Source organism: Lissotriton helveticus, chromosome 7, assembly GCF_964261635.1.
Source record: "Lissotriton helveticus chromosome 7, aLisHel1.1, whole genome shotgun sequence".
Classification (NCBI taxonomy): Eukaryota; Metazoa; Chordata; class Amphibia; order Caudata; family Salamandridae; genus Lissotriton; species Lissotriton helveticus.
The window spans coordinates 1,084,476,663-1,084,548,751 of NC_136068.1; the positions used below are offsets into that span (position 1 = coordinate 1,084,476,663).

The window sequence follows — 72,089 nt, forward strand, 5'->3', positions numbered from 1 at the left end:
CTTTTCTGAGGCAAGCAGCAGTTCAGAATCTTGTGCGGCCTCACACACAAGCAGTTCTTTATTAGGGAATGATTTCTCTGGTGTGTGCCCTGGTCTCCCTCTAAAACTTCCACATAAATTAGGAGCACTTCATACAATACATTCCACTCTATTGGTGGTTGACCTGGTGTAAGTATGAAGAATGGGATACAGAGTGTGCTAGACATAATGTAAAGTAATGACGAATGACATGTGTCGCGGTATGATCCTTTAAATGTCAAAAAAGTATCACAACAAACTAAAACAGAAGTAGTGACTGTACTCTCAATAAGTGACCCTGGAGTAAAAGTTGGAAGTGAAAACGGCTCCTAATCCCAAATACTCACAGATGGGTCTACTTAAACCCCATTGGAGATGCATTTTTTTTTCAAAGATGTAAAAAAGTAGGTAGCTCCCAAAGTTAATAGGAGTTTAAAGCAGATATATTCCATACATGTAACATAGATTCCTTCCAAGTTTTGAACCATAATGATAAGATGTTCAGATTCTACCTTAACCACCTCAGCGTTTTTTCTGTGCTACAACATTCCACAGGAAGACAGCATTAATATTCGGATATGAGTTTCTGGTCTGCACAGATGGCTAGTCACACAGTGGCAGTGAAGACTCAATGCACTATCTTCGTTGCAGAGCAAAGCATGAGGCAACATGACAGTGCAGGTGAGGACAGCCGTGTCATCACATTACTGCACAAGTACTGCTGCACCGGATGACAATTTGCTGCTAAGATGTTACTAGAGACAATGGTGGCGGTGTCGCTATGTCAATATTTGTTTTACCTACTGGAGGTTGCCAGTAGGTAGTTATAGTTAGTACCTTGTTTCTATTCAAAAAACGTTTTTTCTTTTGCCAATATCTTTGGCGCCGTGTGACGAATCTTCGTAACATTTTCAAAACTAATGGGAAGGTCAGGTCAGCTCCTGTTTTGAAAATTTCGGGGTGATTAATCGAGCGGGGCTGAGAAAAAGGGGGTGTCCCAAATCGCATTTTCCCCATGTTAATTTCCATTTGAAACTCTAGACACGGCATAAGCACGAACTGCTGAACGGAATTACACCAAATTTGTAAAAAGGTAGCTCTTGGTCCAGAAAGCACTCATTTTGTTAAACCGTGTACATCCGTTCAGTAGTTCCTGAGAAATTTAAACATTTCTCAAATATACAAATATGGCCGCAGAGGATCCACGAACCTTCCCGATCTCGTGCCTGCAATCTGATTGGCTGCCAACGGTTCCAACCAGGAGTAAATAGGACAAGCATTTGCAATGCAATAGGTCTCGCATTAGGAAAGTTTGAGCTATTGGTATTGTAAATGACAAATTTTTTATTTATGTTTTGTTCTTTAAAATAGCGAAATTAATAGCATTGTCATTTACAATGCCAATAGTTATAACTTTCGCAAATGTGACACCTATAGCATTTGTAATGCAATATGTGTTGTATTTACGTGACTTACATGTATTGATATTACAAATAACAATGGCTTTTAAGGGGGAGGAGCTACGCTAGCAACCAAGATGGCCGCATAAGCTCCCGGCTCCGTCGACCTCCGTCGCTGGTGGATATATCCTGAACTTAATCCTGACCTCCCGCCAGACTCCCGTGTGTCCGAATCGTCACTGAGTCCAGGAACGCAATCCCGGAGTCTTTATCACCTTTTTTGACGAAGTTACACCGTCTGTCATTTTCGGGCCTTCTCCAGACTGTAAGCCGGGGCCTCGAGTACTGACCCAGCCGGGTTTCAGTTGAACAACATCGGCCGCGGGTACCTGGCAGGGTCCGGTCTCATTGGAGTGACACAAATTCTCGATCCTGGTGGTTGTCTCGAGTCCCTGCGTATATTCGCTAGACAGCGACGAGACGTGGATGCCGTGGTGAGTGGGGGTCCGGTTCCTGGGACCCTGCTGCAGCCCTCGGGGTCCGCGGGGGGGCCCCCCGCTCTTGGCGGTGGTGTAACGAGCGCACAGCCTGACAGTCGCCAGTCGACTTCGCCCACCCCACTCCAGTTGGTTTCCCCGGAGTAGCCGACCTCCGGGGTTGATGACCTGCTTTGTCATCGATTAAGCGGAGATGGATCGGACGGCGTGTAGACCGACGCTGGGGACCGTCATGGCCGCCATCGGGGCTCTTCACTGGCAAATGGAGGCTGCTCTCCACAACCTAACCGTACGCATCGAGACTGTTTGTTCGAGACCGGACCCTAGCCCAGAGTCAGACCCGCACCATGTGGTGACCCCCGCAAAGTTTGATTTTATCCGGGAGGAGAACCCCGAGCATCGTTCTAATCTGACGCCTATTATATCTGCGCAACTACAGCGGCCCGCGACTGGAGCCCCTAACCAGCCAGCAAACTCGGCAAAGTCATCGCCCTCACAGGACTTTTTTCTTTCTTCGTTTCTGGGGACCTCCATCGATATTCATTGGATTGACTTTCGTATCCCTGATAGACTTCGAGAATTGACTCTTCTGACCCTTTCATGCTATATAGATCTTCTCCCCTTTCTACAACGTTCTGACTCCTTTGCTATTGTGCTGGTCCTATTGGAGAGGGTTTGTGTGATGGATCGTAGAGGCCAGGGTTGAACTTGACTGTTTTAATTCTGTACAGAGACTTCCTTTGACACTGCTGGGTGGTATCGGTGGGAGTGAGGGCCATATGGGATTCTTCTTTTTTGGCTTTGGTGTACTGACTGTGTTCGACAATGGGATTTGCTGCCTCTGTTATGTCTGGGGCTGGGCGGGATGGTATTTTCTCTCCTGGTGATTTCTCCATCAGTTTGCTTATAAGTCTGCTTTACCTCTCTTAGTACCATGGTGGGGAACATCTGTTCGCGGCGGGGGGAGGGGAGTCCGGGAGCCCGCATTGGGTCGTAAGATATTCCTCCTCCGTCTTTTCCCTTCCTTGGGGTGTAGTTTAGGGGGCGACAGGCACACTGCTAGTGGGGTTAGGTCGTAGCCATCCGCAGGGGTGCAGGGTGGGGGGTTGTGTTTTTTTTTTTTTTCCTTTCTTTTGTTCTATGACCTATCTTTTCCCTTTTCCCCTCTCCACAAGAGATGTGGCATATTCTCCTGAGCCTGTTGTTATGCATATTCGGGTGTCGAGTGTCTAATTTTATATCCTGTATCCTTGGTGGGCAGATTCTGATAATGTTTGCTTATGATTATTTGTCTTGTATTGTTTTGACCCAGCTTCGGCTGGTATTGATGCTTTCCAGAGGCCTACAATTGGATTGTATTTCTTTATTTCATCTGCCCGTTCGCCACTGTAATATGTTATACCAATGATACCCGAAGTGTACATTTCTACTCTTGTGTTATAATTAATAAAAATATATATAAAAAAACAAAAAAACAATGGCTTTTAAAAAAAATTTCAATAATGAATACTTAAATAAAAGTTATTGTAATTTATAATGGGAATAGCTTAAAGTTTTGTAAATCACTTTTGTGAAGATTATGTTCAGTGTATTTTATTGTGACGTAAATCCAAGAACAGAAGTGAAATATTAACTTCTTTTTGTTACATTTGTAATCAAGCTTGAAACATTGAGAGAACATATTTGAACCATGTGTTGTTGAATGGTTGCACAGATTGATGCTGTGGTGGCGCTGAGTGATGCTGTGATGGCGAACGAGTGATGCTGTGGCATCCAGTGATGCTGTGGTAGCACATAGTGATGTTGTGGTGGCCCTGAGTGATGCTGTGGTAGTGCGGAGTGATGCTGTATGCTATGCTATGTTTTGTTTTGCTATCCTACGTTTTGTTTTGTTATGCTATGCTTTGCTATCCTATTCTTTGGTTTGTTATGTTATGCTATGCTGTGTTTTGTTATGCTATGCTATGTTTTGTTATGCTATGCTATGTTTTGCTATGCTATGCTTTGTTATGCTATGCTATGCCTTGTTATGGTATGCTATGTTTTGGTGTGTTTTATTATGCTATTCTTTGTTTTGCTATGCTATGTTTTGTTGTGTTTGGTATGCTATGTTTTGATATGCTATTATATGTTTTGTTTTGCTATGCTATGTTTTGTTGTGTTTTGTTAAGCTGTGCTATGTTTTGTTGTGTTTTGCTATGTTTTGTTATGCTATGTGTTGTGTTTTGTTATGCTATGTTTTGTTATGTTATGCTATGTTTTGTTATGCTATGCTACGTTTTGTTTTGCTATCCTATGCTTTGTTTTGTTATGCTATGCTATTTTTAGTTTTGCTATCCAATGCTTTTTGTTATGCTATGCTATGTTTTGTTGTGTTTTGTTATGCTATGCTATGTTTTGTTGTGTTTTGCTATGCTATGCTTTGTTATGCTATGCTATGTTTTGTTATGCTATGTTTTGTTATGCTATGCTATGCTTTGTTATTCTATATTTTGTTATGCTATGCTAAACTTTGTTTTGTTATGCTATGCTATATTGTGTTGCGTTTTGTTATGCTCTGCTATGTTTTGCTATGCTTTGCAATGCTATGTTTTGTTATGTACGCTATGTTTTGTTGTGTTTTGTTATGCTATGCTATGTTTTGTTGTGTTTTACTATGTTTTGTTATGCGATGTTTTGTTATGCTATGCTTTGTTTTATTTTATGTTATGCTATGTTTTGTTATGCTATGTTTTGTTGTGTTTTATTATGCTATGCTATGTTTTGTTCTAATATGCTATGTTTTGTTTTGCTATGCTTTGTTATGTTATGCTATGCTTTGTTTTGTTATGCTATATTTTGTTATGCTATGCTATGTTTTGTTTTGTTATGCTATGCTATGCTTTGTTGTGTTATGCTATGCTATGTTTTGTTTTGTTATGCTATGTTTTGGTTTGCTATCCTATGCTTTGTTTTGTTATGCTATGCTATGTTTTGTTATGCTATGCTGGTGAGGGGGTGTGAGTGTGTGTGAGGGTGAGTGAGGGGGTATGAGGGTGAGGGTGTATGAGGGTGAGGGTGTGTGAGGGTGAGGGTGTGTTAGGGTGAGGGGGTGTGTGGGTGAGGGTGTGTTAGGGTGAGGGGGTGTGAGGGTGAGGGTGTGTGAGTGAGGGTGGGTGTGAGGGGGGGTGAAGGTGAGAGGGTGTGAGGGTGAGGGGGTGTGAGGGTGAGAGGGGGTGAGGGTGTGTGAAGGTGAGGGGGTGAGGGTGTGTGAGGGTGAGGGGGTGTGAGGGTGAGAGGGTGAGGGGGTGTGAGGGTGAGGGTGTGTGAGTGAGGGTGGGTGTGAGGGGGTGTGAAGGTGAGAGGGTGTGAGGGTGAGGGGGTGTGAGGGTGTGAGGGTGAGAGGGGGTGAGGGTGTGTGAAGGTGAGGGGGTGAGGGGGTGTGAGGGTGAGGGGGTGTGAGTGAGGGTGTGTGAGGGTGAGTGAGGGTGTGTGAGGGTGAGTGAGGGTGAGGGTGTGTGAGGGAGAGGGGGTTGAGGGGGTGAGGGGGTGTGAGGGTGAGGGTGTGTGAGGTGAGGGTGTGTGAGGGTGAAGGTGTGTGAGGGTGAGGGGTTGTGAGGTTGTGTGAGGGTGTGGGAGGGTGAGGGGGTGTGTGAGGGTGAGGGGTGCGAGGGTGTGGGGGTGTGAGGGTGAGGGGTGTGAAGGTGAGGGTGTGTAGTTGTGAGGGTGAGGGTGTGGGATTGTGAGGATGAGGGTTTGAAGGTGAGGGGGTGAGGGTTAAGGGGTGAAGGTGTCGGGGTGGGGGTATGTGAGGGTGAGCGGGTGTGAGGGTGAGGGGGTGTGAGGGTGACCGTGTGTGAGGGTTAGAGGGTGTGTGAGGGGGTGTGTGAGGGTGAGGGGGTGTGAGTGTGAGGGTGTGTGATGGTGAGAGGGTGTGTGAGGGTGAGAGGGTGTGTGAGGGTGAGAGGGTGTGTGAGGGTGAGAGGGTGTGTCAGGGTGAGAGGGTGAGTGAGGGTGTGTGGGTGTGAGGGTGAGGGGTGTGAGGGTGAGGGGGTGTGAGTGTGAAAGGGTGTGTGAGGGTGAGAGGATGTGTGAGGGTGAGAGGATGTGTGAGGGTGAGAGGGTGAGTGTGGGTGAGGGTGTGTGAGGGTGAGAGTGAGGGGGTGTGAGAGTGAGGGGGTGTGTGTGAAGGTGAGGGGGTGTGGGGGTGTGAGGGGGTGAGGGTGAGGTGCGGTGAAAGGGTGTGAGGGGGTGAGGGGGTGTGAGGGGGTGAGAGTGAGGGTGAGTGAGGTTGTGTGAGGGTGAGTGAGGGTGTGTGAGGGTGTGTGAGGGTGTGTGAGGGTGAGTGAGGGTGTGTGAGGGTGTGTGAGGGTGAGGAGGTGTGAGGGTGAGGGTCTGAAGTAAATGGTGGCAGGGCAGACATCATAAGACAGAGAGAAGAGACTGCGTGGTGACTGCATTGGTCAGTTTCAGAATCAGGAGGGGCAGAGTCAGCATAGTCTGCGAGGGATCACCGAGTCTAGAGGCAAAGCATAGCGGATGTAGCATTGCAGCTAGCAAGTCGAATGTTTTCAAGCTGAGTGTCCCTAGAGAGATGGCAACACAGCAACAGCATTTGAGGAGCAAGGCTACTGTAAACAAGCACGGTAGGCTTTCACTTTTGTCCAGAAAAAAAAACGAGAAAGGTGCAGAGAACGCCGAACAAAACACGGCTTCCCCGCAAAATGGATGCAAAAAAACCCCAAGCTCTCAGCATTGCTGTGGCGGGGAGGGGCGGGGGAGCGCATTCCTTTGAAGTCTGATGCCAAGGCTCAGACAAATGGTGGTGTGCGATGTGCAAGTGGGGGGCGGGGGAGCGGCACTCTTTGAAATCTGATGCCGAGGCACAGACAAATGGTGGTGTGTGATGTGGCTGGCTCTGTGCGCGCGTATAGCTCACATGAACTGTACGCGATCCCCAGGCTAGGTAGACTTTTATTTTCCGCTTACTATAATCTCGCCTATTTATCCCTGCGGGATATAACTGGCGAGACCTAAAAAATAGGCCTATGGCCATATGCTGCAGGAGTTGACTGTGGAGGAATGGGTGCAAGACTGTGGTGGCCAGTATTTCAGGATGTATGACGTTTCAACACATGCTTTTACCATGCATGCCTTTACAACGCAAGTCGTTACAACGACTTGCGTTGGGGGGCGCTGGATAGTGGAATAGTTAAATTTTCTATTCCAACTCCAGCCCCCGTGGATAGTAGGGAAAGTGTTGGATAGAAAATTAAACTATTCCCTATCCAACAGCGCCCTCCAGCGAAAGTCGTTGCAACGACTTTCGTTGTAATTCCTGCGTTGTAAACGATGTTCCCCGTATTTCATGCAGGAGGGCGAGACACAGACACAGAGACACACACACACACTCACAAGCGTGCATACATTGATCCAAATGCACATACACCCATTTCACATCACACACTCACAAATACACATATACTCATGCAAATACATATGCATGCACACATCAAACAGTAAAATAACAAGCATTTGCAATGCAATAGGTCTCGCATTTACGTGAGTTTGAGCTAATGGCATTGTAAATGACAATGCCTTTTATTTATGTGCTTTTTTAAAATAGTTACATGAAAAGCATTGCCATTTACAATGCCAATAGCTTAAACCTTAGCAAATGCGAGACCTATGGCATTGCAAATGCGTTGAGAGGGAGAGTGTCCTGTTTTTTCCTTTGAGAAAATAGTGCTTAGAGGCTGTAATTAAAGCCTAGCGAGCAACAACACACGTAACAGGGGGTGTCCCATGGAAGGTTACAAAATGGGAATAGGCCGTACTAAGGTGGGACTACTAAGCCTACTGACCAATGAAAAGCCACAGTTTAGTCATTGGGCTTGAAGACTTCTAGTCTTACTGCGGATGTCACAGACGCCCAGGCTGAGATCGGCAATCTGCGTTCCTCACATGACCAAATGGCTCGTCGTCTCGAGGACTACAAATATAGGGCCCGTCGTAACAATGTGCGCCTTATTGGTGTCCCGGAGAATCCCGAGATTATGGGGGTCGACCTCTTGGTGGAGGACTTGATTGCCAACTATCTTTCTCCCGCTGGACTCAGCAAGTTCTTTGCGGTTGAGCGCGCTCATCGTGTTCCCGGCGGGAAGGCTAAGCCGGGCGCACACCCGAGGCCCATTATTGCCCGGTTGTTTCACTTCAGAGACCGGGACGCTGTTCTACAGGCCTCACGGGACAAGGGCCCAGTGAACTTTGAAGATGCCTCCGTTTCCTTTTATCCTGACTTTTCGCCGCTTGTCCAAAAACAACGACTTGGATTTTAGGGAGTTAAGAAGCGATTGCGAGACTTGGGTCTCAAGTACTCCTTATTGTTCCCTACCAGGCTCCGGATTGAATATCGGGAACGTGTATTCTTTTTTGATCGCCCTGAAAATGTCAGTGACTGGCTCGACTCCCTGCCTATAAGAAGTGAACATACTGGGTACCCCGGAGGCGCCGACGGAGGTGTGGCTGAATGAGGACTTCACCTGTGGATCCCGGCGTCTGAACTTTTATGCTGTTTCAGCTGAGTCTGGACTTGGGTCTTTTGTTAGGCCTAGATCAGCCTGGGGATGGCGGGGGTAAATGGGGACTCTTCCTCCTCCTGGGTTCTTTGCGTAGCTTAGTTTAGTAATGGGGCGACAGGCACACTGCAAGTTGGGGTGGCTTATTAGTCTTACGCAGGGGTGCAGGGTGGGGGGAGTAACGGGGTCAAGTTGGGGGGTGGTGGGGGTGTGTGTGTGTGTTTCTGTTTACTCGCAAGGCATCGTATTGTTTTTCTCATCTGTATTGATCGTGGGGTTCTTTGTGGGTCCTGCTCTTTCTACTTTTTGGGGATGGGGGCGGCGAGTTGAGACTGTTATCCTGGAATGTCAATGGATTAGGGGACAGAAGTAAGCGAAGTATTGTTTTGCGATTCCTTAGGCGTCATTCCCCCGATATTGTCCTCCTAGAGGACACGCATTTAATAGGCAACGCTTGTCAGGCAATGAATAGGCGCGGTTATCGGTTGGTGGCCCACTCGGGGTTTACTTCTGGGTCCAGGGGGGCTGGTATTCTCATTCGGTCCTCTCTCCCTTTCGCAGTTGACGAGGTGAGACTTGACGACAGGGGGCGCTATGCTGTGCTCACTGGCAGGTGGGAGGGGAAGACATTGTCCATACTGTCAGTCTATGTCCCCCGGGTCTGCAGGCTTTAACCTATGCTGATCTGTGTCGAGTCCTTTTGGACCTTCCCGAGGGCTTCTGATCCTGGGTGGAGATTTAAAATCGGTTGTCTCTGGCACCTCTGATCGTCATCCTCCCAGGGATCTACCCCGGGCGCAAAGGTGGTTGAGTGATTTGCTAGAGAACTTCAGGCTTGTAGACGCCTGGAGGCTACTACACCCTACACAGTTGCAGTACACTTTCCACTTTGGGGCACACAGCAGCCTTTCTAGATTGGACTATTTCTTAATGCCGGCGGTCCAGTCCTCCTCCATCAGAGAAATTCGTCAGCTCCCTAGGGGTATTTCCGATCACTCCCCCTTGTGGCTCCAATATGAGGTAGGGGCAGGCGATGAGGGTAGAGTAGCTCCTATTAACCCGTGGTACTTTCATAACCCCAAGACCCGCCCGGACCTTGTGAAAGCTATTGAGCATTATTTTGAAGACAATGTGGGGTCTGTTTTTTCTGCTGTTTCGTTATGGGAAGCATTTAAAACTGTTATACGTGGTCAGTCTTTATCCTTGATTGTCGCTGCTAAAAAGGCTGCAAATGTGGAGGTTGTGCGCATCGAATCCGAGATAGCCGCTTTGAAAGATGATCTTCGGTTGGGCGTCTCCAGTACCAAGTTGCACTCCCTTGCTTTGAAACAAGCTGACTACAAGGCTCTTGTAACGGATGCTGCGAAAGTGATGTATAGGGAGCAGCAGGGACGACTGTATGATGTGGGTGATAAAGCGGTTTACAACCATTACAACAGCAATTCTTTTACAACGCAACTTTTACAACGCAGGATCTTTTACAACGCATGTCATTACAACGCATACTTATACAACGCAGATGCCATTACAACGCATACTTATACAACGCATGTTTGGGTAAGTATAAAAAATATAATTTATTTATTAATATAATATATTTATGTTTTATTGTGAATTTTTTAAAATATTACTATAGTATAAAAAAATTATACTGTAGTGTGAAAAAAAGACTAGTATTTTTTTTACTATGATACCTTACAGTATAAAAATATTATAAATAATTATTAATATATTATATTATAGTAACATTTATTTATTATAAAAATTATTACTCTAGTTTAAAAATATAATATAAAAAATTATACTGTAGTGTGAAAAAAATACTCTAGTATTTTTTTACTATGATACTTTACAGTATAAAAATATTATAAATAATTATTAATATATTATATTATAGTAACATTTATTTATTATAAAAATTATTACTCTAGTTTAAAAATATAATATAAAAAATTATACTGTAGTGTGGAAAAAAATACTCTAGTAATTTTTTTTACTATGATACCTTACAGTATAAAAATATTATAAATAATTATTAATATATTATCTTATAGTAACATTTATTTATTATAAAAATTATTACCCTAGTTAAAAAATATAATACTGTAGTATTAAAAATATACTCTAGTATTGTTTCTACTTTGACACTTAAATTGATTAATTAATTTTAACCTATAGAGTATCCTGCACTTACCCTAGTATTATACCCCATTGGAGTTAGAATAGTAATTTTAACCTGTATAGTATCCTGCACTTACCCTAGTTTTACACCCTCCTGGAGTTAGAATAGTAATTTTAAACTGTAAACTATCCTGCACTAACCCTAGTTTTACACCCTCCTGGAGTTAGAATAGTAATTTTAACCTGTACACTATCCTGCAATTACCCTAGTATTACACCCCCCTGGAGTTAGAATAGTAATTTTAACCTGTACACTATCCAGCACTTACCCTAGTATTACACCCCCCCGGAGTTAGAATAGTAAATTTAACCTGTACACTATCCAGCACTTACTTTAGTATTACACCCCCCTGGAGTTAGAATAGTAATTTTAACCTGAACACTATCCAGCAATTACTCTAGTATTACAACCCCCTGGAGTTAGAATAGTTATTTTAACCTGTACACTATCCAGCACTTACTCTAGTATTACACCCCCCTGGAGTTAGAATAATAATTTTAACATGTACACTATCCAGCACTTTCCCTAGTATTACACCCCCTTGGAGTTAGAATAGTAATTTTAACCTGTACACTATCCAGCACTTACCCTAGTATTACACACCCTTGGAGTTAGAATAGTAATTTAAACCTTAACACTATCAAGCAATTACTCTAGTATTACACCCCCCTGGAGTTAGAATAGTTATTTTAACCTGTACACTATCCAGCACTTACTCTAGTATTACACCCCCCTGGAGTTAGAATAGTAATTTTAACATGTACACTATCCAGCACTTTCCCTAGTATTACACCCCCTTGGAGTTAGAATAGTAATTTTAACCTGTACACTATCCAGCACTTACCCTAGTATTACATACCATTGGAGTTAGAATAGTAATTTAAACCTGAACACTATCCAGCAATTACTCTAGTATTACACCCCCCCTGGAGTTAGAATAGTTATTTTAACCTGTACACTATCCAGCACTTACTGTAGTATTACACCCCCCTGGAGTTAGAATAGTTATTTTAACCTGTACACTATCCAGCACTTACTCTAGTATTACACACCCATGGAGTTAGAATAGTAATTTAAATCTGAACACTATCCAGCACTTACTCTAGTATTACACCCCCCTGGAGTTAGAATAGTAATTTAAACCTGAACACTATCCAGCACTTACCCTAGTATTACACCCCTTCTGGAGTTAGAATAGTAATTTTAACCTGTACAATATTCAGCACTTACCCTAGTATTACACCCCCCTGGAGTTAGAATAGTAATTTAAACCCGAACACTATCCTGCACTTACCCTAGTTTTACAACCTCCTGGAGTTAGAATAGTAATTTTAACCTGAACACTATCCAGCACTTACCCTAGTATTACACTCCCCTGGAGTTAGTATAGTAATTTTAACTGAAGTTAGAATAGTATTATTAACTCATACACTAAGAAGTTGGAAATATTTAAATACATATTTTTATTAATATTTGTAATTTGTCAAATTAAAAATATTAAATTTTAATATTAAAATATTTTATTTTTTATTTTTTATTTAATGACATAAAAATGATTTAATAAAAAAAGATAAAGGATGCTACATCTATTTAAAAAAAAGTTCACACGCTTTATCATTGATTGCAATGGAAGGAATTGTCCTACATTTATTTCCATAGGTCTCTTTGTAGACATCGCGTACCTTGATTGTGAAGCAGGCTGAAGAGTGACTGGGTTCGTAAAACTTTGAATGGAGTGCGTGGATAAGGTAAGAGTAATATAATATTTTTATACATATTCAATAGAAGTAATTACAAAATGTTTATGTTTAAAATAAATAAGACAAAATTATGTAAAGAGCAATTTATTTTTTGAAAAAATAAATATTTATTTATTTTCAAAAAGAGTAAATTTCAAGACATTTTTTCAAATTTTTTAAACTTTATTACAAGGAAGTAATGTAATAAAAAAATGTTTATTATTAAATGAAGTGAAATAAAAAAATAGTCCTTTTTCTTTTTTTACAGTTTTTGATGACGTATACGCATTAACGTCAAATGCGCAGGTAGCCATATTGTGGAGCGTCGCTGGAGAGAGCTGATGTATGGAGATCTGCGCTCAGGTAGGAAACTTATTAAACAATTTATTTATATTTTATAATGTAGCGGATTATATTTATTGCAAGGAAAGAATAGGGAGGTGTAGAATATTTCAAAAAGATGTTTAGGTTCTAATCAGCATGTTCAAGATCGTTTTGAAAGAGTAAGCCTATGTCGGGTCATGTGTGTGTTTAACTTTTTTGCAATGTATGCAGTAACAATTAAATAAAGTAGTTAAACAAAGTATTTAACTATATCTTTGTGCTTTTTTTTCGTTTGAGATTCCATCGGAAGAAGATCGATTTACGAAGTTTAGATTTCCAGTGGAGAAAATGGATCGATAATCGCGTGGGATTTAAGGAGTTATGGTACACATCATTGGATTTTTTTTTTTGGGTTTGAATTTCGATGGATATACATTTTCTGGAAAAGGGATTTGAAGAAGAGCTTCTTTGGAGAAAAGCAAGAAGATGGATCTATCTTTGGGGTTTTAAAGAGTTTGGATTTCAACAACCGAAAGAAGATGGATATATTTTCGATTGTTTTGGCGTTGGAGATTTCTTTTAATTGGAGAAAAGAACGTTTTGAAATTTACAATTGTGTTGTAAATCGATCTTCAAAATTGGAATTTATTATGGGTTTGGAAAAATAGAATAAAAAACAAGCATGGATTTGGATTATTTTGGATTGCATTAAAGGCAAAGAAAATAGAAAAAAGAAGACTTCAAAGGTAAGGTGACCCGACTTTAAATTTGTTTCAATTTTTTTTTTTAAAAAGCCAATTAAAAAAACAAATTAAGGGGTCGATTAGGATGGCGGACGGAAACGTGTACCGTCCGCCGCGGAAGGTGGCAAGCTACTCCGGACCTGTCCGCGGAAAATCCGCAACAGCAATTAGGATAAAACATACAAAAAACGCCGACCGCGGCGTACGGAGCACTCCAATCCCCGTCCGCGGCGGTCGGAGTACACCTGAGTCCGCGGCAGGCGGACGGAACAGTAAAAACACCGACCGCCGCGTACGCACATGACCGCGAATACATCCACCACCCCCGCTATACCTGCGCAATGTCCGTGTCCGCAATTAGGATAACTCCGCAAGTACCCCGGTAGTCACCGCCATCCACGTCCGCAGCGGAACCAATGCACCGAGAATCCGTGCACCACAGCGGAACGACAACACAAACAACATCCCTACTGTCAAACCAATGCCATACATTGGCACGGAAGTTTATCACCAAACACACGAAAAAAAACGCCCACCCACCGAAAATATCCAAACCAATCACAACACACAATGATCCACCGCCAAGCACCACACAATCCACACCTGCCAACACTCCCACCTAGCACCTGACTGCCAATAACCATTCAGACACGGTCTAGACACACACCATAAAAGAACTCCCACCCACTCCACAACTCCTCTGCATCACAGCATAGCTGCTAGCAGGACACACCACTGAACTGAGCCCAAAGAGAAATAGCATTCACACAACCCACACCCAAACACACCCACCACACAAACACCCACCACACCATTCTTACACACCACACACCTGCACCACCCCATCCACGCAAACCCACACCCCGAGCACCACACACCATGGCACCAAAAAAAACCCCCAAATTCACTGACACCGAGTTGAAGGTTATGGTCGATGAGATCATCCGTGTGGAACCCCACTTATTCGGGGCCCTAGTGCAGCAGACCAGCATAGCCAGGAGAAACAGCATGTGGGACCGGATAGTCACCAGGGTGAATGCCTCCGGGAGCGTCCCGAGGACGAAGCAGGACATCCAGAGGCGGTGGCACGATCTAAAGACCCGAGTCAAAGCCATACGAGCCAAGAACTATCTCCGGGCTAATCATACAGGCGGTGGAACCCCTCCGGAGCCCTTACCCTACACCGAGTGGGAGGAGAAGGTGATGACCATCATCCACCCTGAGAGCCTTGATGGACTTCCTGAGGGAGAAGAGGCTGGTAAGTACAAACCAAGCACCACGAGCACTACTACATGGTGTGCCTCACACAACTGTGAAGACACATCTCCCAGAGCCCAACCCATGCATGCAGTCCACATACTCACCAACGTCGAAATCACTCCAACAGGCCCCCATGTCCATAGGGATGGCGGTGGCGGTGGGTGGTGGTGGGTGTGAGGGGATGGAACTACAACTCCCAACAGGCCCCCATGTCCATAGGGATGGCGGTGGCGGTGGTGGTGGGTGGTGGTGGGTGTGAGGGGATGGAACTACAACTCCCAACAGGCCCCCATGTCCATAGGGATGGCGGTGGCGGTGGTGGTGGGTGGTGGTGGGTGTGAGGGGATGGAACTACAACTCCCAACAGGCCCCCATGTCCATAGGGATGGCGGTGGCGGTGGTGGTGGGTGTGAGGGGATGGAACCACAACTCCCAACAGGCCCCCATGTCCATAGGGATGGCGGTGGCGGTGGTGGTGGGTGTGAGGGGATGTAACCACAACTCCCAACAGGCCCCCATGTCCATAGGGATGGCGGTGGCGGTGGTGGTGGGTGGTGGTGGGTGTGAGGGGATGGAACTACAACTCCCAACAGGCCCCCATGTCCATAGGGATGGCGGTGGCGGTGGTGGTGGGTGTGAGGGGATGGAACCACAACTCCCAACAGGCCCCCATGTCCATAGGGATGGCGGTGGCGGTGGTGGTGGGTGTGAGGGGATGTAACCACAACTCCCAACAGGCCCCCATGTCCATAGGGATGGCGGTGGCGGTGGTGGTGGGTGGTGGTGGGTGTGAGGGGATGGAACTACAACTCCCAACAGGCCCCCATGTCCATAGGGATGGCGGTGGTGGTGGGTGTGAGGGGATGTAACCACAACTCCCAACAGGCCCCCATGTCCATAGGGATGGCGGTGGCGGTGGTGGTGGGTGGTGGTGGGTGTGAGGGGATGGAACTACAACTCCCAACAGGCCCCCATGTCCATAGGGATGGCGGTGGCGGTGGTGGTGGGTGTGAGGGGATGGAACCACAACTCCCAACAGGCCCCCATGTCCATAGGGATGGCGGTGGCGGTGGTGGTGGGTGTGAGGGGATGGAACCACAACTCCCAACAGGCCCCCATGTCCATAGGGATGGCGGTGGTGGTGGGTGTGAGGGGATGTAACCACAACTCCCAACAGGCCCCCATGTCCATAGGGATGGCGGTGGTGGTGGGTGGGGTGAGTACCAGTGCAGACAGAATCGGCCAAAAAAGTGAAAACAACCTGTCAAGTCCACATTACTCATCATCACATTTTGGTTTTGCAGGTCATCCTCATCTGACAGCTGGAAGCAACACCCGCCCTCCAGACTCGCCAATCACAGACGTCTCAGGGGACGATTGGCCAGCCACCTCCGGGGCAGAGGATGATCCCGGCACAAGCAGCCAGCCAGGGCCATCTGGCTCCCAGGTCACCCCTGCACCAACAACTACGGCCTCTGCCATTGTGACAACACCGGCCACTGTGACCTGCACAGCCACCACCAGCACCACCTCCACCACCACCACCACTGCTACCACCACTCCTGCCACCCTGCCCAACCCAACGGCCAACGCCGTGCCAGCGCCATCCCAGCCACGCAGGGAGAGTGTGAGGCAAGGCAGAGATGCAAGGCCAGAACCGGCAGGCAGGAGCATACGTCAAAGAACACGGGAGGATACCAACACACCCAATCCAGTGCAACAGTCATTGGAGGCACTGGGCAGGGTGGAGGTGAGCTACCAACGTGGTCAGGCACAGGCAGACCGGGCCCACCAGGACTTTGTAGATAACACTGCAATGTTGGGGGCCATTGAGAGGCGGCTTGGCCAACTAGTGGACATCTTCACCAGGACAATCAGGCCACAAACACCGCCACCGCCACCGCCACCGCCACCGCCACCGCCACCGCCACCTGCGGCGGATGTGGTACCCGATGCCCCTGCGCAACCAGCTGACACCGTACCGGCAGTAAGACGGAGGGGCCGACCGAGGCTGGAAGTGGGCGACAGCAGTGTGGAAGCACCTGCCACACGCTCCAAGAGGAACAGAAAATGACTGTCCCAGTACCTGCGCATGCCATTCACCCTGCCAACTATCCGGTCCCACCTGCCACAGGCCTGCTGTACTAGGCAGACACCACCCTATGTGGTGTCCGCACGGACATTTCATCTGCCATAACCTTCAACTCTCACTCCCCCACCCCTTCACTCATTTGTAAATATGCACCTACACCCATGCACATTTTGTAAATAAAAGCCACTTACTCACTCAATCATGTGTTGTCTCCATGTTTATTCACATGAATGCATCAGAAACAGATGTTACTAGGTACAGGTATCCAACTGGTACAGAATCATGGCGCTGCGGGAGTGACCTAGGGAAAATAGAAACCGCAAAGACACGTCAGGAAACAAGATCACACACATCAGAACACACTGCAGTGCAACATTTAACTACCCACACGCATCACAACAGTAATGGATGAGACGACACACATCATGGAGACGTGCATTGGCCACAATTTAGCACACACACACACATGCATGCATCACATAGCAGAACACAGAGATGAAGCACACCACTATGCCACAACACCAGCACACATTCACAGGGCATACCCAAGCAGCACAAGAGGAGCACACTCACAATCAAGGGAAGTAGCGATCAATGATCTGGCGCCTCTGGTCCACACCTTCCTCCTCACCACTATCCTCATCAGTTGACATGGCTGGGTCGGGAGGGCGAGGAACTTGCAGTTCATCAGGGTCCAAGAGCAGTTCAATGTTATAGCGCACAGCCAGGTTGTGAAGCATGCAGCACGCTATCACGATCTTGCATACTTTGCCTGGTGAGTAAGGCAGGGCCCCTCCAGTCTTATCCAGGCACCGAAACCTTGACTTGAGCAGGCCAAATGTCCGTTCTACCACTCGACGTGTCCTACCATGGGCATCATTGTATCTCATTTCTCCTGGTGTAGTGGGATTGCGTAAGGGACTGAGCAGCCAAGGCCTGTTTGGGTAAGCCGAGTCGCCTGTGTTGGTGGAAGAGAGAGAGAGAGAAACATCACAACCTGCATTGTGGGGCACACCATGCCACACAGATATCACTCCTGTCACCACAGCATACTCACCAACAAGCCACGCTTGTGCTGGACGAAGATTAGCCATCAGTTGGGGGACCATGCTGCTCCGCATGATGTGGGCGTCATGTGCAGAGCCAGGGAATCTTGCACACACATGTGAGATGATGTTGTCGGCCTGGCACACCACCTGCACGTTCAGGGAATGGAAGTGTTTCCGATTCCTATACACCTGCTCACGTGCCCGTGGTGCAATGATCGCGATATGCGTGCCATCAATGGAACCCACAACGTGTGGTATACGACCCAGGGCATAGAAGCCAGCTTTGACCGCTGGCAAGTCCGCCGCCTGAGGGAAATGTATATAGTCATGCTTGTACAGCATCATGGCTGTCAGTACATCCCGGAGTACCGTGCTGAACATGGCCTGTGACATTCCCCCGGCATCTCCAACTGTGTACTGGAATGTGCCTGTTGCGAAGAAATGGAGTGCCGCCATCACCTTTTGCGTGGGTGTCATGGAACCTGGATAGGTTCTTCGCGGCTGCAGATGAGGAGACAATAGGGTCACAAGTTGCAACAATCGACGGCGATCCAGCCTGAATTTCCGGATCACCTCCTCGTCCACCATATCCTCCAGCACAGTGTATGGGCGAAGGACATTTGGAGCCCTCCTGTGTGGGAGTAGATGGAATGGAAGTCAATTAACATACAACGCACGTGTGTGCACCTCAATCACATGTCAACGCCCTCTACCAACATGTAGTATCCAGTGTATGCTTGTCATATGTGTGACTCCTCTGATTGTCAGGACAACATGGACCGACGTAGCTACAATGTGCATCCACTAGCAACATGATGTTTAGCAACATGTGCAATGCACAGTGTCTCACCTCAACATCACTGCCAACCAGACATGTGACATGACCCACATGTGTAGGCCCAACATCACATGCACACATGCAAGTACATGCACACATACTAAATTAAACACCCCCCCACCCCCCCATATCATGATGCCCCAATGGCAACACCAGGAATGGTGGGCATACGGACATCACATGCATGGGGACACAATAGGCAACACACATGTACAGTACACAACAGAACCCCCACCATAGTCATCATCTGACACATACCACTCACTCACAACTGATTCACAGGTGCCCATTCATACGGGATCTACTGTGTACATGTGAGGTACGACTGAATTGTGTAGGGTACTACCCGATGTGGACATGCACACGTGATGGACACTTGTGGCTCACCGATGGCCATGGTATGGACACACATGGGATGGAGCATGACATGTGTAGCCACGCAATCACGCACACAACCGTGAGCAGGCAGCTGCAGACAATGGTACAAGGTGCATCATCGGCTAAGATGCTAACATTGATCACGCCATGGCGGTGCACTGCATCCGCTGTTTACGTCTGGGCATACGCGGGCCGCCTTCGACATTCACACTGTCTGCACGTGCACAGACCGTCACGCCCACACACCGGCAAGTGCATGTGTAAGGTTCCGGGACGGATGGTCGATTTGCAACAATGTTGTATCACTGGCGCCTCCATGGCGGTGCACGTACACAGCGGGGGAGGTGCAGGCCTATACACCCTGTAGATGTACTCAATGGACATGCCAGTTCATGACCCCCCTTACAGTCACCTTGCATCATCCACCGTACACCGGCCGGAGCGGCCGGCCCATGAACAACCGCCGTGCCAGGCCCTGCCCAGGACCGCCGTGCCGGCCATGGCAACAACCGCCATTGCACGGACCGCCAGGGAACGGCGGTAGTGGAAGGGCCGTGCAATGGCGGTTGTTGCCATGGCCGGCACGGCGGTCCTGGGCAGGGCCTGGCACGGCGGTAGTGGAAGGGCCGTGCAATGGCGGTTGTTGCCATGGCCGGCACGGCGGTCCTGGGCAGGGCCTGGCACGGCGGTAGTGGAAGGGCCGTGCAATGGCGGTTGTTGCCATGGCCGGCACGGCGGTCCTGGGCAGGGCCTGGCACGGCGGTTGTTCATGGGCCGGCCGCTCCGGCCGGTGTACGGTGGATGATGCAAGGTGACTGTAAGGGGGGTCATGAACTGGCATGTCCATTGAGTACATCTACAGGGTGTATAGGCCTGCACCTCCCCCGCTGTGTACGTGCACCGCCATGGAGGCGCCAGTGATACAACATTGTTGCAACTGAAGCTTCCTTCCGTGAGGCTTGCACGTGCGGTTGCCGATGTGTGCCCGTGACGGTCCCTGCACATGCAGCCAATGGGAAGAGGGACGCTGGCCGCATACGGCCAATCGCAAGTAGAGGAAGCTGTGCACCGCAACAACAGGGCCAGTCATTGGGCCATTTCACGATCACGCTTCCAGGGCTGACCAATTGCTGGCGACGTATGCCACTGACACGTGCTGAGGGCCCTATATATGTGTGTTGGCCAAAATGAAACTTTCTACCCTGGGGACCATTGCTGCCTGTGACCATCACCTCGACCTGCTGCTGCTGCTGAGCTGACCACCGACTGCTGCCTGTGACCATCACCTCGACCTGCTGCTGCTGCTGAGCTGACCACCGACTGCTGCCTGTGACCATCACCTCGACCTGCTGCTGCTGCTGAGCTGACCACCGACTGCTGCCTGTGACCATCACCTCGACCTGCTGCTGCTGCTGAGCTGACCACCGACTGCTGCTCTAGTGCCATACTCCGTGATCTTGCCATGTCGTCAGGCAAAGAGATCCGGTCTCGACCCTTCACCGCCGCGGAGCTTGATGTCCTCGTGGACGGTGTACTCCGCAACTATGGACGCCTCTACGGCGCACCGGGACGGGTGGTAAGTGCAGTGTGGGACATGTTGGTGTGCATGAGGGGGCCAAATGATCAGGCCTATTTCTATCTTAGCTGTGTAGTGTGGGCTAGACATATGTTCCTGATTGTGCATGGCTGCTGACAGTAACGTCTTGCCCCTATGTGTGTGACAGGCCACCTGTCCACTGACTTACACCCTTTTGTCTCCCATCATGGTAGGTCAAGCTGCACCTTCGCAAGGACCTGTGGAGGAGCATAGCAAGGGAAGTACGGGCATTGGGGGTGTGCAACAGACGACATACACACTGCCACAAACGCTGGGACGACATTTCCAGGCTGAGCAAGAATGTAGCGGAAGTAACACTGGGCCTGATTCCAAGGACGCCCCGTCTGGCCCGACGCTCCATGACCCCTCTCATGCAACGTATCATTGCAGTGACGCATCCTGAACTGGCCGAACGTCTGAGTGCCGATCGACAGCAAACTAGCGGTGAGCATACTGTCTGTGTAGGAAACCTGTGAGTGCTATGCATGTATTGGTGCACAGACACACTATTGAGTTCCGTGTTGCGTATGTATGCCTGTGATGCCTTTTTGGTCCCATTGGGCGGTACTCATTTGACATCCAGGTCCGCCATGTTGACACGCCACTTGCTTAGTAGTTGAGTGTAAAAGCACATCCCCTAGTGGTCCATGGCCCCATGGCAGAAAATGTGAGGATGACTGGTAGGGGTGGGCCATGTGCAGGATGAGGGCTCCTAAACCTTTGTCTGCTATGTGATTTGGCTATCCTGTTCCTTCTGTACGTGAGTGTGCCCATGACTCACACATCTTTTCTGTGCATTTCAGCTTTGACAGAGGACACTCAGCCACAGACGGTGGAGAGTAGCCGAGGAAATGAGTCCGGCTCAGACTTCGCACACACGCAGACTGACACGGAGGAGGCCAGCGCCGGAGAGGGGGACAGGACCGTCCCTGAGGACTCGCATGTGGAGACGCCATCGTCCTCCTCGTCGGACACTCTGGGTGAGCCTGCACTGTTGTCACAGACTGGGAGTGGGCACTCACCACCTTCTGTCGTAAGACAGCACACAGGGCCCACACTTCCGCCAACTGCACCATGTACTGTTCGTGGCCGGAGGAGTAGGGGGAGCAGAGTGGCGTTCGGTGCAGGCACCGCTGCCCCTGCCACGGTGAGCCAAAATGCACTGTGTGCTGAGGCCGTTGATCTGCTCAGACAGCTGTGTGTGGGGCAGACCAATATGACAAATGCTTTCCAGGACCATGATAGGAAGTTGGGGCAGGTGGTGGCATTCATGGAAGGGATGCATGGCGATCTTGCAGGTCTACACAGGACAGTGCAGTCATTGGCAAGCAGTGTGTCGTCTGCAATAGTACAGTCGAACGAACAGGGTGCTACTTGTGTTTCACCATCTACACCGCTGGATGTCTCAGGGGGTAGTGATTATTCTGAGCAGGACTCAAATACAGCTTATTGCACTAGAAGCAGCGTCAGACAGCACGTCAGGGCACGCAGGGCACAGACCCCATCCCCTAGATCAGCTAAATCTGTTCACGTAGACGACGTCAGATGCACTGGAGTACACACACAGGATCCACAAGTGTTGTTGGGGGACATGCCTTCCGGAGCTACACAGCCATTCAACACGAAAGGTACTCCCAAGGCAAGGGATAGTCACATGTCCATGGACTGTTCCTTGGACAAGGCCAGTCAGAAGACAAAGGCACCTACTAAGAGCAGGGAGACTCCCAAGAGCAGGCCCACAGCAGAGGTAAGGGACTCTCCCAAGGACAGTGAGAAGACTAAGGCACCTACTAAGAGCAGGGAGACTCCCAAGAGCAGGCCCACAGCAGAGGTAAGGGACACTCCCAAGGACAGTGAGAAGACTAAGGCACCTACTAAGAGCAGGGAGACTCCCAAGAGCAGGCCCACAGCAGAGGTAAGGGACACTCCCAAGGACAGTGAGAAGACTAAGGCACCTACTAAGAGCAGGGAGACTCCCAAGAGCAGGCCCACAGCAGAGGTAAGGGACTCTCCCAAGGACAGTGAGAAGACTAAGGCACCTACTAAGAGCAGGGAGACTCCCAAGAGCAGGCCCACAGCAGAGGTAAGGGACTCTCCCAAGGACAGTGAGAAGACTAAGGCACCTACTAAGAGCAGGGAGACTCCCAAGAGCAGGCCCACAGCAGAGGTAAGGGACTCTCCCAAGGACAGTGAGAAGACTAAGGCACCTACTAAGAGCAGGGAGACTCCCAAGAGCAGGCCCACAGCAGAGGTAAGGGACTCTCCCAAGGACAGGGACACACACAGACAGCAGGTGTCTGCTGGAGACAGGTGCACCACAGACGACAAGTCTGCTGGCAGGAACAGGGCGGCGAGCAGGGCACAGGCTACATCCAGAGACAACACTCCACCTAAGGATAAGGCACATCCTACGGACAAGGCATCTGGCATGGACAATGGCGCTATCAAGGACAGGCATACTTCACCCCTGGCTGCACTGAGGCTGATGTTTTCTACTAAACGTAACACTGATGTCTCCGCGGCGGAGTCCCCCCATACCTCCACTCCCATCCAGGCCAGTCAGAAGCAGAGGAGGGTGTCCCCTGTTGTTGCATCCCCCATTACACATCATTCCGAGTCCAGGCGGCAGGCACAGAGCAAACGACAAGCAGGCTCCAGCACGTCCCCCGAAACCAGATCCCCCGCAGCAGTTGCTCCACCTATGCTGGGTGGTGATTCTTTGGAGTCCCCACCACTTGGCAGTCCTGTCCTGTCCAGGGTGCACTCACACCACCCTAAGAAACGCAGACACACACCATTGACACCTGCCAACCCCGATTTGGCTCTAGGTGAGCTATCCCCAGCTCCCAGGCCCACCCTGCCTCCTGGCCCATACAGCCCTGTGGCTCATCATTTCAGTTGTCCCAGTGGCGCTGGTGCAGTTGACTCTCGTGTATCAGATGGTGGCACAGTGTCAGTTGTGCCCTCTCCTGTTGCAGATCCTGGCAGGGTATGTGGGTCTATGGCTCACGTGTCAGTTAGGAGATCTGTGGCTGTGTTGCACACTCCTGTTTCTGGTGCTGGCAGTCTGTCTGGGTCAGTGGCTCACGTGTCAGTGACTACATCTGTGGCTGTGTCTCACACTCCTGTTGCTGGTGCTGCCAGTGTGTCTGGGTCCGTGGCCCATGTGTGTGTCACTCGGGCTGTGGCTGTGTCTCACACTCCTGTTGCTGGTGCTGCCAGTGTGTCTGGGTCCGTGGCCCATGTGTGTGTCACTCGGGCTGTGGCTGTGTCTCACACTCCTGTTGCTGGTGCTGCCAGTGTGTCTGGGTCCGTGGCCCATGTGTGTGTCACTCGGGCAGTGGCTGTATCTCACACTCCTGTTGCTGGTGCTGCCAGTGTGTCTGGGTCCGTGGCCCATGTGTGTGTCACTCGGGCTGTGTCTGTGTCTCACACTCCTGTTGCTGGTGCTGCCAGTGTGTCCGAGGCAGGTAGTTCACGCAGTCCCCCTGATTCTGTGATGTGAGGTGCTGTACACTTCACTCAAATGTTAGTTCACATGGTGTGTCCATTGAGAACTGCGTGGCACTCTTGTGGTCCCTGTGACGGTTTGGTAGGGACACGTAGTTGTGCTGCCTCTGATGTACCTGTTCTGTACTGCACATTGCCCTGTTGATGCTCTGATACTGCATTCTGCCCTCTCGTTTACTGCCTCTGATGTACCTGTTCTGTACTGCACATTGCCCTGTTGATGCTCTGATACTGCATTCTGCCCTCTCGTTTACTGCCTCTGATGTACCTGTTCTGTACTGCACATTGCCCTGTTGATGCTCTGATACTGCATTCTGCCCCTCTCATGTGCTGCCAATGATGGACCTGTTCTGTGCAATGGACTGTTGATGCACTTAGCCCCTCTCATGTGCTGCCTCTGATGGACCTGTTCAGTGCAATGGACTGTTGATGCACTTAGCCCCTCTCATGTGTGCCTCTGATGGACCTGTTCTGTGCAATGGACTGTTGATGCACTTAGCCCCTCTCATGTGCTGCCTGTGATGGACCTGTTCTGTGCAATGGACTGTTGATGCACTTAGCCCCTCTCATGTGCTGCCTGTGATGGACCTGTTCTGTGCAATGGACTGTTGATGCACTTAGCCCCTCTCATGTGCTGCCTGTGATGGACCTGTTCTGTGCAATGGACTGTTGATGCACTTAGCCCCTCTCATGTGCTGCCTCTGGACCTGTTCTGTGCAATGGACTGTTGATGCACTTAGCCCCTCTCATGTGCTGCCTGTGATGGACCTGTTCTGTGCAATGGACTGTTGATGCACTTAGCCCCTCTCATGTGCTGCCTCTGGACCTGTTCTGTGCAATGGACTGTTGATGCACTTAGCCCCTCTCATGTGCTGCCTCTGGGCCTGTTCTGTGCAATGGACTGTTGATGCACTTAGCCCCTCTCATGTGCTGCCTGTGATGGACCTGTTCTGTGCAATGGACTGTTGATGCACTTAGCCCCTCTCATGTGCTGCCAATGATGTACCTGCTCTGTACAGCACAATGCCCTGTTGATGCTCTGATACTGCATTCTGCCCTCTCGTTGACTGCCAATGATGTACCTGCTCTGTACTGCACAATGCCCTGTTGATGCTCTGATACTGTATTCTGCCCTCTCGTTGACTGCCTCTGATGTAGCTGCTCTGTACTGCACAATGCCCTGTTGATGCTCTGATACTGCATTCTGCCCTCTCGTTGACTGCCTCTGATGTAGCTGCTCTGTACTGCACAATGCCCTGTTGATGCTCTGATACTGCATTCTGCCCTCTCGTTGACTGCCTCTGATGTAGCTGCTCTGTACTGCACAATGCCCTGTTGATGCTCTGATACTGCATTCTGCCCTCTCGTTTACTGCCTCTGATGTACCTGTTCTGTACTGCACAATGCCCTGTTGATGCTCTGATACTGCATTCTGCCCTCTCGTTGACTGCCAATGATGTACCTGCTCTGTACTGCACAATGCCCTGTTGATGCTCTGATACTGTATTCTGCCCTCTCGTTGACTGCCTCTGATGTAGCTGCTCTGTACTGCACAATGCCCTGTTGATGCTCTGATACTGCATTCTGCCCTCTCGTTGACTGCCAATGATGTACCTGCTCTGTACTGCACAATGCCCTGTTGATGCTCTGATACTGTATTCTGCCCTCTCGTTGACTGCCAATGATGTACCTGCTCTGTACTGCACAATGCCCTGTTGATGCTCTGATACTGTATTCTGCCCTCTCGTTGACTGCCTCTGATGTAGCTGCTCTGTACTGCACAATGCCCTGTTGATGCTCTGATACTGCATTCTGCCCTCTCGTTGACTGCCAATGATGTACCTGCTCTGTACTGCACAATGCCCTGTTGATGCTCTGATACTGCATTCTGCCCTCTCGTTGACTGCCAATGATGTAGCTGCTGTGGTGCCCACTTTGCCCATGCTCACGCATACACTGTGATTTTACCCCTATTTTGTACAATAAAGGTTGTCTATCAGGTCTCGTGGTCTGTCGTTGTCATTCCTGCTTGCGTACTACTAATGTGTATTTGTATATGCTTCTCATCAGTGGTTTCGGTAACATGACACTCCCCCTCCCTACGTCACGTCCCTTACTGGTATTCCCCTGCAGACAGCCAATGGTTTGTGCCTTACCTGCGTCGTCGTCCGTGGTGGGCCATGACTAGGACGTGGTGGATCGCGAAGAGCATCGGGAAAGCGTGTAGCGCTGGGTCCATGGTGTTGGTCAGCTTGCGGTGGGTATCTCTGCTATGTCACCTGTCTTCGCAGTGGGGATTCCGCCGTGTTCAGACAGGTTGTTTTTCCGCTGCGGTTTTATGTGTATTTTCCGCCATCTTGATTTGGAGGACGGTCTTCGACGTCAGTCCGTACGGCGTGGCCTCCGGATGTGTTCCGTCCGCCACGCTCTCGTGTGTAGTTCGGCGGCGGAGCGTGCTTTCCCGTCGCGGACGGGAATTTGACACGTTTTCCTATCCTGATATGGCGGACGGAGTATCCGCGGCAGGCGGACACGGAAAAGGCTTTTTCCGCCTACTACAGGGCCGCGGTGGCTCTTCCGTCCGCCATCCTAATGAGCCCCTTAATCTGTTATATTGTAATTTAGGGCAAAACAGGAAAGTAAAAGAGAAGGAATTATTAGTAGTGTAGTATATGTGCAACATTATCTAGGTAGTCTGAAGCCCCACACAACGAAAATTGTTGTAAAACTGCCAATAGTCGTTCAGACATTCCTTTTGTTCTTTTAGAGATGCGTGGATTCAGGCTACCTGTTAATGATTGTGACATTCTCATTTCTTGAAAACTTTGCTCCTTCCTCAAAATTTCCAAGAAATGATAGAAATTTGGGTGAGCTTTGCCAATTGTGTGGTTGAAGGAGTTGTGCCATCCCTCAATGGCATTGTTTGTTTTTGGCTCTCCTAAGCAGGTCGTGTAGCAGTTCCACCACTCCACATGGAAACGTGGCTTCCTCCTGCGACCCGACCTGCTTAGATGACCAATCCATGTGTCTTCAAAATAATTTAGCAGGGGTGCCAATTTGTCTTCGTTTGTAGTAAAAAACTCAGATTCGGTAATTGCGGTGTAGTACTCGTCTACACTTGTAGGAGGGACAAAACAAAGTGCAGTTAGTTTTTTTAGTTGAAATTGCAGTTTGCTGTCTGATATGTAATCCACAACTAGGGATGATTTTTGTATTTTACGCCAAAATGCCTGGGAGAAATGGAAAAAACATCCCTGAATTTGGGTATCCGTGTACATTTTGGAAATAACATTTATCATGGCAAATTCAAAATCAATTATAATCTTCCTAGGACTTTTATTGGATGTTTTAGATTTAACCACTGTTAACAATTCAGTGTATGTTGTGGATTGTTTATCAGGCAGCAAACTGTATACTAAGGGTACTACTGTATGATTAATTTTAGCATGTATAGTGTATATTTGGGTGAAAGGATGGGGTGTGCTTTTAAACGTCCCATCCATCATCCAAATATCACTATTTTCCAACTTAACAAGGTTACGGGGTGTGCTAAAAATAATTATTTGTTTTTGAGTGTTTTGGTTATCATGCAGGATAAATGTTTCATTAGAAATAGAAAGAGAGATTTCAGGTGGAATTACAATGTCACTGAATGTTTGGGGTGTAACTCTTTGAGGGTTACTTGCCTGTTTTTTACGTTGAATTATACGTCTCAAATTAGGTATTATAGGCATACTACTAGCAATGTGATCTGGAACATGTTGAGCTACCTCCCTTAAAATTGAACCAGAGGAGTCATTGGAGGTGCTTACAATATTTTTTAATTCATTGATGGTTTCTCTTACTTCAATCTCCATTGCAGAGGCAGAGTGATTATGCTCAGTTGTTTTTTCAACGATGTCTCCAAGAGTAACCGCTCTGCCTTTGCAATGGGATGAGTAATATTCCACGCACCTCCAATGTCTCCTTGGTTCACTTATTCTTTCCTTGCAGTAAATATAACCTGAATATTGTAGTAGGCTGTTTCCTTTTGTGCTTTGAATATATTTTGCTGCTTTATCTTGAGACATGATCTGAAACGAAAAAAATGTAAACAAAAATTGTTGAAAATGTTTGTGGTTTATGTTTATTTACTAGCTCTTTTTAGCGTACATTTAGCATCAGAAAAAACTTTTTGAAGAAATTTACCTTGTTTGTGGTTAGTTGTCTTTTTGAAGTGTGTTGTTTTCGAATTGATTCGATTGGGTTTGGTCTGTAAGTCCTGTTCTTTGTCTGGTTTGGCTTTTTATTTCTCAAAAGTTGTTCTGTAGAATGAAATCCAAAAATATATGTTGTTAAAAATTTGATTTACAATACCCTATTTTAATGGGATTGAAATATTATTTTTAATAGGTTATTTGCAATGAAATTTTTAAATAAAAATATTTAGCTAGTCTAGGAATTCATTGTGATGAATGTATGACATTACAACCTATAAATCGCTAAATATATACAATGATTTGATTTGACAATTTAATAAATATATGGTTTTATGTGGTAACTTACCCTTTGTAGTAATAATTTTTGTTGTCGAAAATGAGATATTCTTCTTTAGGTGTTCTGTTTGAAGATTAGAGCAGTTTTCTCATTCTGAGTAAAAAAAAAAGAGATGTTTATTTCTACATTTTAGTTTCCCTATGTATTTTGAACATAAACATGTTAGAAAAGTTAGTTTGCTTTATTATTTTCATTTAATACAGATTTTCACTATACAGCCACATGAATACTTTCATATTATTTAAAAAACACATTTCGAAGATAATAGTTATCTCTGTGAAAAAATCAGTTTGATAAAAAATTTAGAAATAATTAAAATTGGACTTACCGACTAATTTAACTTATCGATGTTTTTCAGTAGTTTGTGATTTTTTGGGAAGCAGTTCTTTAAGTCTTCTTTTGAAGCATTAAGTTTGGACCTTTAATTTATATGTGAAATAAGATATCTATTACTTGTACATTTCTACACATTATTTAAAAATAGATTACTGTATGACAGTATTTTTAACACAAATTATTTTAATTGGAAATGTAGGCTTCAAATTAATATAAATATTAAATATTGAACACATTTATTTCTATCACATATTAATACGGTATTTTTGCACATTATTACTATTTAGAAGACATTTTAATAATAATTCCTGCTTACTGGTTTTAATGGTTTGATGTATACTCATTTTTCTTCCAAGTAATTCGTTTTGATGACAATTTCAAACTGTAAAAATTATACCTTTATATTAATATTTTTTATAAGCAGATTTTAATACCTTATACTTTAAATAATTAATATCTTACTTACTTTAAATTGTACTGTAACTGCTCTGATAGAACTTCTGTGTCAGTCACGTTAGCAGTAGCGTAAAATGCGTCTGCTCTCGCTCGTAGTCATCCGACCACTGAGTTCAAAATGGTGGGTCACCTGTATTTATAGTTTTTATTGTGTCTCATTATAAAATGTTATAAAATAATCGTTTGTTTGACAATTTTATTTAGTTTTAATAGATGTGTCGATGTATATTTTAATTTATTGTTTTAAAATATGTGTTTAATCTGTTTTGGTTCGACAATTCGCATCCATTTTGTTTGCTTTGATTTCCATGTAGTGTAATGGAAACTGTTGTAGGACTGTGGTATTGTTAAGTTTCTAAAATGGTGGCTACCTTTATTCACGTTTGTTTACTCTGAATGGAATTGTTTTCGGTATTTTTGTTGTGAATATCCAAATGTTCCGAAAAATTGGAATAGGTTTAATAGAGAAAAAAATTATATATATATATACCCGAGTATTAATTTTAATACTCGAGTATTAATTTGAGTACTCGAGTATTTATTTTATAGAAATAGCGTTGTTATATTACAAAAATAACGTTAAAATCATTTTACCGTTTTAATACACTTCCCCACCCAAAACCCCTATTTTCCCTGCATCCCGTGCCAGGTTTTAGGTTACAAAATAATTATATTTATATAATTTTATATATATATATATGCGTTGTAATGGTATGCGGAGTAATGTAATGCGTTGTAATAGCACTTTCTTATAATTTAATACACTTGCGTTATAATGGTGTGCGTTGTAAAAACATTCGTTGTAATGGTACTTGCGTTGTTAAAAATGTGTTGTAAAAGTATGCGTTGTAATAGTATGCGTTGTAACGTCATACATTCGATAAAGCGGGTAAATTGCTAGCGTGGTTGGACAAGACGGAGAGAGTGAATCGTGTGGTCCCCGTGATTGCGAGGCTTGATGGTGAGTGTGTCACTGACCCTGCTGGGATCGTTTAGTGTTTCGCGGATCACTTTGAGACAGTGTACACCTCCGTTTGTGACAGGGATGAGGAAGACTCCCGTTTGCTGTTGCGGGACATTGCTTTGCCTCGCCTCTCTGACTCTGACAGAGACCTCATGGATGCTCCGCTTACAGTAGATGAAATCGCGGTTGCTATTCGTTCCCTCCGCTCGGGTAAGGCGATGGACCCCAATGGTTTGCCCATTGAATTGTACAAGCTGCGACCCGACAAAATGGCGCCCTATTTACGAGACATGTTCCTCGAGGCCCTGGAGTCTGGCTCCCTCCCCTTGGACCAACGACTCGCTACCATCGTCGTCATTCCCAAGGAGGGTAAGCCTTGGGATTGTTGTACTTCATACAGACCCATCTCTTTACTCAATGCCGAACCCAAAATTTTGGCTAAACTGTTGGCCAATCGCTTAGTAACTGTGATCGGGGACTTGATCCATCCAGATCAATCCGGTTTTATCCCGCACCGCAACACTGCTTTGAATCTGCGCAGACTCCACGGGGTTCTCGCGAGAGCCGAGACGCTTACTGAACCGGCCATTTTGGCTTCTCTTGACGCCACCATGGCCTTCGACACTATCGAATGGCCCTACCTTTAGGCGGCCCTCTCGAAATTCGGGTTTGGGCCGGGCTTCATAGCCTGGGTGAAACTTCTTTATGAAAATCCCCTGGCCCAGGTAGTTGATAATCGAAGAGTGTCTTGCGTTTTTACGCTTGGACGGGGTACCCGACAGGGCTGTCCGCTGTCCCCTTTGCTTTTTGCTCTCGCTCTCGAACCTCTGGCGGAGTGGCTCCGTTGGGAATCTTCTATGCGGGTTATCCGATGGTCTCCTGATTTTGAGGATCGAGTCTCGTTATACGCGGACGATATCCTCCTATATCTCACCTCCCCTAAAAAGTCCCTTAATGTGCTTTTCGATGTTCTTACTTCTTTCGGTAAGAACTCTGGTCTTGTTATCAATTGGGCTAAATCCTGCGTCTACGTTTTGGCTGGAGATCTCCCTCCACTGCCGCGTAGATTTCCGATTCACGTGACGGAGACCGGGTTTAAGTACTTGGGGATTTATGTTTCCTTGGACCCCTCCAGGCGTTATGAGCTTAATTTATTGCCCCCTCTTCAGCGGCTCAAGCTTGATGTGGCTCGCTGGCGTAGGTTGCCGCTGTCACCCCTCGGTAGAGCGGCGCTTTTCAAGATGATTGCCTCGGGCTATTTTCGTGAAGTGGAGAGCCTACAGAGACAACTGGTCAGGGATGGGCGTGCCCGTATTGCTCTTTCTAAACTCACGCTTCCATGGTATGATGGCGGTATAGCCCTCCCGGACATCAGACGTTACTATTGGGCTTCCCAGTTAAGTGCGATTAATCATGCGACCTACGCACCGGGCCCTGCCCCGGCGTTCTCCATGGAGAGATTTATTTTGCCTGGGGGGACCTTCAGCAGAGCGTTGTATTCTTATAGTCTCCGTGGAACACTGACCGGTCCCACTAAGATTGCAGTGAGAGTGTGGCGTGATGCGAATGCGGCCTTGGGTTGGTGTGGCAGGTTTACTCGGGCCACCCCTTTGTATGATTCGGAACGGGGAATCTTCCATCAATTTCCCCGTTGAGCGGGGGGTACGGCAGGGTTGTGCCATGGCACCCCTGTTGTTCTCCTTGTTCATCAATGGCATTGTCGATAGGATGTTGGATGCGAGGGTCGACGCACCTTCGCTGGCGGGCATCAGGGTTCCGATCCTGATGTTCGCCGACGATACCCTGATTGTGTCCAAAACCCCGGTAGGACTGCAGAGAGCCTTGAATATATTCGATATGTTTTGTAAGGAACGGGGTCTCGAAGTCAATGTAAACAAAACTAAGCTGATGGTCTTTGGGCAAAAGCGCCAAGTCCGACCCAGGGTATCTCTGAACGGTATCAGACTAGAGGTAGTAAATGTCTTTACTTACCTAGGGGTGGAGATATCAAGTAAACTTGGTTGGACAAGACACATTGAGAAGGCAGTTCTGAAACATCAGCAGATCTCGGGAGCGCTTCGAGTGGAACAATCAAAATCTAAAATCAGGCCCATTAAACCTGTTCTCATGGTATACGACGCCAAAGCCTTAGGCGCAGCCCTTTATGGAGCTGAGGTCTGGGGCTTTGAGAGGTTTGATACGCTTCAAAGATCGGAGAACAGGTTTTTGAGAGGGATAACTAGTCTCCCTCAAAGTACCCCGTTAATACCACTTGGCCTGGATTTAGGAAGAAGATCGCTCAGCGATCGTGCCCGCCTAAGGCCCATCCTTTACTGGAGACGGCTGTGGACGACCCCAGAAATTAGACACTATGCCGAGGGGTTTTCTGCCCTAGCTAAATCTGATGTTTTCCATAAAATTGCATGGCTAAAAAAGCTCAGGAACGTTCTTGCCGAGCTTGGTCTATCCAAACTGTGGGAAAATCCCTCTGGGGAAGTATTCCCTAGTAAAACAACTATAAAAGCTATATATTGGGATCACATTGACCAGAAGTTGTGGAGGAATGCGACCCCAGAATCTATGGCGGGTAGGTTTATGGAAATTAAAACAAGACCTGTACTAGAATTGTATTGGGACACTTTAACTGTACCACTAGACAGGAAATTATTTTTCCAGCTAAGGGCAGGTTCACTCCCCTTGAGGTCATTGATGTCTAACTGGGGATCTAATAGTAGTTCTTGTTGCCCGACATGTGGCGCCCCCAATGAAAGTATAGCACATTTTCTATTCCTGTGTGAGGCTTATGTAAATCCAAGGAAAATGTGGCTGGCACCTGTTTGTAGGAACCTTGGTGTCTTTAGTGGTGTTGAGGGGCTGAGAATTATTTGTTCCTCAACCGAATTGCCTATAGTAATAGGAACGGCAAAATACCTGGGGTGGGCCTGGTCCATAAGGCGGAGGTTCCTATCCCTGAATAGGTTTTGAATCTTGTTATTTTGTTTTCTTGCCTATATGCTCGTATGAATAGCAATGCTAAGTATTTGTGTGAGATAACTATGATTTTTAGCTATAATATGTTGCTAAATGTACGTAACAAGTTTTGATTGTTCAATTTTGGTTTTGATCCACATTGTGGGCGATTCGGCTTTTTACTTTGCATTTAGCTCATGTACCCTATGAGAAAGCTTATATTAACTTTTTGGTGAATATTTTATGTGTTTATACTGTGTATTTTAATTAGAAATCTAGTGTTAATGTATGTGTAGTGTTGTTCAAATGTGCAATTTTATATGTGTGTGCTTTTATGAGTGCATAACTCGAATAAAGCTTTTTCAATTATCGATTCGGAATGCTTGGGCCATCTGTGGAAAACGAAAGGCTTTGATAAATGGGGCATGATTGGTATCAGCAGAGTGGGCGATTTGTGGTCGAAGGGTACTGTCAAGTTCTTTGATGTGCTGCGAGTGGAGTATGAGCTTAGTGACAATGAATTCTTTAGGTACGCCCAGATCCGTCACGCTCTGTTGTCTGTGTTTGCTGCGGGTGCTGATATTCCTGAGTCTTCCCCTCTGGAGACCGCATTTTGGATGGCCATGTGCCCGACAGCACGATCTCCTTGATTTATAAGAAACTCATCAATAACAGAGCTGACTTCCTGGTCCGCCTCCGGGCTGCGTGGTGTGCAGACGGACTTGAATTGGACGATGAGGACTGGCAATCTGCTTTGTCCTCGCCCAGGGAGGTCACCATTCCTGCTCGCTTGAGGTTCATCCAACTTCAGATTCTCCATCGAGTGTATGTCACTGGGCCTTGTCTGGTTCGAATGGGTTTTTCCTTGGATGGGTTATGTAAGCGTGGCTGTGGGATGTCTGGTTCCTTTCTCCACATATTGTGGGAATGCCCGGAGATGGTCAGGTTCTGGTCCCGAGTGCATGATGTCATGAAAAGTGTCACGGGTGTGTCCCTGCTGCCCGAGGCCAGGCGTTGTTTGTTGAATGTTTGGGAGCCTAATGACTACAGCTCAGCACAGATTATATGGGCGACCCTTGGAAATATGGTCGCGAAGAGGGACATTGACCAGCTCTGGGGTTCACATGGACCACCTACCCTATCCAAGTGGAAAGAAAACATGGACTGGTGCATGTTCCGGGAGAAGACTGTGTACCTTTCCCGGGGACGGCCCAGGAAATGGGGTAGAATCTGGTCCTAGTGGAATGCTTATCGTGGTAATATATGTACCCCCCCACAGGATGTGACCATTGATGTGTTTTCGTCCCCCTAATTGGCATTCACTCGTCATCTATGGTTAATGGTTCCGCTTGTTTCCTTGTCCGCCCCTACCCCCGTTCTATCTGATTGCATTGTATTCATCTAGCCTTTGAGCTTTGCCTGCACGGTCCCATGACAATGTATTATTATGTCTCTGCCTTGTGAGGTTTGGTTTGTTTATCTGTATGTCTGTTTCTTTTCAATAAAAACTTTAAAAAATAAAAATTAAAAAAAGCCACAGTTTACAACAGACAATGACACAAACCAATGAAAAATATGAGTGGAGAGGGAGCGGAGCTTCATCTCCATACATGAATACCACATGCCTTGCAGAGCAGCGCATGCGCTGCCCAGGCGCGACCTAAAAATAACTTACCAGCACCATCAGAGATCTAGGCCTCGAGGTTCCTGCAAGATTGGGACAGACTGCCACCTCCTCTCATTGGCTGACCTTCGATCAGCCAACGAGCAGGCGGAAGTCTCTACCTCATCACAAAGTGGGATGTTGTCACAGACTTGGTGACTCCACCCTCCTCTGTGAGAGGTGTCAATTATACATACTTGGCCCTGAGCACTGCAGGGCTTAACACTGAAGCGCCCGTGTCTGAGGCTATCACTGACGCTCCTCCTCGTCATGAGCGGGAGGTCTTCAAAGCACCTTCCCAGGCTTAAGAGGTCACGCCCATAGCGCTGTGACATCTTCAGCCTGGCAAAGTTCAGCTCAGGAAGTCAGGCGTCTGCGCATTTAGAGCATGTCTAGCACCTGGCTGCCTGACTTGAACATTAAGAATATCTGTCAGGCTGATCTTTGCTCAGCCTGACAGACACTCTTCATGTCGGCCAAAAGGTGGTGGTGGGGGGCTTAGCCTCTCCTCCCTTAAGAACGGGCTTCTGCAAGACTTGGCTTATGGCCAGTACCTGTGGACAAACCCTGCTGTACACATCAAAAGACCATGTACAACAGGGGTTAGCTGGCTAAGGGTTGGCCCATTGGTGAAGCTCTTCAACTTACCTGCTGTGCAGGGCTGAAGGACATGTGCAGCACAGATTGGCCACTCACAAACATTCCAATGCAGGTCCTGGCAGAAGGGCAGGCCCTGTGACCAACCAGAACTGCACACAACCGAAGGTTGTGCACAGCGGGTATTGCATAGGTCAGACCCTGCGGCCCACCCCTTAGCACTGTTGTATAACATTTTAGGACCCTATTGTAATTTTCCCGATTCATGCCCTTATATAGGTATAAATCACCATATCCTTATATAGGCATAAGAATCATAACCATATTTAGACATAGCTCATGCAGTCCAAATACGGCAGGGCTATTTCCACTAGTTCTGAAAATCTACAACGATTTCTTGGAAAACTCAGCTTCAGCAGCTAGGGATTTCCCTTGCTCGAAAACTGACTTGTCCAAGAACTCATGGAGTTTTCAAAGAATTGAGACTCCTTGATGACGTTATTCAGTCCACCTTTACGTCAAACTCGGTAGCTTCAAGGTATAAATATGCCCACACTTGCCATAGCAAACACACAGTGGTTTGGAGCAGTTCGACTATCTACTTGCCCGACACGCCCTGCTACTGCAAGTGCCGAAGGAAGCCGACCCTCCAGTAGACGCACTGAGAGAGACGCTGTCTTTTCTCCTGCCGAGAAATCCAGCTCCAGTGTTTCCAAGCTACCCTTGAGGGTTGTTGGGAAATCGAGTCGTGAGCCTGACCTTCATTCCAAATCAAGGTACGGAGCTAATTAGACCCTAAGAGAAATCTTGGAGAGATTATTGGTAAAGATTACTAAATTTATGCTACACCTCACTTACTTCTTCCCTCATACTAAGCTTAGTTTAGGTACATCGGGATAGGCATATTTTAGAAGCACCAGTTGAGTACTTTTTAGCCATTGTTATTTATGTATGTATTTATCTATGGTTTAGGAACCATACAATGCTCTTACAGTATTATTTTATTCTACTCTTTTTACTGTATGCATTATATTTTGCAACCAGTCTTACGATTGTAACAGTTCATTTCTTATGCTTGAGAAAGAAGACTGTTCAATAAATACTTTTATTGAGAACGCCCGTCTCTCTATTTCGCTGCACCTCTGATGAAACGAAGCATGCACAATTGACTGAGTGAAATATCTATCTATTCTTTCCACGACTCTGAAGATCAGTTTTATCATGGGGAAACAAAGTTGTCATGTTTATGCGGTTGTCAGAAACTAAATCCCTTCTTGTGAACTTGAGAAAGTTTCTAGTGACCTCTGAGCTAGCTGGCACTCACAATTAAGTCTAATATATTCGATAGAGACCTAGTAGATATAAGTCCTACGTCAAATCTACAGGGTATATTATTCCAATGCGCAGAGCCTATTGGGAATATAGGAACTACACTACAGCACATGGCCAAAGGCTGTACATAGTAGGACAGTAGGGGTTGGTCACCATTGAAGGTTTGGCTAAGCCAGGTCCTCTGGCCAACCCTTGCGGTGCTTGGCTAAAGGGTAGCATGTCTTAGGGGTTGACGGCCCATGGAGGGTTGGGCACAGTACCTGGTTGTAGGACAGGCTGTGCAGCTAAACCTGATTGTGTACAGCAAAAGGCTAGGTGCAGTAGTGATTGGCAGCTTGCAGGCATTTGGCTGTAGGGCCTGGTCAGGCAAAAGGCCAGGCTCTGAACCCCCACGCCACTGCACACAGCAAAATAACATGCACAGTGTGGATTGGTCGTGGGGTCTATTTTTCTGATTATATTTTAAGGTGAATTTATTTTACACCTCATGTCTGTTAGTGGTGCGCCCAGCCTCCACTGTGGATGGCCTTCAGTCATTGACACTGAAGATTGGCAGCAGGGCCTCCTCCACTGTGGATGGCCTTCAGTCGTTGGCACTGAAGATTGGCGGCAGGGCCTGGCCTCCAACCAGGCCCTTTTCCCAAACCTCCAAATGTGGTAAATTCTTGCTGTATATGGTTATTGGCTGTATGCAGTGGTTATTGGTGGCAGGGCCTGGCCTCCTGTAATGCCTTGCTCCCAAAACTCCACATGCTGCTAACACCTGCTGTATACAGCCTTTGGCTATGCGCATCAATGGTTGACCACAGGGGATAACCTCTGGCTATGCCTTATGCCCACCCCTGCTGTGCAAGGCATTTGGCTGCAGTGGAGGTTGGCCTGAGGGTCTGGCCTCTGCACAGACCATGCTCTGCAGGCAGCCAAACCCCGCTGCTCAAGGCTGAATAAAACAAATACGGCTTTTGCATTTTTTGGGATCTACAGATCTTAGAGCAAGCTTCCTTCATTGGTGCTATATCCGTGGTACAAGAACTGGGTCGACGGATCCAGTACTATGGTATGGAAGCTTGCATAGAACCGCAACACCATGGCAGTGAAGCTTGCTCCAGCAGTACTGCAGTAGTTTTTGTGGAGCACATAGGGGCCTCAATGGGTTCCGCTGTAGTACCACAAATCTAGCAACAAAATAATACCCCACCGCCCACATATGCCAGGTTATGCTTACCCTGCCACTTTGTGGACAGTTTCTCAATTTTCTTCTGGACTCAGAGCAAGTTCCCGAGCTCTGTAATGGTGGCTGCAACATTTTCTCCCGATGTTGTGGCCAGCCAATCAGATCTCTCCGGTACTACGGATCCTTCTTTGGATTTGTTGTACCAAAATGGTAGACAGAAGAAAAAGCTCCTGAGTATTTTCTCAATTTTAGATTTGTGGAGGATCCACAGTACTGGTACAGTGGATCCTCCACAAATTAACGGTCCGGATGTCTAACTTTTTCTCAAGGTTAATCTCACATGGCACCTTTTAAAATGCTAATTTCTCAAACTAGAGGGCGTGTTTACACCAAATAAAAAAGTCCCCTCTCTGAGTAAAGTTCTAACTTCATGCTAAATTTGGTTTAATTCCATTCAACAGTTTTTCTATATCGATAGCAAACTGTCCTGGGGGAATTAAAATGGTAAATTCCACTTTTGAATCCCCCCTTTTCTAGCTTACAAGATTATACCATTTGACGAATCTGTACAAAATGTGGCAGACATTTAGCAGGCTCAGCTCACTAATATGTTTTCAAATTTGTGCTGATTCATCAGCGGGGACATTTCCAGGGGGGAGAGGGGAACAAAAAAGGTTAATTTAATAATAACTGAGAAACCGTTTCACGATTCAGAGTAAAACTTGGCAATCCTTTAGCATGTTTATTTTCTCCTTGGTATGCCAAGTTTGAAGCAGATCATGCTAATAACTTTGGCGCCTTATGACAGAACTGCATGAAATTTGTCAAGTCCTTGTGTTTGGCTTAGTCTTGGGGAGGGCATTGCGAGCCGTGCAGGATGGTTGAAGCACCTTAGGAGAGCTCTGCTGCCGGCCTAGGGAAAAACAAACTTCTGTCTGGAACCGGCCCCTACCTGGGGCCAGGATAGACCAGACACACCCAGGGGGACTGCATCATCAACCTTTCCCAGTGCCTGCCACCTTGAACCCCGGGGCAGATGCCGTGTACAGAGAGACCCAAAGAAGGAGATCTGCCCTCATTGGGTCGGGAGACTGGGATGGCTGTGGCAGCCGGGCGTGACCCCCGGCCTTCTGGGCGCTGTTGAAACTGGGTGATACTGAGCCTGCTCCTCTCCCTCGCTGCACCAGATTGAAGGGCTGAAGGCTGTTAGGGGTGGCAGGACTGCCTGCGGAACAGGGGCTGGGGCCCAAGCCACATGTCAGTGAGTGGCCTTGCACGAGGCCCTGAAGTTGCAGCGCGGTGGAGGGAGGTCCCTCCCTTCCTCCTTGGCTACTGTGGCTGGGGCCCTACACAGTGGCATGCTGGAGGGCCTCCACAGCTGGGTCATGCCACGTAAGGTCCATCAGAGCTGGCGGGGAGAACTGCAGAGGGGCACTCACATGGGGGACCTTCCTTGGGCTTCCGAAGAAGCCTGAACATCAGCACAGAGACATTTGTTGACTGCATAGGGGGGCCGAGTGGATTGTAGTCCCTTCTTTGATCCCAACCAGCGGCAGCCCTGATTGACTCATACAGGGACCCCAGATAATGGAGTGTGGTGCTGGGACCAGAGGCTGCTCATGCCGGCCCGGCCTGAGGCCCGCCTGGCAGGCAGCATATCTACATCTTGGGCGGCATGAGTGTGGGGGAGCGCTGCCTTCAGTGGAGACAAAGTTCTGGCCCCAAGACATGCAGTGACCCAACAGGAGCCTTGAGCGGACAATAGACCTTTCCATCTGGCCCTGTCCGGCAGTGGCTTCCGACGACCCAGACAGAGCCCCAGACAAGGGGAGGATCCGGATCAGGGGCTTCTTGTGCTGACCGTGCTGGGGGGTGCATGGTGGGCCTCCTAGCTGCCCTTGAGATGAACATAGGTGAGGAGAGCTGCACGAAAAAGGAGTCTGCACCTGTGATGTGCCATTCACAATCTGTCGGACCAAGCCGTCACATGACGGGACGCAGCACCGTACGGCCATGGAGATCATGGCGATGGAGGACTCCCCCAAGACTTTACTGACCCCTACATCTGCTGCCTCTTCCTCCAGCTCCACGCCCATTAAGCTTGATCTGATACTGCCGAGATCCATTACTCCCATTCCACAATGGAGCACAAAATCAACACCTTACCACTTAATCCAGGGGTTCTTTGAGAAGATCAACGTAAACTATGGGACAAGCTCCTCCAACATATTTCCGCCTTCAAGACACTACCCTAAATTCGGATGACAATTCGACCCAACTCGCCCGCCTGATGGAATGTGTGCAGCTCCTGGAATACCAGCTGAAGACGCTGAAGGCTAATCCTGCCGTAACAACATTCGTCTTGTGGGACTTTCAGAAGGAGTGGAGGGCTGAGATGCTATGATCTATGTAGAATCTTGGCTTTGGGGGCTGATTGACCCAACTATGTATGAAGTAGAGTGGATAAGCAGGTTCCTGGCCCGGGCCCCGGCATATGAAGGGGGGGCGCCGCCTGATGGTTGCCAGGATTCTCAACTACAGGGATCGAGGCTGCAGCCTCCGTCAGTCTCGAAAAGTGGAACCCATTATGGTAAGCTCCTCAAGAGTGATGCTTTTCCCAGATTTTACTTTAGCAGTCCAAAACTCCAGAACATCCTAAAGGGAGGCCAAGAGTGCACTGCGCAAGCTCGACCTCCAATATGCCCTCCTCTTTCCCTCACGGCTGCAAGTGATGGCGGATAACATCACTCAGCCCCGCCTCCGCACATGGGGGTGATTCCTCAGACTTTCTTTTGGACTCTAGTCTTTACATCCAGAGGGTCAACAGGTTACTCTGCAGACAGCTGATGAACTTGACTAGATGCACCTGGAGCCGGACGTCCTAGCGATGCCCAGGCCTGAAAATGTTTGTCCCTTTTATTATAAGAAGCATATCCACCCTAGGAAGTGGACTCTCATTTTCTCCTTCTTTTTACCCCCCAACAGTCACTCTTAGTGAGGGCCCCTCGTCGGCCTTGCCTCACCTCTCTGGCAATCTTCAATTGGTGGCCCTGTGCTCTCATTAGTGTGTTTTGGCCTCTGTCCCGTTTGGTTTGGAGTTAACTCGAAGTTATGGTTCCATTGTTGGAAACGCCTGGAGTTTACTATCCATGCTGTCACAGCCAAGGATACCGAAGTGGTTCTGCCACCTTCCCTAATGAGTGAACATGCCTGATAGAGGGACAACGCCATGAACACAGACTGAGACCTACAGGCTCCAGACATGTAATGAATGGCAGGGGCCTGGGCATTGCGGCCAAAAGATATAATCTCTATTCACAAATTAGACACACTGCAGGACATATAGTATTCCTCAAGTAAACTCACTTATATAAACCCCAGTACCTTGCTTTCCTCTCCTCATACCTAGCGCCATGGGTTGACTCTGGTTGGAGACTTCAACTGTGTGATGAATACTGCCCTTGACCAGTCCCATCCCCCTCCTGGATGCCCCGGTTACTCTCATTGGTGTGGCGCTATCCAAATGGCTGACCCATTGTACTCCCTCGGATGTCTGGTGGGCACATCACCGACTCGACAGAGAGTATTCATCCCTCCCCCCAATGCCTGCATGCTCACCTCGATAATATACTCTGCCTCATGGACATTGCTACAAACATCACAAATATGACTTACCGCAGCAAGACCTCCTCTGATCATAAATCCAGTTATGTAGAAGTGCCTAGCCCCGTCCCCACATTGAGGCTGCAACCTCACTTGTTAGAAGACTCAATATTTAAATCCACCATCCATGAAGCACAAGTTACTTACCTTTGGTAACAATATACCTGTAAGAAACAGTAGTTAGTGTGAGATTCCTTACCTTAGAATATCCCCAGGCATCAGACTGGATCCGGAAAGTTTTGTGTAGCAGTACCCCTGCGCGTCGGTAGGCATCGTCTGCGGTTCCGCGTCCGTCGTTGGCGCCGGGATGACGTCGGAGTACTTAGACGCTGCCCTCGAGCGCTGACATCAGTTCTTATACACAGCCTTTCCGTGCCAGAAATGCAGAGCCATGAAAACTGACACTGGTGCCATGAAACTAGGGCCCTCAAAGGGGAGAACCTTAACCCTAGATATCGGTTCGCAGAACGGGGAGGATGGGTGGGGCGGTTGTGCATCTGAAAGAAACAGGTTAGTGTTAGATTCCTTACCTTAGAATAGATACCCCAGCAATACCAACCCCAGTGGTGGGTCTGCGAACCAATGATCACACCAGAAAGTCCTGGAGAACAGAACGGCCGAAAAAGCCATCTCTCTGGACTTGGCTGTCCTGGCAGTAGTGTCTAGCGAAAGTGTGCAGCAAGGCCCACGTAGCTGCCTGACAGATGTCCTGCAAGGGGACTCCCCAACCCAGGACAGTAGTAGCCGCTGTGGCTCGAGTGGAATGGGCACGCAGCCCCACAGGAGGCTCCTTTTTAGCCAGTGAATAACATGCCTTTATGCACAAAACTACCCATCGAGAAATGGTTCATTTGTGCAACGCCCTTCCCTTCTTAGCGCCCACGTAACCAACAAAGAGCTGGTCGTCCACCCGAAACTGGCGTGTGTGGTCCAGATAGAATGAGAGCGCATGTTTTGGGTACAGACGGTGGAGCCTCTCTTCCTCTTTCGAGGGATGCGGAGGCGGAAAGAAGGTGGGCAAGGTGATGGACTGCCCGATGTGAAAGGCTGTAACCACCTTGGGCAGGAAAGAAGAACGCGTTCTTAAAACAACTTTGTCCAGATGGACAGAAAGAAAAGGAGGCTTAGAAGATAGAGCCTGGAGCTCACTCACTCTCCTGGCAGAGGTGATGGCAACCAGGAATGCAGTCTTAAGAGTAAGAAGACGAAGAGGTAAATTGTTAAGTGTCTCGAAGGGAGCACACATCAAATAAGTCGGAACAAGGTTCAAGTCCCCCTGAGGCATCAGGAAAGGAACAGGAGGAAACATGTGAGTGATGCCCTTCAAGAATCTATTTACAACAGGGGACTTAAAAAGAGAAGGCTGATCAGGGAGCCTTAAGAAAGCTGAAATGGCAGAGAGGTAGCCTTTGATAGTGCCCAGAGCAGAGCCCTGCTGAGCAAGAGAAAGAAGAAAGAGGAGAACCTCTGAAAGGAGGGCAGAAAGGGGATCCACAGCCTTTGCTGTTCACCATGCCACAAATTTGTTCCACCTGCAGGCGTATACCGATTTTGTGGAGGGACGCCTGGCTGCCAGAATGACATCACAGACTTCAGGAGGCAAGTCAAATGGCCTCAACTGTCGCCGCTCAATCTCCATGCATGGAGGTGACGACTGGACAGGTTCGGGTGGAGGACTGTCCCCTGCTGCTACAACAGAAGGTCCTCCTGAAGGGGCAGACGAATCGGGGGATCGACTGACGTGCTGAGTAGCTGAGGATACCAGTATCATCGTGCCCAGTCCAGAGCCACAAGGATGACTTGGGCCCGGTCGTGCCTGATCTTCTTCAGCACTCTGGGCAAAAGTGGTATAGGCAGAAAGGCGTACAACAGACCGCAGCCTCACTCGAGACGAAAAGCGTCTCCGAGCGAGTGCCGCCTTGGAAATTCCAATGCGCAGAACTGAGGACATTGTGCGCTCTTTTCTGTGGCGAATAGATATAACCAAGGCTCTCCCCACTGCTGAAAGAGACCTTGCCCCACGACCGAGTTGATACGCCATTTGTAAGCCATCATGCACCGATGGCTGAGTTTCTCCGCCCTGGCGTTCAGGGAACCTGCCAGGTGTTGAACCACCAGGGACAAGCCCTGGTGATCCCGCCATTGCCAGAGGTGCAGAGCCTCCTGACAAAGGGTCCACTACCCCACCCCGCCCTGTTTGTTGCAGTACCACATGGTGGTGGTGTTGTCCGTGAACACCTGCACTATACATCCCCTGACAAAGGGAAGGAAGGCTTTCAGTGTAAGCCGGATCTCCCGCAGCACCAGAAGGTTGATATGGAGCAGAGACTCCACCGGAGACCAGAGGCCTCTGATCTCCCTCTCTCCCATGTGGCCCCCCATCCCAAGAGGGATGCATCCGTGACCACTACGTGCTCTGGTTGGGGTAGGGAGAGAGATCTACCGCTGACCCAATCACGGTCCGTGAGCCACCTCTGCAACTGTCTCGCAGTGCCCTCCGAGATCAGGAAGTGGTCGGACAGGTTGCCCTGATGCTGGGCCCACTGAAACTTCAGGTCCCACTGCAGAGCCCGCATCCGCATGGCGTGATGCACCAGAAGGATGCAGGAGGCCATCAGCCCCAGAAGCCGCAGGGTCGACCTGACCGAGACTTGGGATAAAGGCTGAAAGATCGTAATCAGAGCCTGAATATCCAGAACTCGCTGTTCGGGAGGATAAACCCGAAACTGCGCTGAATTCAAAACCGCTCCGATGAAGAGGAGCTTCTGAGAGGGACACAGGTGTGACTTCGGCACATTAATGGAGAACCCCAGCAGGTGCAGGAGGTTGGCCATAGTCTGGAGGTGGCTGACGACTGTCTGTGGCGAGCCCGCCTTCAACCACCAGTCGTCGAGATAGGGGAAGACTGAAACCCCTAATCTGCGCAGATGAGCTGCGACCACCGCCCTCACTTTTGTGAACACCCACGGGGCGCTGGCAAGGCCGAAGGGGAGCACGGTAAACTGAAAGTGCTCTTGGCCTACCGTGAACCGCAGGTAACGCCGGTGGGCCGGCAGGACGGGGATGTAAAAATATGCGTCCTGCAAGTCCAACTCTACCATCCAGTCTCCGGGGTCTAGGGTAGCTAAGACCTGAGCCAAAGTCAGCATTTTGAACTTCTCCTTCTGGAGGAAGCCGTTGAAGTTCCGCAGGTCCAAGATAGGGCGCAGGCCCCCTTTTGCCCTTCTTGGGAGCCAGAAAGTAGTGGGAGTAACAACCACACCCTACTTCTGGCCCAGGAACCTGCTTGATGGCCCCCTTGGCCAAGAGGGCCATAACTTCCTCTTGCAGAAGATGCAAGTGATCCCCCGACACACGGTGATACTGCTGTGGCATGGCTGGAGGGGTCGCCTCGAAGGGGAGGGAGTAGCCCCTTCAGACAATTTGCAGCACCCACCTGTCCGATGTGATTGTGCGCAAGTGGAGGAGGTGATGGCGAACCCTGCCCCCCACTGGCGTCAAATGGGCCTGAAAGCTCGGACTAGGAAGGCTTTGAGGCGGATGCTGCGGGGGTGGATGTGGACTGGCCTCGCTTCTGTCCCCTGGCACCGCCACGGCGGTTACCACGTATGCCGCCGGGCTGGATGGTAGGACGTGAGGGGGCGTACCTTCCTTGGCCACAAAAGGAGCGAAAGGCAGAAGTTTGCTGGTGCTAGCCCGACAGGCCCAAGGACTTGGCCGTAGCCCTGGAGTCCTTGAAATGCTCAAGCGCACTGTCTGCCTTGTCGCCAAAAAGGCGACGGCCATCAAACGGCAAGTCCATGAGTGTGTTCTGGACATCAGCCGAGAAGTTGGTGGACCTTAGCCAGGTGTGGCGGCGAACCGCCACCGTCGTGGAAATCGCCCGGCCTAGCGAGTCCGTGGTATCCAGCCCACATCGAATAGAGTACCGTGCTGCATCTCGCCTTTCCGCAAGGGCTTGAGCGAGTTTTGCCCGGGCCTCCTCTGGGCAGTCTGGCAGCACGTCTGCAACCGTGTCCCACAGAGAGTGGGTGTAACGGCCCAAAAGGCAAGCGGTGTTGACCGACCGCAACCCCAAACTAAGTGAGAACAGCTTCTTACCAAATTGGTCATACCTTTTGGATTCCCGATCAGGAGGGGCAGTCGGGAATGCGGTCTGGGAGTTAGAGGCCTGGATAACCAGGCTCTCGGGGTGGGGTGGGTGGACAGGAAGCTGGGTCGCCCGGGGCCGGGCAGTGGCGTCTGACCACGTTCCGATCTACAGGGGGGCCTGTAGCGGGCTTGGACCAGGTGCCCAACAGAACATCAGTAAGGGCATCATTAAACGGCAGTAGAGGCTCTGAAGAGCATGCCTGCGGTTTGAGGGCCTCGGTGAGGAGGTTAGTCCTCATGGCCGCGACGGAGAGCTCAAGAGACAAGGCCTTGGCTGCCCTCGTCAACACCACGCTGTAAGCAGCCCCCTCCTCCATAGCCACGGTAGGAGGGGAGATAAATCAGGTGTCGGGCGAAGTCTCCAGACCACTGGCCTCCCCTAGCTCAACTGCCCAGTCCTGATATGACTGGCACTGCTGTGCCAGAGGGTCCTCAGACCCCTCCCAATCCTCCTCGCCTCCCATCTCCTCATATTCAGGTGCAAAGGATGGGGCCGGATCGTAGAAGAATTGCTCTTCTCTCAGCGTTGAATGCGGCGTCGAGCGATGCTGGTCCGCCGCCGGATCTGACGGGGCCGAAGGCACCACAGCGAGACCCGACGGAGGAGAGATCGACCTAATGGCCATGAGGAAGGCATCGATCTCCTCCGGCGTCGCGTTCAGCCCAGGGACCGGCGGGTATGGAGCTGACCGCGGCCCCTGCGCCTCCGGCGGAGCCGCATGGGCGGTGTTGCCCGAACCCCCGGCCGCATCGCGCGAGCGTTGGGGGGAGTCGGAAGAGCAATGTCGTCTCTTCGACTTCTTGTGCCTCTTACCTGAGGACTTGGAGCCCGACGAATGGTGTCAACTCGCTGAGCTGTGATGACTGTGGCCCTGCGACCGGTCCTTCAACCTCCTCCTCGACCGGGACCGTGAACGGCGCGGGGCCGACTGCCGGAGCTCGAGGCACTTACGGGACCACTCCCGCCTAGCCTTCTACGTCAAGGCCCGGCAGTCGCAGCACGACTTGTCATCGTGGTCGGCCCCAAGGCAATAAAGGCACCGACGGTGGGGGTCGGTAACCGACATCAGGCGGTTACAATCGGCACAGGGTCTGAGCTCTGGCATCCCTATCGGCACCGAGAGTCTACCGACTCGAAAAAGGAGCCAAAAAGGATCGAAAAAGTTAGTCAAAAATTGACTAAGAAGTACTGCTTTTTCCGGACCTGCGCTTGCTGGCGTGGAAAAAAGAAAAACTGACGTCAGTGCGCGTGGGCGGCATCTAAGTACTCCGACGACGTCTTCCCGGCGCCAACGACGCAGACGACGGACGCGGAGCCGCAGACAACACCTACCGACGCGCAGGGGTACTGCTACGCAAAACTTTCCGGATCCAGTCTGACGCCTGGGGATATTCTAAGGTAAGGAATCTAAAACTAACCTGTTTCTTTCAGATACTATTGCCTCCTATTTAGTACACAATGCAGGTTCAACCTCCCTCCGCTAGTGGAGTGGGACGCGTTTGAGGCCGTGCTCCATGGGGTGTGTATCAAGACTGGTTGGGTGCCTGTCGGGCACTTAGCTGCCAGTCTGGGCCCCCATAAATTGGAGGCGGGGAGGATCCGAGGGGTTGCTGGCCTAGGTGAGAAAGTCACATGCTGCCCTGCTATAGCACCACCGAAGACTAGACTGGACAGCTTATACAACCCACACTCTCCCGGAGGCAGACCACCATGACAGTACACACACGCTTACACTCTGGGTGGGAAGCCTCGCAGAGACAGCCGTTCCATGATTCAGACTGGCTGAGAGTGCTAGAATACCTTAGCAAAATCCCCCCTAACCCTCGGCTCAAATATATGTAGTTTTCTTTTCTTCACAGGGTCTACCTCACCCACCCCCACACACTGGCTCCATACCATTTACCCTCCAGTCACCGCTGAATGCCTCAGATATAAAATTGAACCGGCATGTGTGGTACATATGTTCTGTGCTATGGACCCTTATGACAACTTTGGGGCACGGCTCTTGCCTACATAGCGAGGCCCATGGGTGGGGGGCGTCTGACTACAGCCCAACATTGCCTAATGGGACTATACCCGCACCCAAGACCAGGAGGGCCACGGCACACTTCCCAGACCTGGCGCTCTTCCTGACCAATAGAGCCTTAGTGGTATGGTGGAAGTCGGCCACTCCCCAATTCTTCCTACACTGGCGCGCAGAAATTCAAAAAGTCCACAGATCACAGCAGATCACTGGGGCCCAACCCTCTGCGATATCCTGCTCTGGCTGAGAGATGACTCCCATACCCTGTCACCATCTTCTTTTGTTCAACCGCAAAGCTGTTTGCGTACACTCTTTCTACTTGGCAATAATCCTTACAACTGTTGCCCTAGAAAGTTTCCTAGGAGTGGAGGGTAGAGGGGTGTTGTTTTCATTTCTTTTAGTGTACAGTTAATTTTCAATAGTCTAAAAGACACGCTAAAGTGGACACCAAGCTACCCAGGCGAATGCAAGGCACACGGCTCACCCCTGCCTCAATGGAGTGTGGACTTGCCCTGCTATTTGCGGTCTACATACGTCATTCTAATTATTATTGTATCATGTCGGGTTGTTCACGTGTCAATAAAAATTGGTATAAAAACAATGTTTAGCTTAGCCTTGATATACTGAGTTGCATGTAAATTCATCAAGGAAGGGCTGTGTTAACTAGGGGTTCAAAATATGTTTCATTTGCAAACAGCATTAGCAGTATTAAATTAATCAGCATGTTATTTGATAGACTGTTAGCAAGTTGAGCCCAATGCAGGAATCTCAAGTTCTCGGCAAATCCAACAACGGGTGAAAAGTTAAAGCAGGGATAAAAAATTCCTTTATTTGCTAATATCTTTTGTGTTGTGTTATGGAGCAGTATGCAATTCGGCAGAACCTTGGCACGTGTAGCTTACCCTTGGTAAATGGAATTTCTTGCAAATCTGCCAAGACGGGCAGAATTCCAGGGTTTAGAGGGAAAAAAGTGTTCATTTTCTAATTTGCTTACCTATCGCAGAGTGCCAACCCCCCACTGTGTATGGGCTTCAAACACGAAGCGCAGGTTTTCCATAGGTTCCGGCTTGTAGCATGGCACGGTATTTTATTTGTGAACACCAGACCAAACTTTAATCCTGCGGATTTTAAACAGACAATAGGAGCTAAAGGCTTCTTGTTCAATGGGGACTTTTATTTTCCAACGTAGGTCCATGGACCGTCTGTAAACCTGGGTTTGAGGAGAAGCTGCATACTAATGGCTCAGATATTTCTAACTTTTAACCCTTTGAAGCCCACTGAAACATTGTTGCAATGCTAATATTTTCAAGACTACTTTACCCTAAACCGAGCAACAGCTCTGACCCAAGTTAAGTTTTAGTTTTATGGTAAGTTGATTATAACTCTCTTCCAGGTTTCTTGGTGTGTCAGAGAGTAAAGATTCCTATGGAAAATACTGTTTTTTTTACCACTTCTTTAAGTGTTACCCGCCCACCCCGACGGTTTTCCATTAAACTCTAAATACCACAAGTAAGCTAAACATGGTGTCTTCCAAATATTGTGCATATCTGTAAAACCATGCCAAAGTTATTAGCAAATTATTTTTTAACCCATGCCCCTTCTCAGATCTGCATGAAACCTGGGATTCCTGCCTTGTGTTTAAGTATTCTAAGAGCCTGCCAAATTTCATGCAAAACTAATGTTGTCTTAGTTATTAGAATATGGGGTCATGTGCATTACCTCTCGTGTAAATGCATCCCTGCTATCTGGGCACACTAATGGTGGTTCAAGGTTGAATGAACAACCGACTCCGAATGTTGTATAACAGTTAATTCATTGTTTAATAAACAAAAAGTTTCATATTTGATAATGTCTCAAAGTTTTTTTGGATTTCCAAAGGAATACATTCAATCAGATGAAGTTTCTATAGATCAATAAGAGCTCCGATGCATTTCGGGCTGGGATCGCCCTTTCTCAAGGAGCGCTGTGGAAAGAATGCAAAATACGGGCACATCAATGTTTTAAGCGAAAAACGCATATATGAATTCAATTACGAGGTGTTAGGCAGGTGTGGGGCTGGTGGTGAACTCGGTGAGGGTGTCTAACAAGCAAGCATACATGCCGGTTTGTGGGTCTCAAACAGGGGTTGTGAGGGGTCAGGGTGGGAAAAGGCTACGGAGAGTGAAGGATTAACAATATCATGCTGTGTGTGAGTCCGCTTAGCGGAACGCGGAATGACCCGTTTATGTGACTGGGGTGCGTTAGTTAGCGCGATTAAGTCAATCTTGCGTGATTCAATGTGAGATAAAAGTGAAGTCGGAATCGGAAAAAATTGTACCCCGTGTGGAAACGGGACTTACGTATTAAGTTGAAGTCCCAGTATGCAGGAACCTAAATACAGAATGGCGACCGTTAGCGGTATAGCCTTAAAGGTGTGATGGGGATATGTGAGGAAGTGGTGGCAAACTTACGTTTGTGGAGATTAGTCTCTCATAAACACGGGCGTGTTCATATTGAAGGCTAGGGCGCAGCGGAGTCTGCGACCTTCGTGCAGGATCAACCGGAGTGCTGCAGTGAAGCTGACTTACACAAACAAAGTGTAGGTTAAAAGAAGGACTATGGGATCATGCATTAGCGTGGCGGCCATATTGGAGTGGGGTGTAGTGAATATTAAACCATAGGGGAGTGGTGCTAATAAAAGGGTTACAGCGGGGAAACATACGTTGGTCCGAACTACTTATTGGCAATGCGTATAATAAGTACCACACAGGGTACTATAAATAACAATTAAATTCGAGGCGGTCATTAAGACCGTACGGCTTCATGGCCTGAAGTCTGTAAATCCATGATGTTTCTTTTTGTAGGAGTGTCTTATTCGGATCTTTACCTTCCAGTTTGGGTACCATCTCTAGGACTAAAAACTTCAGTTGCGCAATTTTGTGGGCCGCTTCGATGAAGTGGTTAGCAATGTTCGATTTGGTGTTCTTGGTTCTGATATTGGACTTGTGTTCCGTGATGCGGGTTTTAATTTTCCTGGATGTTTTGCCTACATAAATCATGCCACATGGGCATTTCAACAGGTAGATTAGGTTGCACGAGTCGCATGTGGCGTTCACTTTTAATTTTATGTCAAAGCCCTTCATTGGGTGATTGATGGTGTTCCCTTTTATAATGTTATTGCAGTTACTGCAATGATGACACGGGCGGGTGCCAGTGTATGTCGCGTCTTCCAAGATTTTTTTAGATAAAGTTTCTTTGATGTTTTGTGCTCGGGTGTAAGCAAAAATCGGGGTTTCTTTGAATAAATCTCCAAAATCAGGTTCTGAGGCTAAGATGCGCCAATGCTTCTTGATGATTTTTTTGTATGTTTGACTTGAAGTAGAGTATTTACTGACAATTACCGTTCTGGTATGTGTTGTCTTTGGGACGCTTTGAAGAGCTTGGGAACGTGAAATTGCAGATGCCTTTGTAAGTGCCTCATCAATAATTTCTTTGGGATAACCTCTTTCGGAGAATCTGGTGGACATAGTTTCCATTTGTGTTTTGCTTGTAGCTGGGTCTGACACGATGCGTTTTATTCTCAGCATTTGGCTGTAGGGCAGATGTTTTTTCAGGGAGTTTTGGTGGAAGCTCGTGAAGTGCAAAGTATTGTTGCGGTCGGTGTTTTTCCGATACAAGTCTGTTTGCAGGCCTCGGTTGGTGGATTTGATGAGTACATCTAGGAAAGTTATTTCATCACTGCTGATGTTCCATGTGAGTTCGATACGGTTATCTTTGGAATTCAATGATTTTAATGATGTTTCTAGGTTTTCTCGTGTGTCCTTCCATACAAAGAATAGGTCATCTATGTATCGGGCATAGAATTTGAGGTTGTCCGTCCAATTGCTGTCAGAGTAGATGTAGTTGGTTTCGAATTCACCCATATAGTTGTTCGCGTAGGTGGGTGCTGCGCAATTTCCCATAGCCATCCCTGACAATTGTAGGTACCAGCTTTGTTCGTGTGAGAAGTAGCTATGGTAAAGGGTAAAAACCATAAGTTCCATGAGGAGAGTTTGGAGTGGTTCCGCGATGTCGCTGTTGAGCAAAGCTTTCTCAATGGCTTCGATGCCGCCTCCATGGGGAATGGAGGTGTAGAGACTCTTGACGTCGGCTGTGCACATAATGATGTGTTCATCTTGGTCTATGGGTGTTTGAGACAATTTGATGAGGAAGTCAGTCGTGTCTTTAATATAACTTTTCATATTAGTGACACTAGGTTGAAGATACCGATCAATAAATTTGCCAATCGGTTCATGGATTGAACCTCTGGTGGAGATGATTGGGCGGAATGGTGGGTTTGTGAGATCCTTATGTATTTTTGGTAACATCGTTATGGTGGGACATTTGGGATGTTCCACTGTCAGAAATCTTTTGGTTCTTTCATCAATGGTTTCTTCGTTGAGTGCCTTGTTGATGATGGTCATAAGGTCTGTCTTGAATTGGTTAGTGGGGTTCCCACTTAACGGCATGTAGGTGTCTGGGTCATTTATGTGTTCCATGACTCTTTGGTTGTATAGGTCCGTGTTTAAAATCACAAGGGCCCCGCCTTTGTCTGCTTTCAGGCATTTAATAGAGTTGTTGTTGGAGATTTTTTTCAGGGTGGCTTTGTCCTTGGTGCTTAGGTTTTGACGACTTCTTTTACGGAAATTTATTTTGGAGATGTCTTGTTTCACCAGAGTTTCGAACGTGTCAATACTTTTGTGGCTGCATGGGGGCATGTAGGTGCTAGATGGTCGTAAGCCCATTAATAAATCTGGTTTGACTTCAGTGGATGGTTCCACAACCTTTTCAAAAAAATGTCTCAGACGCAATTTGCGTGTTAACTTAAATGTGCTAACTTCCAGCTCTAGAAGATTGGTGTTGTTTGTGGGAACAAATGACATTCCTCTTTGAAGTACCTTTGTTTCTTGGTCGTTTAGTTGGGTGTCTGAGATGTTGATGACTAGCGATGTTTCTTCGTCTTTTGTCTCGTCTTTGTGGATGATTGGGCCTCTTCTGTATCTTTTGCCTGCTCTCTTACCCTGCCTGGGTCGTTTGTTGAGTTTTGGCCTGATTCTAAAAAAGGCACCGAGGTGGAAGGGTCGCTTGTAGAGCGATTGGATGGTTGATCATGTGAATCCGAAGACGTAGGTTTCTCCGCTGTGGTGCGTCTTGGTGGACGATTGGTGGTGTCACTCCCTGAAGATGAGGTGTCAGTGTTCTGGTTAAAGGGTCTATTACGTCTGCGTTGGGCGTAGATGTCCGCCCAAGTATAGACTTCTCCTAACTTGTAATCCAGGGTGTCCCGGCGGAACTTGCGGATCTTCCGGTCGTTGATGTCTTTCGCATGTTTATCTAATTGCTTGTTAACGTCTTCGAGAATCTGTTTCAGTTCTTCGGGATCAATAGCTTCTTCCATTTCGTGTTCAATATCTGTGATTTCTTTAGACAGTTCCGAGAGAATTCCAGACAGTTCTTCCACAATAAGAAGAATGAGGTCCAAGCTGCATTTATTTAAGATGGCATTCCATCTTTCTTGAAAAGCTGAAGAATTCTTACATAAAGAAGGTTTTAATGCAATCCTTAGTCCTCTGGGAATGCGCAGGACCTTGTGATATTTAATGAGTGTGTTGGCATGAAGTTTTTGGTTTATACGTCTTTTAGAAAGGTAAAGTAGCTGTTTAACGCATTGTTCTTTCGTTCGGCTTGACGTGGCTTGGGTTAAGTCTTCATTGATGAGCGCGTAGATGCGTTCTGTCTCATCTTTATCGAATGCTAGTACACTGGCGTGTGCTTCAGTGGACTTGGATATTTCCTCGTACTGCATGTTCGAGGTGCATGCTGCCTGCCAATTGGGCAGTGAAAGTAGGCTTACAAGGGTTGGTTGGCACGGCGCACTGCTTGATGGTGGGAGTTGAAGGTATCTGGAGTTTCTAGAGTTTTGTGGAAATATCTAGGTGCACCAGCAGGTAGCGTTACTGTCCTGGAACGCTGGTGATAGAATATGGGGTCATGTGCATTACCTCTCGTGTAAATGCATCCCTGCTATCTGGGCACACTAATGGTGGTTCAAGGTTGAATGAACAACCGACTCCGAATGTTGTATAACAGTTAATTCATTGTTTAATAAACAAAAAGTTTCATATTTGATAATGTCTCAAAGTTTTTTTGGATTTCCAAAGGAATACATTCAATCAGATGAAGTTTCTATAGATCAATAAGAGCTCCGATGCATTTCGGGCTGGGATCGCCCTTTCTCAAGGAGCGCTGTGGAAAGAATGCAAAATACGGGCACATCAATGTTTTAAGCAAAAAACGCATATATGAATTCAATTACGAGGTGTTAGGCAGGTGTGGGGCTGGTGGTGAACTCGGTGAGGGTGTCTAACAAGCAAGCATACATGCCGGTTTGTGGGTCTCAAACAGGGGTTGTGAGGGGTCAGGGTGGGAAAAGGCTACGGAGAGTGAAGGATTAACAATATCATGCTGTGTGTGAGTCCGCTTAGCGGAACGCGGAATGACCCGTTTATGTGACTGGGGTGCGTTAGTTAGCGCGATTAAGTCAATCTTGCGTGATTCAATGTGAGATAAAAGTGAAGTCGGAATCGGAAAAAATTGTACCCCGTGTGGAAACGGGACTTACGTATTAAGTTGAAGTCCCAGTATGCAGGAACCTAAATACAGAATGGCGACCGTTAGCGGTATAGCCTTAAAGGTGTGATGGGGATATGTGAGGAAGTGGTGGCAAACTTACGTTTGTGGAGATTAGTCTCTCATAAACACGGGCGTGTTCATATTGAAGGCTAGGGAGCAGCGGAGTCTGCGACCTTCGTGCAGGATCAACCGGAGTGCTGCAGTGAAGCTGACTTACACAAACAAAGTGTAGGTTAAAAGAAGGACTATGGGATCATGCATTAGCGTGGCGGCCATATTGGAGTGGGGTGTAGTGAATATTAAACCATAGGGGAGTGGTGCTAATAAAAGGGTTACAGCGGGGAAACATACGTTGGTCCGAACTACTTATTGGCAATGCGTATAATAAGTACCACACAGGGTACTATAAATAACAATTAAATTCGAGGCGGTCATTAAGACCGTACGGCTTCATGGCCTGAAGTCTGTAAATCCATGATGTTTCTTTTTGTAGGAGTGTCTTATTCGGATCTTTACCTTCCAGTTTGGGTACCATCTCTAGGACTAAAAACTTCAGTTGCGCAATTTTGTGGGCCGCTTCGATGAAGTGGTTAGCAATGTTCGATTTGGTGTTCTTGGTTCTGATATTGGACTTGTGTTCCGTGATGCGGGTTTTAATTTTCCTGGATGTTTTGCCTACATAAATCATGCCACATGGGCATTTCAACAGGTAGATTAGGTTGCACGAGTCGCATGTGGCGTTCACTTTTAATTTTATGTCAAAGCCCTTCATTGGGTGATTGATGGTGTTCCCTTTTATAATGTTATTGCAGTTACTGCAATGATGACACGGGCGGGTGCCAGTGTATGTCGCGTCTTCCAAGATTTTTTTAGATAAAGTTTCTTTGATGTTTTGTGCTCGGGTGTAAGCAAAAATCGGGGTTTCTTTGAATAAATCTCCAAAATCAGGTTCTGAGGCTAAGATGCGCCAATGCTTCTTGATGATTTTTTTGTATGTTTGACTTGAAGTAGAGTATTTACTGACAATTACCGTTCTGGTATGTGTTGTCTTTGGGACGCTTTGAAGAGCTTGGGAACGTGAAATTGCAGATGCCTTTGTAAGTGCCTCATCAATAATTTCTTTGGGATAACCTCTTTCGGAGAATCTGGTGGACATAGTTTCCATTTGTGTTTTGCTTGTAGCTGGGTCTGACACGATGCGTTTTATTCTCAGCATTTGGCTGTAGGGCAGATGTTTTTTCAGGGAGTTTTGGTGGAAGCTCGTGAAGTGCAAAGTATTGTTGCGGTCGGTGTTTTTCCGATACAAGTCTGTTTGCAGGCCTCGGTTGGTGGATTTGATGAGTACATCTAGGAAAGTTATTTCATCACTGCTGATGTTCCATGTGAGTTCGATACGGTTATCTTTGGAATTCAATGATTTTAATGATGTTTCTAGGTTTTCTCGTGTGTCCTTCCATACAAAGAATAGGTCATCTATGTATCGGGCATAGAATTTGAGGTTGTCCGTCCAATTGCTGTCAGAGTAGATGTAGTTGGTTTCGAATTCACCCATATAGTTGTTCGCGTAGGTGGGTGCTGCGCAATTTCCCATAGCCATCCCTGACAATTGTAGGTACCAGCTTTGTTCGTGTGAGAAGTAGCTATGGTAAAGGGTAAAAACCATAAGTTCCATGAGGAGAGTTTGGAGTGGTTCCGCGATGTCGCTGTTGAGCAAAGCTTTCTCAATGGCTTCGATGCCGCCTCCATGGGGAATGGAGGTGTAGAGACTCTTGACGTCGGCTGTGCACATAATGATGTGTTCATCTTGGTCTATGGGTGTTTGAGACAATTTGATGAGGAAGTCAGTCGTGTCTTTAATATAACTTTTCATATTAGTGACACTAGGTTGAAGATACCGATCAATAAATTTGCCAATCGGTTCATGGATTGAACCTCTGGTGGAGATGATTGGGCGGAATGGTGGGTTTGTGAGATCCTTATGTATTTTTGGTAACATCGTTATGGTGGGACATTTGGGATGTTCCACTGTCAGAAATCTTTTGGTTCTTTCATCAATGGTTTCTTCGTTGAGTGCCTTGTTGATGATGGTCATAAGGTCTGTCTTGAATTGGTTAGTGGGGTTCCACTTAACGGCATGTAGGTGTCTGGGTCATTTATGTGTTCCATGACTCTTTGGTTGTATAGGTCCGTGTTTAAAATCACAAGGGCCCCGCCTTTGTCTGCTTTCAGGCATTTAATAGAGTTGTTGTTGGCGATTTTTTTCAGGGTGGCTTTGTCCTTGGTGCTTAGGTTTTGACGACTTCTTTTACGGAAATTTATTTTGGAGATGTCTTGTTTCACCAGAGTTTCGAACGTGTCAATACTTTTGTGGCTGCATGGGGGCATGTAGGTGCTAGATGGTCGTAAGCCCATTAATAAATCTGGTTTGACTTCAGTGGATGGTTCCACAACCTTTTCAAAAAAATGTCTCAGACGCAATTCGCGTGTTAACTTAAATGTGCTAACTTCCAGCTCTAGAAGATTGGTGTTGTTTGTGGGAACAAATGACATTCCTCTTTGAAGTACCTTTGTTTCTTGGTCGTTTAGTTGGGTGTCTGAGATGTTGATGACTAGCGATGTTTCTTCGTCTTTTGTCTCGTCTTTGTGGATGATTGGGCCTCTTCTGTATCTTTTGCCTGCTCTCTTACCCCGCCTGGGTCGTTTGTTGAGTTTTGGCCTGATTCTAAAAAAGGCACCGAGGTGGAAGGGTCGCTTGTAGAGCGATTGGATGGTTGATCATGTAAATCCGAAGACGTAGGTTTCTCCGCTGTGGTGCGTCTTGGTGGACGATTGGTGGTGTCACTCCCTGAAGATGAGGTGTCAGTGTTCTGGTTAAAGGGTCTATTACGTCTGCGTTGGGCGTAGATGTCCGCCCAAGTATAGACTTCTCCTAACTTGTAATCCAGGGTGTCCCGGCGGAACTTGCGGATCTTCCGGTCGTTGATGTCTTTCGCATGTTTATCTAATTGCTTGTTAACGTCTTCGAGAATCTGTTTCAGTTCTTCGGGATCAATAGCTTCTTCCATTTCGTGTTCAATATCTGTGATTTCTTTAGACAGTTCCGAGAGAATTCCAGACAGTTCTTCCACAATAAGAAGAATGAGGTCCAAGCTGCATTTATTTAAGATGGCATTCCATCTTTCTTGAAAAGCTGAAGAATTCTTACATAAAGAAGGTTTTAATGCAATCCTTAGTCCTCTGGGAATGCGCAGGACCTTGTGATATTTAATGAGTGTGTTGGCATGAAGTTTTTGGTTTATACGTCTTTTAGAAAGGTAAAGTAGCTGTTTAACGCATTGTTCTTTCGTTCGGCTTGACGTGGCTTGGGTTAAGTCTTCATTGATGAGCGCGTAGATGCGTTCTGTCTCATCTTTATCGAATGCTAGTACACTGGCGTGTGCTTCAGTGGACTTGGATATTTCCTCGTACTGCATGTTCGAGGTGCGTGCTGCCTGCCAATTGGGCAGTGAAAGTAGGCTTACAAGGGTTGGTTGGCACGGCGCACTGCTTGATGGTGGGAGTTGAAGGTATCTGGAGTTTCTAGAGTTTTGTGGAAATATCTAGGTGCACCAGCAGGTAGCGTTACTGTCCTGGAACGCTGGTGATAGAATATGGGGTCATGTGCATTACCTCTCGTGTAAATGCATCCCTGCTATCTGGGCACACTAATGGTGGTTCAAGGTTGAATGAACAACCGACTCCGAATGTTGTATAACAGTTAATTCATTGTTTAATAAACAAAAAGTTTCATATTTGATAATGTCTCAAAGTTTTTTTGGATTTCCAAAGGAATACATTCAATCAGATGAAGTTTCTATAGATCAATAAGAGCTCCGATGCATTTCGGGCTGGGATCGCCCTTTCTCAAGGAGCGCTGTGGAAAGAATGCAAAATACAGGCACATCAATGTTTTAAGCGAAAAACACATATATGAATTCAATTACGAGGTGTTAGGCAGGTGTGGGGCTGGTGGTGAACTCGGTGAGGGTGTCTAACAAGCAAGCATACATGCCGGTTTGTGGGTCTCAAACAGGGGTTGTGAGGGGTCAGGGTGGGAAAAGGCTACGGAGAGTGAAGGATTAACAATATCATGCTGTGTGTGAGTCCGCTTAGCAGAACGCGGAATGACCCGTTTATGTGACTGGGGTGCGTTAGTTAGCGCGATTAAGTCAATCTTGCGTGATTCAATGTGAGATAAAAGTGAAGTCGGAATCGGAAAAAATTGGACCCCGTGTGGAAACGGGACTTACGTATTAAGTTGAAGTCCCAGTATGCAGGAACCTAAATACAGAATGGCGACCGTTAGCGGTATAGCCTTAAAGGTGTGATGGGGATATGTGAGGAAGTGGTGGCAAACTTACGTTTGTGGAGATTAGTCTCTCATAAACACGGGCGTGTTCATATTGAAGGCTAGGGAGCAGCGGAGTCTGCGACCTTCGTGCAGGATCAACCGGAGTGCTGCAGTGAAGCTGACTTACACAAACAAAGTGTAGGTTAAAAGAAGGACTATGGGATCATGCATTAGCGTGGCGGCCATATTGGAGTGGGGTGTAGTGAATATTAAACCATAGGGGAGTGGTGCTAATAAAAGGGTTACAGCGGGGAAACATACGTTGGTCCGAACTACTTATTGGCAATGCGTATAATAAGTACCACACAGGGTACTATAAATAACAATTAAATTCGAGGCGGTCATTAAGACCGTACGGCTTCATGGCCTGAAGTCTGTAAATCCATGATGTTTCTTTTTGTAGGAGTGTCTTATTCGGATCTTTACCTTCCAGTTTGGGTACCATCTCTAGGACTAAAAACTTCAGTTGCGCAATTTTGTGGGCCGCTTCGATGAAGTGGTTAGCAATGTTCGATTTGGTGTTCTTGGTTCTGATATTGGACTTGTGTTCCGTGATGCGGGTTTTAATTTTCCTGGATGTTTTGCCTACATAAATCATGCCACATGGGCATTTCAACAGGTAGATTAGGTTGCACGAGTCACATGTGGCGTTCACTTTTAATTTTATGTCAAAGCCCTTCATTGGGTGATTGATGGTGTTCCCTTTTATAATGTTATTGCAGTTACTGCAATGATGACACGGGCGGGTGCCAGTGTATGTCGCGTCTTCCAAGATTTTTTTAGATAAAGTTTCTTTGATGTTTTGTGCTCGGGTGTAAGCAAAAATCGGGGTTTCTTTGAATAAATCTCCAAAATCAGGTTCTGAGGCTAAGATGCGCCAATGCTTCTTGATGATTTTTTTGTATGTTTGACTTGAAGTAGAGTATTTACTGACAATTACCGTTCTGGTATGTGTTGTCTTTGGGACGCTTTGAAGAGCTTGGGAACGTGAAATTGCAGATGCCTTTGTAAGTGCCTCATCAATAATTTCTTTGGGATAACCTCTTTCGGAGAATCTGGTGGACATAGTTTCCATTTGTGTTTTGCTTGTAGCTGGGTCTGACACGATGCGTTTTATTCTCAGCATTTGGCTGTAGGGCAGATGTTTTTTCAGGGAGTTTTGGTGGAAGCTCGTGAAGTGCAAAGTATTGTTGCGGTCGGTGTTTTTCCGATACAAGTCTGTTTGCAGGCCTCGGTTGGTGGATTTGATGAGTACATCTAGGAAAGTTATTTCATCACTGCTGATGTTCCATGTGAGTTCGATACGGTTATCTTTGGAATTCAATGATTTTAATGATGTTTCTAGGTTTTCTCGTGTGTCCTTCCATACAAAGAATAGGTCATCTATGTATCGGGCATAGAATTTGAGGTTGTCCGTCCAATTGCTGTCAGAGTAGATGTAGTTGGTTTCGAATTCACCCATATAGATGTTCGCGTAGGTGGGTGCTGCGCAATTTCCCATAGCCATCCCTGACAATTGTAGGTACCAGCTTTGTTCGTGTGAGAAGTAGCTATGGTAAAGGGTAAAAACCATAAGTTCCATGAGGAGAGTTTGGAGTGGTTCCGCGATGTCGCTGTTGAGCAAAGCTTTCTCAATGGCTTCGATGCCGCCTCCATGGGGAATGGAGGTGTAGAGACTCTTGACGTCGGCTGTGCACATAATGATGTGTTCATCTTGGTCTATGGGTGTTTGAGACAATTTGATGAGGAAGTCAGTCGTGTCTTTAATATAACTTTTCATATTAGTGACACTAGGTTGAAGATACCGATCAATAAATTTGCCAATCGGTTCATGGATTGAACCTCTGGTGGAGATGATTGGGCGGAATGGTGGGTTTGTGAGATCCTTATGTATTTTTGGTAACATCGTTATGGTGGGACATTTGGGATGTTCCACTGTCAGAAATCTTTTGGTTCTTTCATCAATGGTTTCTTCGTTGAGTGCCTTGTTGATGATGGTCATAAGGTCTGTCTTGAATTGGTTAGTGGGGTTCCACTTAACGGCATGTAGGTGTCTGGGTCATTTATGTGTTCCATGACTCTTTGGTTGTATAGGTCCGTGTTTAAAATCACAAGGGCCCCGCCTTTGTCTGCTTTCAGGCATTTAATAGAGTTGTTGTTGGCGATTTTTTTCAGGGTGGCTTTGTCCTTGGTGCTTAGGTTTTGACGACTTCTTTTACGGAAATTTATTTTGGAGATGTCTTGTTTCACCAGAGTTTCGAACGTGTCAATACTTTTGTGGCTGCATGGGGGCATGTAGGTGCTAGATGGTCGTAAGCCCATTAATAAATCTGGTTTGACTTCAGTGGATGGTTCCACAACCTTTTAAAAAAAATGTCTCAGACGCAATTTGCGTGTTAACTTAAATGTGCTAACTTCCAGCTCTAGAAGATTGGTGTTGTTTGTGGGAACCATCCACTGAAGTCAAACCAGATTTATTAATGGGCTTACGACCATCTAGCACCTACATGCCCCCATGCAGCCACAAAAGTATTGACACGTTCGAAACTCTGGTGAAACAAGACATCTCCAAAATAAATTTCCGTAAAAGAAGTCGTCAAAACCTAAGCACCAAGGACAAAGCCACCCTGAAAAAAATCGCCAACAACAACTCTATTAAATGCCTGAAAGCAGACAAAGGCGGGGCCCTTGTGATTTTAAACACGGACCTATACAACCAAAGAGTCATGGAACACATAAATGACCCAGACACCTACATGCCGTTAAGTGGGAACCCCACTAACCAATTCAAGACAGACCTTATGACCATCATCAACAAGGCACTCAACGAAGAAACCATTGATGAAAGAACCAAAAGATTTCTGACAGTGGAACATCCCAAATGTCCCACAATAACGATGTTACCAAAAATACATAAGGATCTCACAAACCCACCATTCCGCCCAATCATCTCCACCAGAGGTTCAATCCATGAACCGATTGGCAAATTTATTGATCGGTATCTTCAACCTAGTGTCACTAATATGAAAAGTTATATTAAAGACACGACTGACTTCCTCATCAAATTGTCTCAAACACCCATAGACCAAGATGAACACATCATTATGTGCACAGCCGACGTCAAGAGTCTCTACACCTCCATTCCCCATGGAGGCGGCATCGAAGCCATTGAGAAAGCTTTGCTCAACAGCGACATCGCGGAACCACTCCAAACTCTCCTCATGGAACTTATGGTTTTTACCCTTTACCATAGCTACTTCTCACACGAACAAAGCTGGTACCTACAATTGTCAGGGATGGCTATGGGAAATTGCGCAGCACCCACCTACGCGAACAACTATATGGGTGAATTCGCAACCAACTACATCTACTCTGACAGCAATTGGACGGACAACCTCAAATTCTATGCCCGATACATAGATGACCTATTCTTTGTATGGAAGGACACACGAGAAAACCTAGAAACATCATTAAAATCATTGAATTCCAAAGATAACCGTATCGAACTCACATGGAACATCAGCAGTGATGAAATAACTTTCCTAGATGTACTCATCAAATCCACCAACCGAGGCCTGCAAACAGACTTGTATCGGAAAAACACCGACCGCAACAATACTTTGCACTTCACGAGCTTCCACCAAAACTCCCTGAAAAAACATCTGCCCTACAGCCAAATGCTGAGAATAAAACGCATCGTGTCAGACCCAGCTACAAGCAAAACACAAATGGAAACTATGTCCACCAGATTCTCCGAAAGAGGTTATCCCAAAGAAATTATTGATGAGGCACTTACAAAGGCATCTGCAATTTCACGTTCCCAAGCTCTTCAAAGCGTCCCAAAGACAACACATACCAGAACGGTAATTGTCAGTAAATACTCTACTTCAAGTCAAACATACAAAAAAATCATCAAGAAGCATTGGCGCATCTTAGCCTCAGAACCTGATTTTGGAGATTTATTCAAAGAAACCCCGATTTTTGCTTACACCCGAGCACAAAACATCAAAGAAACTTTATCTAAAAAAATCTTGGAAGACGCGACATACACTGGCACCCGCCCGTGTCATCATTGCAGTAACTGCAATAACATTATAAAAGGGAACACCATCAATCACCCAATGAAGGGCTTTGACATAAAATTAAAAGTGAACGCCACATGCGACTCGTGCAACCTAATCTACCTGTTGAAATGCCCATGTGGCATGATTTATGTAGGCAAAACATCCAGGAAAATTAAAACCCGCATCACGGAACACAAGTCCAATATCAGAACCAAGAACACCAAATCGAACATTGCTAACCACTTCATCGAAGCGGCCCACAAAATTGCGCAACTGAAGTTTTTAGTCCTAGAGATGGTACCCAAACTGGAAGGTAAAGATCCGAATAAGACACTCCTACAAAAAGAAACATCATGGATTTACAGACTTCAGGCCATGAAGCCGTACGGTCTTAATGACCGCCTCGAATTTAATTGTTATTTATAGTACCCTGTGTGGTACTTATTATACGCATTGCCAATAAGTAGTTCGGACCAACGTATGTTTCCCCGCTGTAACCCTTTTATTAGCACCACTCCCCTATGGTTTAATATTCACTACACCCCACTCCAATATGGCCGCCACGCTAATGCATGATCCCATAGTCCTTCTTTTAACCTACACTTTGTTTGTGTAAGTCAGCTTCACTGCAGCACTCCGGTTGATCCTGCACGAAGGTCGCAGACTCCGCTGCTCCCTAGCCTTCAATATGAACACGCCCGTGTTTATGAGAGACTAATCTCCACAAACGTAAGTTTGCCACCACTTCCTCACATATCCCCATCACACCTTTAAGGCTATACCGCTAACGGTCGCCATTCTGTATTTAGGTTCCTGCATACTGGGACTTCAACTTAATACGTAAGTCCCGTTTCCACACGGGGTACAATTTTTTCCGATTCCGACTTCACTTTTATCTCACATTGAATCACGCAAGATTGACTTAATCGCGCTAACTAACGCACCCCAGTCACATAAACGGGTCATTCCGCGTTCCGCTAAGCGGACTCACACACAGCATGATATTGTTAATCCTTCACTCTCCGTAGCCTTTTCCCACCCTGACCCCTCACAACCCCTGTTTGAGACCCACAAACCGGCATGTATGCTTGCTTGTTAGACACCCTCACCGAGTTCACCACCAGCCCCACACCTGCCTAACACCTCGTAATTGAATTCATATATGCGTTTTTCCCTTAAAACATTGATGTGCCCGTATTTTGCATTCTTTCCACAGCGCTCCTTGAGAAAGGGCGATCCCAGCCCGAAATGCATCGGAGCTCTTATTGATCTATAGAAACTTCATCTGATTGAATGTATTCCTTTGGAAATCCAAAAAAACTTTGAGACATTATCAAATATGAAACTTTTTGTTTATTAAACAATGAATTAACTGTTATACAACATTCGGAGTCGGTTGTTCATTCAACCTTGAACCACCATTAGTGTGCCCAGATAGCAGGGATGCATTTACACGAGAGGTAATGCACATGACCCCATATTCTAATAACTAAGACAACATTAGTTTTGCATGAAATTTGGCAGGCTCTTAGAATACTTAAACACAAGGCAGGAATCCCAGGTTTCATGCAGATCTGAGAAGGGGCATGGGTTAAAAAATAATTTGCTAATAACTTTGGCATGGTTTTACAGATATGCACAATATTTGGAAGACACCATGTTTAGCTTACTTGTGGTATTTAGAGTTTAATGGAAAACCGTCGGGGTGGGCGGGTAACACTTAAAGAAGTGGTAAAAAAAACAGTATTTTCCATAGGAATCTTTACTCTCTGACACACCAAGAAACCTGGAAGAGAGTTATAATCAACTTACCATAAAACTAAAACTTAACTTGGGTCAGAGCTGTTGCTCGGTTTAGGGTAAAGTAGTCTTGAAAATATTAGCATTGCAACAATGTTTCAGTGGGCTTCAAAGGGTTAAAAGTTAGAAATATCTGAGCCATTAGTATGCAGCTTCTCCTCAAACCCAGGTTTACAGACGGTCCATGGACCTACGTTGGAAAATAAAAGTCCCCATTGAACAAGAAGCCTTTAGCTCCTATTGTCTGTTTAAAATCCGCAGGATTAAAGTTTGGTCTGGTGTTCACAAATAAAATACCGTGCCATGCTACAAGCCGGAACCTATGGAAAACCTGCGCTTCGTGTTTGAAGCCCATACACAGTGGGGGGTTGGCACTCTGCGATAGGTAAGCAAATTAGAAAATGAACACTTTTTTCCCTCTAAACCCTGGAATTCTGCCCGTCTTGGCAGATTTGCAAGAAATTCCATTTACCAAGGGTAAGCTACACGTGCCAAGGTTCTGCCGAATTGCATACTGCTCCATAACACAACACAAAAGATATTAGCAAATAAAGGAATTTTTTATCCCTGCTTTAACTTTTCACCCGTTGTTGGATTTGCCGAGAACTTGAGATTCCTGCATTGGGCTCAACTTGCTAACAGTCTATCAAATAACATGCTGATTAATTTAATACTGCTAATGCTGTTTGCAAATGAAACATATTTTGAACCCCTAGTTAACACAGCCCTTCCTTGATGAATTTACATGCAACTCAGTATATCAAGGCTAAGCTAAACATTGTTTTTATACCAATTTTTATTGACACGTGAACAACCCGACATGATACAATAATAATTAGAATGACGTATGTAGACCGCAAATAGCAGGGCAAGTCCACACTCCATTGAGGCAGGGGTGAGCCGTGTGCCTTGCATTCTCCTGGGTAGCTTGGTGTCCACTTTAGCGTGTCTTTTAGACTATTGAAAATTAACTGTACACTAAAAGAAATGAAAACAACACCCCTCTACCCTCCACTCCTAGGAAACTTTCTAGGGCAACAGTTGTAAGGATTATTGCCAAGTAGAAAGAGTGTACGCAAACAGCTTTGCGGTTGAACAAAAGAAGATGGTGACAGGGTATGGGAGTCATCTCTCAGCCAGAGCAGGATATCGCAGAGGGTTGGGCCCCAGTGATCTGCTGTGATCTGTGGACTTTTTGAATTTCTGCGCGCCAGTGTAGGAAGAATTGGGGAGTGGCCGACTTCCACCATACCACTAAGGCTCTATTGGTCAGGAAGAGCGCCAGGTCTGGGAAGTGTGCCGTGGCCCTCCTGGTCTTGGGTGCGGGTATAGTCCCATTAGGCAATGTTGGGCTGTAGTCAGACGCCCCCCACCCATGGGCCTCGCTATGTAGGCAAGAGCCGTGCCCCAAAGTTGTCATAAGGGTCCATAGCACAGAACATATGTACCACACATGCCGGTTCAATTTTATATCTGAGGCATTCAGCGGTGACTGGAGGGTAAATGGTATGGAGCCAGTGTGTGGGGGTGGGTGAGGTAGACCCTGTGAAGAAAAAAAAACTACATATATTTGAGCCGAGGGTTAGGGGGGATTTTGCTAAGGTATTCTAGCACTCTCAGCCAGTCTGAATCATGGAACGGCTGTCTCTGCGAGGCTTCCCACCCAGAGTGTAAGCGTGTGTGTACTGTCATGGTGGTCTGCCTCCGGGAGAGTGTGGGTTGTATAAGCTGTCCAGTCTAGTCTTCGGTGGTGCTATAGCAGGGCAGCATGTGACTTTCTCACCTAGGCCAGCAACCCCTCGGATCCTCCCCGCCTCCAATTTATGGGGGCCCAGACTGGCAGCTAAGTGCCCGACAGGCACCCAACCAGTCTTGATACACACCCCATGGAGCACGGCCTCAAACGCGTCCCACTCCACTAGCGGAGGGAGGTTGAACCTGCATTGTGTACTAAATAGGAGGCAATAGTATCTGAAAGAAACAGGTTAGTTTTAGATTCCTTACCTTAGAATATCCCCAGGCGTCAGACTGGATCCGGAAAGTTTTGCGTAGCAGTACCCCTGCGCGTCGGTAGGTGTTGTCTGCGGCTCCGCGTCCGTCGTCTGCGTCGTTGGCGCCGGGAAGACGTCGTCGGAGTACTTAGATGCCGCCCACGCGCACTGACGTCAGTTTTTCTTTTTTCCACGCCAGCAAGCGCAGGTCCGGAAAAAGCAGTACTTCTTAGTCAATTTTTGACTAACTTTTTCGATCCTTTTTGGCTCCTTTTTCGAGTCGGTAGACTCTCGGTGCCGATAGGGATGCCAGAGCTCAGACCCTGTGCCGATTGTAACCGCCTGATGTCGGTTACCGACCCCCACCGTCGGTGCCTTTATTGCCTTGGGGCCGACCACGATGACAAGTCGTGCTGCGACTGCCGGGCCTTGACGTAGAAGGCTAGGCGGGAGTGGTCCCGTAAGTGCCTCGAGCTCCGGCAGTCGGCCCCGCGCCGTTCACGGTCCCGGTCGAGGAGGAGGTTGAAGGACCGGTCGCAGGGCCACAGTCATCACAGCTCAGCGAGTCGACACCATTCGTCGGGCTCCAAGTCCTCAGGTAAGAGGCACAAGAAGTCGAAGAGACGACATTGCTCTTCCGACTCCCCCCAACGCTCGCGCGATGCGGCCGGGGGTTCGGGCAACACCGCCCATGCGGCTCCGCCGGAGGCGCAGGGGCCGCGGTCAGCTCCATACCCGCCGGTCCCTGGGCTGAACGCGACGCCGGAGGAGATCGATGCCTTCCTCATGGCCATTAGGTCGATCTCTCCTCCGTCGGGTCTCGCTGTGGTGCCTTCGGCCCCGTCAGATCCGGCGGCGGACCAGCATCGCTCGACGCCGCATTCGACGCTGAGAGAAGAGCAATTCTTCTACGATCCGGCCCCATCCTTTGCACCTGAATATGAGGAGATGGGAGGCGAGGAGGATTGGGAGGGGTCTGAGGACCCTCTGGCACAGCAGTGCCAGTCATATCAGGACTGGGCAGTTGAGCTAGGGGAGGCCAGTGGTCTGGAGACTTCGCCCGACACCTGATTTATCTCCCCTCCTACCGTGGCTATGGAGGAGGGGGCTGCTTACAGCGTGGTGTTGACGAGGGCAGCCAAGGCCTTGTCTCTTGAGCTCTCCGTCGCGGCCATGAGGACTAACCTCCTCACCGAGGCCCTCAAACCGCAGGCATGCTCTTCAGAGCCTCTACTGCCGTTTAATGATGCCCTTACTGATGTTCTGTTGGGCACCTGGTCCAAGCCCGCTACAGGCCCCCCTGTAGATCGGAACGTGGTCAGACGCCACTGCCCGGCCCCGGGCGACCCAGCTTCCTGTCCACCCACCCCACCCCGAGAGCCTGGTTATCCAGGCCTCTAACTCCCAGACCGCATTCCCGACTGCCCCTCCTGATCGGGAATCCAAAAGGTATGACCAATTTGGTAAGAAGCTGTTCTCACTTAGTTTGGGGTTGCGGTCGGTCAACACCGCTTGCCTTTTGGGCCGTTACACCCACTCTCTGTGGGACACGGTTGCAGACGTGCTGCCAGACTGCCCAGAGGAGGCCCGGGCAAAACTCGCTCAAGCCCTTGCGGAAAGGCGAGATGCAGCACGGTACTCTATTCGATGTGGGCTGGATACCACGGACTCGCTAGGCCGGGCGATTTCCACGACGGTGGCGGTTCGCCGCCACACCTGGCTAAGGTCCACCAACTTCTCGGCTGATGTCCAGAACACACTCATGGACTTGCCGTTTGATGGCCGTCGCCTTTTTGGCGACAAGGCAGACAGTGCGCTTGAGCATTTCAAGGACTCCAGGGCTACGGCCAAGTCCTTGGGCCTGTCGGGCTAGCACCAGCAAACTTCTGCCTTTCGCTCCTTTTGTGGCCAAGGAAGGTACGCCCCCTCACGTCCTACCATCCAGCCCGGCGGCATACGTGGTAACCGCCGTGGCGGTGCCAGGGGACAGAAGCGAGGCCAGTCCACATCCACCCCCGCAGCATCCGCCTCAAAGCCTTCCTAGTCCGAGCTTTCAGGCCCATTTGACGCCAGTGGGGGGCAGGGTTCGCCATCACCTCCTCCACTTGCGCACAATCACATCGGACAGGTGGGTGCTGCAAATTGTCTGAAGGGGCTACTCCCTCCCCTTCGAGGCGACCCCTCCAGCCATGCCACAGCAGTATCACCGTGTGTCGGGGGATCACTTGCATCTTCTGCAAGAGGAAGTTATGGCCCTCTTGGCCAAGGGGGCCATCAAGCAGGTTCCTGGGCCAGAAGTAGGGTGTGGTTGTTACTCCCACTACTTTCTGGCTCCCAAGAAGGGCAAAAGGGGGCCTGCGCCCTATCTTGGACCTGCGGAACTTCAACGGCTTCCTCCAGAAGGAGAAGTTCAAAATGCTGACTTTGGCTCAGGTCTTAGCTACCCTAGACCCCGGAGACTGGATGGTAGAGTTGGACTTGCAGGACGCATATTTTTACATCCCCGTCCTGCCGGCCCACCGGCGTTACCTGCGGTTCACGGTAGGCCAAGAGCACTTTCAGTTTACCGTGCTCCCCTTCGGCCTTGCCAGCGCCCCGTGGGTGTTCACAAAAGTGAGGGCGGTGGTCGCAGCTCATCTGCGCAGATTAGGGGTTTCAGTCTTCCCCTATCTCGACGACTGGTGGTTGAAGGCGGGCTCGCCACAGACAGTCGTCAGCCACCTCCAGACTATGGCCAACCTCCTGCACCTGCTGGGGTTCTCCATTAATGTGCCGAAGTCACACCTGTGTCCCTCTCAGAAGCTCCTCTTCATCGGAGCGGTTTTGAATTCAGCGCAGTTTCGGGTTTATCCTCCCGAACAGCGAGTTCTGGATATTCAGGCTCTGATTACGATCTTTCAGCCTTTATCCCAAGTCTCGGTCAGGTCGACCCTGCGGCTTCTGGGGCTGATGGCCTCCTGCATCCTTCTGGTGCATCACGCCATGCGGATGCGGGCTCTGCAGTGGGACCTGAAGTTTCAGTGGGCCCAGCATCAGGGCAACCTGTCCGACCACTTCCTGATCTCGGAGGGCACTGCGAGACAGTTGCAGAGGTGGCTCACGGACCGTGATTGGGTCAGCGGTAGATCTCTCTCCCTACCCCAACCAGAGCACGTAGTGGTCACGGATGCATCCCTCTTGGGATGGGGGGCCACATGGGAGAGAGGGAGATCAGAGGCCTCTGGTCTCCGGTGGAGTCTCTGCTCCATATCAACCTTCTGGTGCTGCGGGCGATCCGGCTTACACTGAAAGCCTTCCTTCCCTTTGTCAGGGGATGTATAGTGCAGGTGTTCACGGACAACACCACCACCATGTGGTACTGCAACAAACAGGGCGGGGTGGGGTAGTGGACCCTTTGTCAGGAGGCTCTGCACCTCTGGCAATGGCGGGATCACCAGGGCTTGTCCCTGGTGGTTCAACACCTGGCAGGTTCCCTGAACGCCAGGGCGGAGAAACTCAGCCATCGGTGCATGATGGCTTACAAATGGCGTATCAACTCGGTCGTGGGGCAAGGTCTCTTTCAGCAGTGGGGAGAGCCTTGGTTATATCTATTCGCCACAGAAAAGAGCGCACAATGTCCTCAGTTCTGCGCATTGGAATTTCCAAGGCGGCACTCGCTCGGAGACGCTTTTCGTCTCGAGTGAGGCTGCGGTCTGTTGTACGCCTTTCTGCCTATACCACTTTTGCCCAGAGTGCTGAAGAAGATCAGGCACGACCGGGCCCAAGTCATCCTTGTGGCTCTGGACTGGGCACGATGATACTGGTATCCTGAGCTACTCAGCATGTCAGTCGATCCCCCGATTCGTCTGCCCCTTCAGGAGGACCTTCTGTTGTAGCAGCAGGGGACAGTCCTCCACCCGAACCTGTCCAGTCGTCACCTCCATGCATGGAGATTGAGCGGCGACAGTTGAGGCCATTTGACTTGCCTCCTGAAGTCTGTGATGTCATTCTGGCAGCCAGGCGTCCCTCCACAAAATCGGTATACGCCTGCAGGTGGAACAAATTTGTGGCATGGTGAACAGCAAAGGCTGTGGATCCCCTTTCTGCCCTCCTTTCAGAGGTTCTCCTCTTTCTTCTTTCTCTTGCTCAGCAGGGCTCTGCTCTGGGCACTATCAAAGGCTACCTCTCTGCCATTTCAGCTTTCTTAAGGCTCCCTGATCAGCCTTCTCTTTTTAAGTCCCCTGTTGTAAATAGATTCTTGAAGGGCATCACTCACATGTTTCCTCCTGTTCCTTTCCTGATGCCTCAGGGGGACTTGAACCTTGTTCCGACTTATTTGATGTGTGCTCCCTTCGAGACACTTAACAATTTACCTCTTCGTCTTCTTACTCTTAAGACTGCATTCCTGGTTGCCATCACCTCTGCCAGGAGAGTGAGTGAGCTCCAGGCTCTATCTTCTAAGCCTCCTTTTCTTTCTGTCCATCTGGACAAAGTTGTTTTAAGAACGCGTTCTTCTTTCCTGCCTAAGGTGGTTACAGCCTTTCACATCGGGCAGTCCATCACCTTGCCCACCTTCTTTCCGCCTCCGCATCCCTCGAAAGAGGAAGAGAGGCTCCACCGTCTGTACCCAAAACATGCGCTCTCATTCTATCTGGACCACACACGCCAGTTTCGGGTGGACGACCAGCTCTTTGTTGGTTACGTGGGCGCTAAGAAGGGAAGGGCGTTGCACAAATGAACCATTTCTCGATGGGTAGTTTTGTGCATAAAGGCATGTTATTCACTGGCTAAAAAGGAGCCTCCTGTGGGGCTGCGTGCCCATTCCACTCGAGCCACAGCGGCTACTACTGTCCTGGGTTGGGGAGTCCCCTTGCAGGACATCTGTCAGGCAGCTACGTGGGCCTTGCTGCACACTTTCGCTAGACACTACTGCCAGGACAGCCAAGTCCAGAGAGATGGCTTTTTCGGCCGTTCTGTTCTCCAGGACTTTCTGGTGTGATCATTGGTTCGCAGACCCACCACTGGGGTTGGTATTGCTGGGGTATCTATTCTAAGGTAAGGAATCTAACACTAACCTGTTTCTTTCAGATGCACAACCGCCCCACCCATCCTCCCCGTTCTGCGAACCGATATCTAGGGTTAAGGTTCTCCCCTTTGAGGGCC

General features: G+C 47.9%; 1 protein-coding gene across 1 annotated transcript; it reads left to right on the forward strand.

Annotated features, from left to right (window-relative positions):
- The first annotated feature begins 20,025 nt into the window (after window positions 1-20,025).
- LOC144769387 (uncharacterized) lies at window positions 20,026-49,968 on the forward strand. The gene is made up of 3 exons (XM_078653442.1): window positions 20,026-21,118; window positions 21,478-22,421; window positions 49,930-49,968. Exons 1-3 carry the CDS (start codon window positions 21,034-21,036, stop codon window positions 49,966-49,968), a joined length of 1,068 nt encoding a protein of 355 aa, XP_078509568.1. The 5' UTR covers window positions 20,026-21,033.
- The last annotated feature ends 22,121 nt before the right edge of the window (window positions 49,969-72,089 follow it).

Bases quoted from the DNA above. Each gene is read 5' to 3' on its own strand.
- LOC144769387 (XM_078653442.1), top strand. From the start codon at position 21,034: ATGACCCCTCTCATGCAACGTATCATTGCAGTGACGCATCCTGAACTG. The intron at 21,119-21,477 runs GTGAGCATACTG...TGTGCATTTCAG, and splicing joins CGATCGACAGCAAACTAGCG to CTTTGACAGAGGACACTCAG. The intron at 22,422-49,929 runs GTAAGGGACTCT...GGATTTCCAAAG, and splicing joins AGAGCAGGCCCACAGCAGAG to GAATACATTCAATCAGATGA.